The sequence below is a fragment of the Pan troglodytes genome, chromosome 15 (assembly GCF_028858775.2).
Source record: "Pan troglodytes isolate AG18354 chromosome 15, NHGRI_mPanTro3-v2.0_pri, whole genome shotgun sequence".
In the NCBI taxonomy this organism is placed as follows: Eukaryota; Metazoa; Chordata; class Mammalia; order Primates; family Hominidae; genus Pan; species Pan troglodytes.
In genome coordinates, this window is record NC_072413.2 from 17,950,672 (window position 1) to 18,022,760 (window position 72,089).

Sequence of the window (72,089 nt, forward strand, 5' to 3'; positions counted from 1 at the left end):
CTGGATGGTAATCCTGGCTTTCTGCACTTGAATATAAAGTCCTCCCCAAGATGGCCTGTAGTCTGCCTCTTGGCAACCAAGAAGCCCGCAGTGCCATGTGACACCTGAGGCATGGACTGGAGCCCCAAAGGCAGGGTACACCCTTCTCCTGAACCTGCTTCTTGTTTCCTCTATATGGCTCCATTTGTGGCAAAGTTGTTGCATTGAAGCTTGTGCATGCCGGGCAAGGACAAGCTGGCTCAAAGAGCAACCAGCCACATCTGCAAGGGTGTGGCAGGAGCCAGTGTACCAGTCACCAATTAGCATCCGGACATGTACATCACTTCTTCCACCCTAAAGGTAGGGCCACAGTGCCACCTGCTTTTCTTAAGGCCTCTGCTCCATCAACAATAAGGTGGCAGACACTCAGGCTGTGGGAACCTGGCCATCCCCACTTCCTCGAGTGGGTGAGGTGGTGGATGCTCCGCCTGCACTAGGCGCACCCTTGCAGAGGTGGCTGGTTGCTCTTTGAACCAGCTTGGCCTTGCCTGGCATGCATAGGCCCCAGCTACTGACACGCTGCTCCGAGTGAGCTTGTCCTGCCTTGGCACAAATTTTAAGTCTCGCCAGGGCCACAGAAGGCTCAGTCCCATGGATGGTAATTTTCGCTGCTTTCTGCACTTGAACGTAAAGTCCTCCTCAAGAAGGCCTGTGGTCTGCCTCTTGGCAACCAAGAAGCCTGCCGTACCATACGACTCGAGGCATGGACTGGAGCCCCAAAGGCAGCGCACACCCTGCTCCTGAGCCTGCTGCTTGTTTCCTCTCTGTGGCTCCATTTGTAGGACAGTTGTTGCCCTGAAGCTTGTGCATGCCGGGCAAGGCCAAGCTGGCTCAAAGAGCAAGCACCCACCTCTGCAAGGACATGCCAGGAGCAGGTGTACCAGTCACGATCTAGCGGCCGGACATGGTACATCACTTCTTCTACCCTAAAGGTGGGCTACAGCGCCATCTGCTTTTCCTAAGGCCACTGCTCCATCAGCAGTTAGGTGGCAGCCAAGGCAGGACAAGCTCACTCAGAGCAGCGTGTTAGTACCTGGGGCCTGTGCATGCCAGGGAGGCCGAGCTCACTCAAAGAGCAACCAGCCACCTCTGCAAGGTCTGGCCAGGGCTACAGAAGGCCCCCCTGGATGGTAATCCTGGCTGCTTTCTGCACTTGAACATAAAGTCCTCCTCAAGATGGCCTGTGGTCTGCCTCTAGGCAACCAAGAAGCCCGCAGTGCTATACGACCCCTAAGGCATGGACTAGAGCCCCAAAGGCAATGCACAACCTGCTCCTGAGCCTGCTGCTCGTTTCCTCTCTGTGGCTACATTTGTAGCAGAGTAGTTGCACTGAGCTGTGCGCATGCCAGGCAAAGCCAGGCTGGCTCAAAGAGCAACCAGCCACCTCTGCAAGGCTGGGCCAGGAGCAGGCGGACCAGCCACCAACCTCACTCCCTGCCAAACATGGTACATCCTTTCCTCTACCCTAAGTGTAGGGCCAAGAGGCAGACCACAGGCCATCTTGAGGAGGACTTTATGTTCAAGTGCAGAAAGCAGGCAGGATTGCCACCCACGGGACTCGGCCTGCTGTGGTCCGCAGTGCCGTACGAACTCTGAGGCATGGACTGCTGCCATGTGCTTTATAGAAAAATCAACTTAAGATCCATTAAAGTGTTAAACGTGCCATCTGATTTACCTCAGGCCTCTGCTCCATCAGCCATCAGGTGGTAGCCACTCAGGCTGTTGTAATCTCGCCATCCCTGCTTCCTTGAGTAGGTGAGCTTGGTGGCTGGTCCAACTGGTCCAGGCGCACCCTTGCACAGGTGGCTGGTTGCTCTTTGAGCCAGCTTGGCCTTGCCTGCCATGCACAGGCCCCAGGTACTAACACGCTGGTCCAAGTGAGTTTGTCCTGCCTTGGAACAAATTCTAAGTCTGGACAGGGCCACAGAAGGCCGAGTGCCCTGGGTGGCAATCCTGGCTGCTTTCTACACTTGAACATAAAGTCCTCCTCTAGACAGCCTGTGGTCTGCCTCTTGGCCACCAAGAAGCCCGCAGTGCCATATGAAGCCTGAGGCATGGACTGGAGCCCCAAAGGCAGTGCACACCCTGCTCCTGAGCCTGCTGCGCATTTTTATATGGCTCCATTTGTAGCACAGTTGTTGCACTGAAGCTTGGGCATGCCGGCCAAGGCCAAGCTGCCTCAAAGAGCAACCAGCCGCCTCTGCAAGGGTGTGCCTTGAGCAGGTGCACCAGTCACCAACTAGCAGCCAGACATGTGCATCACTTCTTCTACCCTAAAGGTAGGGCCACAGTGCCATCTGCTTTTCCTAAGGCCTCTGCAACATCAGCAATTAGGTGGCAGCCAATCAAGCTGTGGGAAGCTGGCCATCCCCACTTCCTTCAGTGGGTGAGGTGGTGGATGCTCCGCCTGCTCTAGGCGCACCCTTGCACAGGTGGCTGGTTGCTCTTTGAGCCAGCTTGGCCTTGCCTAGCATGCATAGGCCCCCGCTACTGGCACATTGCTCCGAGTGAGCTTGTCCTGCCTTGGCACAAATTCTCAGTCTGGCCAGGGCCACAGAAGGCCGAGTCCCCTGGACGGTAATCTTGGCTGCTTTCTGCACTTGAATGTAAAGTCCTCCTCAAGACGGCCTGTGGTCTGCCTCTTGGCAACCAAGAAGCCTGCAGTGCCATATGACCCCTGAGGCATGGACTGGAGCCCGAAAGGCAGCGTACACCCTGCTCCTGATCCTGCTGCTTGTTTCCTCTCTGTGGCTCCATTCGTAGCACAGTTGTTGCACTGAGGCTTGTGCAGGCCGAGCAAGGCCAAGTTGGCTCAAAGAGCAAACAGTAAACTCTGCCAGGGTGTGCCAGGCACCGGTTCACCAGCCACCAACCTCACTCGCTCCCGCAAATGGCACATCAGTTCTTCTACCCTAAAGGTAGGACCAAAGGGCCATCTGCTTTTCTGAAGTCCTCTGCTCTATCAGCCATCACGTGGCAGCCACTCGGGCTGTGGGAACCAGGCCATGTATTTCCTTGGTTAAGTGAGGTTTGTGGTTGGTCTACCTGCTGCAGGTCCACCCTCAAATAGGTGGCTTGTTGCTTTTTGAGCCAGCTTGCCCTTGCCTGGCATGCACACGCCCGAGCTACTGCCACACTGCTCCGAGTGAGCTTGTCCTGCATTGGCCCAAATTCTAAGTCTGGCCAGGGCCACAGAAGGACAAGTACCCTAGATGGTAATCCTGGCTGCTTTCTGCAGTTGAACATGAAGTCCTTCTCAAAACGGCCTGTGGTCTGCCTCTTGGCAACCAAGAAGCTCGCAGTGCCATACCATCCCTGAGGCACGGACTGGAGCCCCAAAGGCAGTGTACACCCTGGTCCTAAGCCTGCTGCTCATTTCCCCTATGTGGCTCCATTTATAGCACAGTTGTTGCACTGAAGCTTGTGCATGCCAGGCAAGGCCAAGCTGCCTCCAAGATCAACCAGCCACCTCTGTAAGGGTACGCTTGGAGCAGATGGACCAGCCACCAACCTCACCCACTCAAGGAAGCAGGGAATGCACGTTTGTACCATGCATTTCACTACAAGTATATTTCCCCTGAGGTTGGTGGCCTGTGTTTTCTTTTAGGTTTTTTGCTTTTAGGTCTTACATTTAACTCTTTTATCCTTCTTAAGTTAATTTTTGTATATAAAGTGTAAGGAAGTGGCCCAGTTTCGGTTTTCTGCATATGGCTAGCCAGTTTTTCTAACACCATTTATAAAATGGGGAATCCTTTCCCCAGTGCTTACTTTTGTCAGTTTTGTCAAAGATCTTGTGGTTTTACAAGTGTGGTGTCATTTCTGAGGCCTCTGTTCTGTTCCATTGGTCTATATACTTGGTTTTGTACCAGTACCATGCTGTTTACGTTACTGTGGCCTTGTAGAGTAGTTTGAAGTCAGGTACTGTGATGCCTTCAGCTTTGTTCTTTTTGCTTAGGATTGTCTTGGCTATGCGGACTCTTTTTTGATTCCATATGAAATTTAAGGTAGTTTTTCTAATTTTTTGAAAAAAGTCAGTGGTATCTTGATGGGGATAGCACTGAATCTATAAATGACTTTGGGTGGTATGGCATTCAGGCACAGAAATGTCCTTGTGTTAGGCAATACCATTCAGGACACAGGCATGGGCAGAGACGTCATCACTAGAACACCAAAAGAAATGGCAACAAAAGCCAAAATTGACAAATGGGATCTAATTAAGCTAAAGAGAGTCTGCAGAGCAAAAGAACTATCATCAGAGTGAACAGGCAACACACAGAATGGGAGAAAATTTTTGCAATCTATCCATCTGACAAAGGGCTAATATGCAGAATCTACAAAGCATTTAAACAAATTTACAAGAAAATAAACAACCCCATGAAAAAGCGGGCAAATGATATGAACAGACACTTCCCAAAGAAGACATTTATGCAGCCAAAGAACACGTGAAGCAAAGCACATCATCACTGGTCATTAGAGAAATGGAAATCAAAACCACAATGAGATACAATCTCACACCACTTAGAATGGCCATCATTAAAAGATCAGGAAACAACACATGCTGGAGAGGACGTGGAGAAATAAGAATGCTTTTACACTCTTGCTGGGAGTATAAATTATTTCAACCATTGTGGAAGACAGTGTGATGATTCCTCAAGGATCTACAACTAGAAATACATTTGACCCAGCAATCCCCTTACTGGGTATACACTGAAAAAATAATAAATCATTCTAATATAAAGACACATGCACACGTATGTTTACTGCGGCACAGTTCACAACAGCAAAGACTTGGAACCAACCCAAATGCCCATCAGTGACAGACTGGATAATGTCGTATATATACACTATGGAATACTATGAAGCTATAAAAAAGGATGAGTTCATGTCCTTTGCAGGGACATGGATGAAGCTGGAAACCATCATTCTCAGCAAACTAACACAAGAACAGAAACACATGTTCTCACTCATAAGTGGGAGTTGAAAAATGAGAACACATGGACACAGGAAGGGGAATATCACACACCAGGGCCTGTCAGCGTGGGGGGCTAGGAGAGGGATGGCATTAGGAGAAATACCTAATGCAGATCATGGGTTGATGGATGCAGCAAGCCACCATGGCATGTGTATATTATACCTACGTAACAAACCTGTATGTTCTGCACATGTACCCCAGAACTTAAAGTAAAATAAAAAAAAAAACAAATTTTCTTTTAATTAAGCTTTTAATCATAGAACTTGTAAAGAAAATCATTTTGAGACTCTTACTACCACATCATAGCTGGGATAAACTGCTGATATTTTAAAAGCAACACAAATATCAAACAGAAAGAACTAGACTTAGGAACCAAACTCAGGTTTCTGTAGTGAACAGGGCAGAATCTTAACATTGGGTCGCCACCATTACGCCTTCAGTTTCCCCTTTGCTAGCAAAAGATGGCCTTGTTATGTAGATGAGACCACTTATATAAAAAAAAAGTTTTAAAAAATTTCCAACTGGATTTTCTGTTTTTTGTTTTTTTTGTTTTTTTTTGGGTTTTATTGTTGTTGTTGGTTTTTTTTTTTTTTTGCCTTTTTTTGTTTTTGGGTTTTTTTTTTTGGCTTTTTTGTGTTTTTTGTTTTTGTTTTTCATTTTGTGTGTGTGTGTGTGTGTGTTTTTTTGTTTTTGTTTTTTTTGCAGCCACAGGAGTTTTAGCCATTTCAGATGCCTTGCTCCCCACAATTTGGAACATTCCTTTGGATTTGACCAAGTCAGGAAGAGATGGGAGAAAAGTGAAACAACAACAATAAAACCCCAAACATAAACAAACAGAAAGAGTTAAGCAAAACAAACAAATACACAATTCATATGATTACTGAGTGTTCTAATGGTAAGGAGAAATTAAAAGCAGCTGGTGGGTAATCTTAAATTTTAATCATTAAGGAAAAATTTTAGGACAAAACTCTAATTCAGCTACTTACCTGGAAATAAGGCTCAGGCTGGTGATTGTTCTCTGCCATCTTAGAAGCTGGAAAAAACTTACACTCACCTTCCCTGTCAGAAGCAAGCTGAAACTCAGGAAAGGAGATGCCTGCTCTCCATCGTCATGGAAGCAGGAAAACTTGCCTTCCTTGTTGGAAATGAGTAAAACTTCAGAAAAGGAGTTGTACAGCAAAATCAACCTTACATCTTAACCAAATTTTGGGAGATCAGGGACTCTCTGCAGGGGAGAAGCTCCACAACCTCAGGAAATTATCCTATTGGTTTGGGCAATTAAAACAGCCCAGGTTGGTATCAAGCAATGAGATTTATCAAAGGTCAGGACCACCTTTGTAATGTCCTTCTCTTTTTTTATCTTTATTCGTATAGTCTGTTTTGTCAGAAAGTAGGAGTGCAACACCTGCTTTTTTCTGTTTTCCATTTGCTTGAAATATTTTTCTCCATTCCTTTATTTTGAGCCTATGTATGCCACTGCATGTGAGATGGGTTTCTTGAAGACGGCATACTCCAGTGGGTCTTGGTTCTTTATCCAGCTTGCCCCGTGTCTTTCAATGGGAGCATTTAGCCCATTTACATTTAAGGTTAGTAATGGTATGTGTGGATTTTACCCTGTCGTCATGCTGTCAGCTGGTTATTTTGCAGACTTAACGTATGTGGTTGGTTTTTAGCATCACTGGACTGCGTACTTCACTGCATTTTTGTAGTGGCTGGTGATGGTTTTTTCTTTCCATATTTAGTGCTTCCTTCAGGAGCTCTTGTAAGGTAGATCTGGTGATATTGAATTCCCTCAGCATTTGCTTGTCTGAAAAGGATCTTATTTCTCCTTCACTTATGATGCCTAATTTTGCTGGACATGAAATTTTGGGCTGAAATTTCTTTTCTTTAATGGCAGTTGATGTGGGTTGGGGTGTGTGCTGCACTCCTGTGTGCTGTCAGTGCAAGTAAAGCAAAATCCACCTGTGTAAACACACACAGCAAAGTGATGTAGGAAGTTTCCATATAAAGGGCTGCAGTATGGAGAGGTAATGTGCAGGCTGGTGCGTGGCCATAGGGGCCACCTTGCTGCAGCTCTCCACTGATACGGTATGCTCCACTAGCACAGAAACTATGGTGTGGGCATCTGAGAGTGCCCTGTAAGCAGGTGTGGCCAGGCTGGGGCCCTGGGAGAGGCAAGCAGACTAAGGAGTGCTGAGATCAGACCAGCCCCATCTCATGTGCAAGACTGCCCAGCCTCTAAAGATCAGGTCTCAGAGAACTCTCTCAAAAGTGAATCTCCAGCACAGCACAGCTGCTCTACACAATCGTGGCTAGACTTCTTTTTTAAGCAAGTCCCCTTTTTTAAAAGGGGAACTCTCAGACCTGATGTCTGCTGGGCAATCTTGCACATGAGATGTGGCTGGTCTGACCTCAGCATTCCTAAAGTGCTGGGATAAAGTGTCTCACAAGGGCAAGTGGAGCCTAGAGAGATAGCTGTCCCTGCCCTCTGGGCTCCACATCACCTGACTTGCTGCTCCACCACTTTGCTTGTCTCCTGGGTGCTCCATCCCAGAGACATGTGAGTTAGCAATCACTTAGTGTAATCAGCCCAGGATGGAGGGTCTGTGCTGTGGGCCAAAGCCAGGGTTCCCTGTCAGGTGATGAGTAGTGGAGTGTGTGTGGTACCTGTGGGAGATGGATTGGCTTGTTCTTCGGGTCAACTGCAGCTTACTGGAGGTGTTGATATGGCACTTAGGGTCTTTGCTCCCTTGATATATCTTCTGAGGATAGCAAGGGCAGTTCACTGCAAAGGCAGTGGCAGGAAGGATTTCATTTGCTCCTGGAAGCTCTGTCCAAGGAACTGCTGAGTTGCTACTGGCTTGATAGCTCCCGTGGTGGGCTGGCTAGAGACACAGGCCAGGAGGATCTGCCCATCAAGTACAGAGTCCGGCCACTTTTCTGAAGGGCTGCTGTGGTATGCTGGGGGTCCCCTCAAGTCCCTAATTGACTCGTATTTTCCAGGGAAGATGATAGCCTACCCCTTCCTCTGGGAGCTCTGTACCACTGAGGTACGAACCTGCTGCCAATCTGAACACACCAATAAGATGTGGCTGGAGGCAAGTTGAGAAGTCTTACCTAGTCAGGAGGAATAAGAACAGGGACTTGAATAAAGAAAAAGTCTGGCCACGTTTTTATAGAGCAGCTGTGCTGTGCTTGGGGTTCACTTCAGCCCCTGGCTACCTCAGACACTCTGAAGCCCTAAGGCTGAAATGGCTGGGTCACCCAAACAGCAAAGATGACAATCTGGTCCTCCCCCTGGGAGCTCTGACTCAGGGAGGCCTGAGACCTCTGTCGGCCAGAGAAGAGCAGTCAAGGTAGCCAGAGGCCCTGGTTGAAAGACTTCACCCACTGACTAGAAATGTGGTCGGGGACTCACTTAAACAAGAGTCTGGCGATGTTTCTGTAGCGTGGCTGTGCAGTGCTGAGGCACCTCTTCTACCCCTTGTCAGCTTGGGCTCTCCAAAGCCTGCAGGCCAGAACGGCTAGTCACCCAAACAGCAAAGGTGGTGGCCTGCCCCTCTCTCCAGGAGCTCTGTCCCAGGAACATTTCAAATTTCCATTGGCCAAGGGATGCTGGTGGGGGTAGCTGGAGGCCCCAGTTGGGAGGTCCTGTCCAGTGAGGTGGAACAGGATCAGGGGCCTGCTTACAGAAGCAGTCTGGCCATGATTTGGTAAAGCAGCTATGCTGTGCTGTGGGATCTCTTCTTTCCCTGGTCGGTTTGTACTCCCTAAAGCCCTCAGGCTGGAATGACTAAGTTGCCCGAACGGGAAAGATGGCGGCCTGCCCCATCTTTTCTCTCAGAGTTTTATCTTGTTTCATGGAACTTAATTTTTAGCCTGTTGATTTTACTGTCTACATTAGACTTGTTGAGAAAGAATCTGTAATCTTTTAGGTTAGACAAATGAGAATTCATTGTCTTCTGTAAATAAACCTGTTCATGTCTTGTTCTCTGGAAAGAAGTCTCTTTCAGCTCTCTGACTTTGGTCACAATCATGTAGAGCAGTAGCCAGTCTACAATGATGTAATTGAATTTCCATTTCCAGTGTTTCGTCGTTGTGTCTTACATTGTCCAGTTCAGAACTGAGCATTTTATTCTCAGTTGTCAACATGCTAAGCTGTCCACTGTACAGAAATACTGTTTTTGTTAATGCTTCTTCATTGAATTTTTTTTAAGGTGTGCACTTTTTTCCAACTCTCCTTAAGTCAGAGTACAGGTAAGCCCTGGCTGCCTCCAGCCACTCTCAGGGAGACCAAAAGCCTTCATACACCCCAAGTTGGGGTACAAAAAAGGGGGGCCGCGAAGGCTGATCATTCTAAATAAAACAAAATTAAAAAGTATTTAGGCAAAGATTCAAAAAATTTTGCATTACGTAATTTGCATGAAAGCAATGCCATCACCTCCCCTGTGTGAATTAGGGAGAGGACTGGGCCATTCTCCTTAGAGAGAAGTGGGGTGGCTTTTAGAAGGGCAAGGGGCTTCCTGAAACAATGCATCTCACAATATTTGGAATGACTATTGAAAAGAAAAACAATGTACGATCAAGTCCTCAGCCACATTGTAGAACTTTGGGGGAAGCTCACTCCAACCAACTGCTCTCGCCTTCACCATTCCAGTTTTTAAATCCTGAGTCAAGCCAATAAAAAACAAAACAAAAAATGAAATAAGAAAACAATTAAAGCCATGCCAATCTCATGTTGTTTTCTGCGAAGTTTGGTTTTGTCAAGAAAGGGTGTAATGCAACTAAGTCAGCATCCACCTAGAAGCATTTGCGGTGGACAATGGAGGGGCCTGACTCATCATACTCCTGCTTGCTGATCCACATCTGCTGGAAGGTGGACAGCGAGTCCAGGATGGAGCCACCGACCCACACGGAGTACTTGCGCTTGGGAGGAGCAACAATCCTGATCTTCATCGTGCTAGGCGCCAGGGCAGCGATCTCCTTCTGCATCCTGTGGGCAATGCCAGGGTACATGGTGGTGACACCAGACAGCACTGTGTTGGTGTACAGGTCTTTGTGGATGTCCACATCAGACTTCATGATAGAGTTGAAGGTAGTTTCGTGGATGCCACAGGATTCCATGCCCAGGAAGCAAGGCTGGAAGAGCACCTCGGGGCAGCGGAACCGCTCGTTGCTAATGGTGATGACCTGGCCGTCGGGCAGCTCGTAGCTCTTCTCTAGGGAGGAGCTGGAGGCCGCTGTGGCCATCTCCTGCTCGAAGTCCAGGGCAACATAGCACAGCTTCTCTTTGATGTCACGCACGATTTCCCGCTCGGCCATGGTGGTGAAACTATAGCCACGCTCGGTGAGGATCTTCCTGAGGTAGTCAGTTCCCGGCCAGCCAGGTCTAGGCGCAGGGTGGCATGGGGGAGGGCATTCCCCTCATAGATGGGCACAGTGTGGGTGACCCTGTCACCAGAGTCCATCACAATGCCAGTAGTACGGCCAGAGGTGTACAAGGACAGCACGGCTTGGATGGCCACGTACATGGCTGGGGTGTTGAAGGTCTCAAACATGATCTGGGTCATCTTCTCGTGGTTGGCCTTGGGGTTCAGGGGTGCCTCGGTCAGCAGGATGGGGTGCTCCTCGGGAGCCACACGCAGCTCGTTGTAGAAGGTGTGGTGCCAGATCTTCTCCATGTCGTTCCAGTTGGTGATGATGCCGTGCTCCATGGGGTACTTCAGGGTCAGGATGCCTCTCTTGCTCTGGGCCTCATTGCCCACATAGGACTCCATCTGATGCATGCCCCCCATCATGCTCTGGTGCCTGGGGCACCCCATGATGGAAGGGAAGACAGCCCGGGGGGCATCATCACCTGCAAAGCTGGCCTTGCACATGCCAGAGCCGTTGTCAATGACGGGCATGGCGGTATCATCATCCATGGTGAGCTCATTCAATTGTAGACCCTTTAAAAGATTATCATTCTTTTTTTCCACACTTTCAATTTCCTCCAAATATTTCTTTTCTCTTAGCTGGCTCTGATGTTTCATTATGTCTAGTTCCAGTCTTAGCAGGGCAATTTCTTCCTGCAACGTACTATTTTCATGCAAGAGGTCTTTTTCTTTCCTATAACTAAGAGAAAGCTAAGTAAACAAAGGGAACTTTTAGTTAGCACTCAATAGATTGACATATCATGATTTCTTCTGAAATTAAAAAATAACATCTGTATTTGTATAATGAAAGAATCCCCATAGTGGATATTTAACTGGAAAAAACTGGACAAAACTTCAAACCTAACAGAGTGTAAAATCCTCTAGTGATTTATTTTTCATCGTCTTTAAATAAAGATTTAAACTTTTAGGAATCTGCTCCTGAATTCCTAAAAGTTTAAATCTTTATTTAAAGACGATGAAAAATAAATCACTAGAGGATTTTTAAGAATCTCAGAATTAAAAAAGCCTTTCTCTGAGTTACAAAAAACCCAGAGGCATAAAATATAAGATTAATACATTTGACTATATTTTTAAGATTAGGTTTATACTCTGATATCTAACCTATCAACCACACCATCCTAAGAGCCTTAGCTATGCATATATTTGGACAGAAGCAATTTCTCAAAGTTCTTTAAGTTTCTTTTACAGAAGAACATTTTACCGATATTCTACATTTCTAATATTTTTATACTCAGTTATAAGAATTATATTTATAACTTAAATCTAAGCACTGTACCCTTCTACACTGTACACATCTGTATCTAAGCATTGCACTCCTACATACAATACAAGATGCAGGATTCTCCCCAGGTCTGCTGATGCTACTTCTAGTGATCCTCCACAAAACCACAGTTACTTCTGTGGTGTAAATATATGAATACAAAAGAAGCCTTTTGTTTCAAAATATGAATGGTAAGTAAGATACAACTTATAGAGATTTTCTTAGAAATCATGAGATTATTTGCCATTGTGATAACTTTTATTTCCTCTTTATAAAAGAGGAACTGTGAAATAGGGGAAATATACTCAACTATTTCTCTAGGAACAAAATACTTATCAATAAATTATCACTAAATGTGTATCATGGCATGTCATTGTTTTCAAACCTCTTTACATTGAAATGAGAAATTACTTGGAGCAAAGTGTTCCTCTCCACAAAAGTAAGGATGATGACATCCACAATGTGGCCTCTGACCCAACTATACATTTCCTACTTTCCTATCAGTGAAAACAATCAATTGACTTCTCTATTAACATTTTTTAAAAAAAACTAATGTCCAAAAACTAGAAAATTTGTTTTTAGTAGCAAAACTTATTTTTGATATGGAAAGATCATCAATTCTTATGAAAAATATCAAATGCTTCTCCTTTGGATTGAGGCCATTGTGAAGGTCACTACTCGACTGTTGCAGGCAAATGGAGTTGAATTAAGAACATGGCTTTATCCTATATGTACAGATATACATACATGACAAAGGATATATAGAATATATACACACATATATATGACTTAAAAATCCTTTGTATATCCAAAATACATAGTTTTTAAAAAATATATACACATATAAAAACATTTGAAAATAACTAAATACCTCAGAATTCATTTTCAGCCACTTCTATCTGCTTTTCTTCATGAATCAGAATCTCATCTTGTAATATTCCAGTGTTCTGTTCTTCAGAAAGTTGCTTCTGAGTATCATTTTGTTCATCACTAGAAAAAAATTTAATTTTCATGAAATACTGGAGGTGTCCCCAAAATGATCTACAGGGCAAGATGGCACCATCAGATGTCATTCACACAATGTATATATGCACATTATTCCAAGACAAGGCAAAGGGGTCTCACATCTGTTAACCGAGTATCCCCAACCATGCTGGCACCAGGGACTGGTTTTGCGGAAGATAATTTTTCCAGGAACCTGAGGTTTGGGATGGTTCCAGGATGATTCAAGTACATTACATTCATTGTGCACTTTATTTCTATTATTATTAATATATAATGAAATAATTATATAACTCACCAAAATGTAGAATCAGTGGGAGCCCTAAGCTTGCTTTCCTGCGACTAGATGGTCCCATCTGGGGGTGATGGGAGATGGTGACAGATCATAAAGGCATTTGATTCACATAAGGAGTGAACAACCTATATCCCCTGCATGAGCAACTTACAACAGGGTTCAGGTCACACTCTTAGGACGATCTAATGCCACCGCTGATCTGACAGGAGGAGCAGCTCGGGTGGTAATGCGAGCGACAGAGAGTGGCTGCAAACAGATGAAGCTTTGCTTGCTCACCTGCCTCTAACTTCCTGCTGTGTGGCCCAGGTCCCAACAGGCCAGGGACTGGTACTGGTCTATGGCCTATAACTCATACTTTTTATGTTTATTTTTTGGAAACATTTTCCACGTACGTTCTTGATTCCTATGTATTTTATAAACAACTTAGAAATTCCCTTTAGAACAAGACAGGGTCTAATATTATGTTTTTAACATAGGACTCTGAAATAATTTTATCTGTGTATGAGAGAGAGATGTGAAATAAACTCATCGTTAAGCACTTTCCATTTTACTTTTATTTCATGCATATTAAGAATAAAACTGGGAAGTCCTAGGCAAAGCAATTGGGCAAGAGAAATAAAGGCATCCAAATTGGAAAAGAGGAAGTCAAACTATCTCTTCACCAATGATATTACCTTATATCTAGAAAACCCTGAAGACTCCTACAAAACACTCCTAGATTTGATAAATGAATTCAGTAAAGTCTCAGAGGTTACAAAATGAATGAATACAAATCAGTAGCACCACTACACACCAACTACGACCAAGCTGAGAGTTCATATCAACAATCCAATCCCTTTTACAGTGGCTGCAAAAAAGTGTGAAATACCTAGGAATATACTTAATGAAAAAGGTGAGTGATCTATATAAAGATAACTGGAAAACACCACCAAAGAAAATAACAGATGACACAAACAAATGAAAATACATCCTATGTTCATGGACTGAAAGAACTGATATAGTGAAAATGACCATAGTGCCCAAAGCAGTCTACATATTCGATACAATTCCTACCAAAGTACCAATGTCATTCTTCACAGAATTATTTTAAAATGCTGACATTCATGTAGGACCACAAAAGAGCCTGAATAGCAACAGACGTACCAAGCAAAAGGAACAAATATGTTGGCATCACATTACCTGACTTCAAATTATACTCTAAGGCCACAGTAACAGAAACAGCGTGGTACTGGTATAAAAACAGATACATAGATCAACGGAACAGAACAGACAACTCAGAAATAAAGAAACTACAACCAAGTGATCTCTGAGCAAGCATACAAAAACATACACTGGAGAAAGTACAGGTTATTCAGTAAATAGTGCTGGGAAAAAAAGAGAGCCACATGTGGAAGAATGAAACTGGATCTCTATCTCTCAACATATACAAAAATTAATTCAAGATGGATGAAAGGCCTAAACCTAAGACCTGAAAACATTGGCCTAGGCAAAGAATTTATGATGAAGACCTTAAAGCAAATGCAACAAAAATGAAAATAAATAAGACCTAATTAAACTAAAAAGCTTCAGCACAGCAAAAGAAATAATCATCAGAGTAAACCAACAACCTATACAATGGGAAGAAAATTTGAAAATTATGAATCTAACAAAGGACTAATATCTATAACCTACAAGAAACTCAAACAAATCAACAGGAAAAACACAAATATTTCTATTAGAATGTGGCCAAATTACATGAATAGTCATTTCTCAAAAGAAGATGTACAAACGGTAAACAAGCATATAAAAACATGAAAAATATCTCGAATCATCAGGAAAATGCACAATAAAATGACAGTGAGATATCACCTCGCTGCAGCCAGAATGGCCACTATTAGAAAACAAAAAACAACAGATGTTGGTGTGGATGTGGTGAAAGGAGAACAGTGATACACTACTGGTGGGAATGCAAATTCATACAAATCTATGGACAACAGTATGGAGAGTTCTCAAAGAACTAAAAATAGATCCTACCATTTTATCCAGCATTCTCATTTCCGGATATCTACACAAAATAAAAGAAATCGTACTCTCAAAAAGACACCCGCACACATATGTTTACTGCAGCACAATTCACAATATGCAAAGATATGGAATCAGCCAGTGTCCATCAACTGATGAGTGGAATAAAGAAAATGGAGATATATACAAATATATATATCTCACATCACATATATGTATCACATATATGTATGTGTGTATATACACTCACACATATACATATGTACATACCCGAGACTGGGTAATTCATACACATACATACCTGAGACTGGATAATTCATAAAGGAAAGAGGATTAATTGATTCACAGTTATGCATGGCTGGGGAGGCCTCAGGAAACTTAACAACCATGGTAGAAGGTGAAGGGGAACCAGGAACCTTCTTCATAAGGCGGCAGGAGAGAGAGAATGGAAGGGGAAAGAGCCCCTTATGAAACCGTCAGCACTTGTGAGAACTCACTCACTATCACAAGAACAGCATGGAGGAAACCGACCCCATGAGCCAATCACCTCCCAGCTGGTCTTTCCTCAACACCTGGGAATTACAATTTGACATGAGATTTGCATAGAAACACAAAGCCAAACTATTGGGGGGGGGGGGGAGTATCCTTATTTTTAAAATATCTAAATGTCATTATTTATAATTCAAAATAGTAATTTTTATTAGTTATGGTTTTGTTTGAAAATAGAATGATCTGATAAATTTTCTTCACTTTTAACCTATTCAGTCAAAATATAGAAAAAGCTAGATTTGCCAGCAGAATATTGTAACTACTTTTTAATGAGATAAAAATGTATAACAACATCACTATTATTGTACAGAGAAAAAAGTGAACATAAAAAGGAATTTAAAAAGACAATATGACTATCATATACATACATGAACTGACAGACTAAAATCTCCTACTGGAGATTATGTTAGGACTTGAGCAAAAGCTTCTAAAAATACTAAAAACAAACACAAAACAATTATTTTTAAGAAATAAATTATACAGAGAACTCTTCTGGTTAAGACGATGTATCAAAAAAAAATCTTCGTGAGAGCTGTTATTAACCAAGTCATCATAACCAAAACTTTAAATCCACAATTCTGAAATATTAAAAAATTTCATTTTGAACATAGTTAATGGAAGGCAACTTTTGAACAGAAAATTTCTGTTTAAAGTTGATTCAAACTTAGGAAAGAATTGACCTGTAGCCATGGTAACAAGAAGCCACCCAGAGCCAGTTCAAAATCTAGTCAATCAATCAATGACCACTGGCCTTGCTCACCAACCAATATCAATGTGAGCAGCTTGCTTCTGAAAGACAGCCAAGCAGCAACAGCTGCTCCGTCAGAATAGACAGTGCCTGACCAGTATAGTCTTACTATCCGAAGCAAAAGATTCCAACTGTCTTTTTATTTCAAATAACAAAGGTCTATAATCCCTTGGAAAGAATTTGTGAGTCCATTACATTTACCACCCTAATATTTTTTTAAATAAAATACTAGTGGCTGGACATGGTGGCTTACGCCTGTAATCCACCCAGCACTTTGTGAGGATAAGGCGGGTGGATTGCCTGAGGTCAGGAGTTCGAGACCAGCCTGACCAACAGGGTGAAACCCCATCTCTACTAAAAATACGAAAATTAGCCTGGCATCATGGCACGCGCCTGTAATCTCATCTCCTCAGGTGGCTGAGGCAGGAGAATCACTTGAACCCAGGAGGCGGAGTTTGCAGTGAGCCGAGGTCACGCCACTGCACTGCAGCCTGGGTGACAGAGCGAGACTCTATCTCTAAATAAATAAAATACCAGTAAAGTTTGCAATTCCTCTGACTCATTTTACCATAATTGCAATTATCATGATTACCAGTAAAAGAATAGTGAATAACCACAATATTGGACTTTTCTCCCTAAGCGAAAAAATATTAATATAAAGAATGTAGATTATAAAAAGCCAAAAGAATTTTAAAAATACATATAATTACCAGGCAAAATTATTAAAATGAACCCTGTCAAACATTTTTTAAGTGAGAATCAATCAAACAATATAGCCAGGATAAACTCCATTCATTCATTTAATACTTATTTATTAGGTAGCTATGTCTGATAGGCTAGGCCTTTTTCTAAGAAGTAAGGATATGGTAATGAACAGTAAAAACCCTATTCATGAGAGTAAGATAAACACACAATAACAACAGACAGATAAGGCAAAATATACAGTACATTAGAGGAGAAAAACTAAAGCAGGAAAATGAAATGTTTACCTGTTTGATGGGAAGGGAGTGGGAAAGTTGGGATGGCCAGAAAAGTCCTTGATGAGAAAGAGGATTTTTCTTTAATACAAAGAAACTTTTATTTGTACATCAAAGACTCTAAAAAATGATGATGGTAACAGAGTTGATGTCAAGACACAAATAGGTTTGAAGTTAGAGATGATAAATCACTGTTTCATTGAACCTTCCCTCAATTACGTTAGAGAGAATCCCTGGTATGCTCCCAATTGAATCTTAAGCCTGATGCGTCCTGGTGATACAATCCTAATTCCTTTCTGTTAGTCCTCGTTATCTCTTTTTCTTTTTCTTCATTTTTCTCTGGACTAGGAATTGTGCTGGTACGTGGTTCTTCCTCTGAAAGTGGTTATTCCTTAACGTGTTTCTTTTTACCCTTTTTCTTCTTCTTAGAAAGGGGATTTTAAGTAAAAAACTGAAGTAATGGAAACAGTAAGCTAGAAGAATACCTGGGGAAAAAGCGTTCCAGACACAGGGAACTGCTAAGTGCAGAGGTGTGACTGGAGTTTTTAAGCACTAGAGATAGGTAAGGAATAGCAAGAAGTTCAGTGTGGCTGAAACAGAGCAAAAGAGATAAGAAACAGAAGTTTAAGCAGGAGAGATAACATGCCAGATTTTTGACTGCCTTTTAGTTATTAGGAGGAACTCTGACACATACTCAGCGTGAAATGGGAGGCAATCAGAAGGGCTGGGGCAGGGGAATGACACAATTTGACTTATGTTTTAAATACATCCACTGAGTTAAGAATTGATGAAAGGGGAAGTTTTTAAAAACCAGGACTATCAATTCCCAGTCTATGACACTCATCTAGACGGCAGATGATGGTGGCTCAGATGTACAAGATATGACTGGCTTCTGGACATATTCTTCAGGTAGACCAGACGAGATTTACTGAGAGATTAGATGTGAAGTGTCAAGAGAGAGAGAAAGATGAGTCTAGAATGACACCGAGGTTTTTGGCAGAGCACCTGGAAGAGTTGCCATTAACCAAAGTAGGAAAGACTACATGAGGTGTAGATTTCAGGAAGGCCATCAGTAGCCCAATTTTGGATCTGACAAGTGTGTGATACCCAACAGCTAATCAAATAACTATTTATTAGGTAGCTACGTCTGATACGCTAGGCCTGTCAAGTAGCCAGGCTGATACAGAGATCTGGAATTAAGGAGTGAGATCTGAGTTGGAGACATGCATTTGGAAATCACTAGCATATATACAGTAGAAAAAGTCATGAAGGGCCAGGCACTGTGGCTCAGGCCTGTAATCCCAACACTTCATGAGGCCAAGGCGGGCAGATCACCTGACATCAGGAGTTTGAGACCAGCCTGGCCAACATGGGGAAACCCTGTCACTACTAAAAATACAAAAATTAGGCAGGTATGGTGTCACACACCTGTAATCCCAGCTACTCAGGAGGCTGAGGCAGGAGAAGCGCTGGAAGCCAGGAGGCAGAGGTTGCAATGAGCCAAGATCGTGCCAATGAACACCAGCCTAGGGGACAAAGCCAGACTTCATCTTAAAAAAAAAAAAAAGTCATGAGAAAGAAGATTGAGGACTGAGCTATGAGAAACAACAATGTCCAAAAGGAGAAAGATGAGGAGGAGCAAGCAAAACAGATCATGATGAATGGACTAGAAAGGCAGGAGAAAAAGCCTGAGGGAGTGAGGTCCTGAAAGCCAAGTGAAGACGCCGTTAGGGAGAAGATGCCCTCCATTGGCTCAAATATTGCTGACAGATTAAATAAAATGAGGTGTAAGAAAAAATGCATAGATTTATTTACAGAAAAAAGTAGTGATAACCTCGAGAAAAACAACTCTGGAGGAGTGCTGAAATTGAAGACTTACTGGCATTGAGATCAAGAGTGAATGGAAAGAAAATTTGAGTTCGTGAGTGTAGACAGTTACTTAAAGGACAACATACTTAACACTCATGACTGAGAATGATGTAATTTTCGTCCACAGTCATAGACAAGAAATAGTTTCCAAATTTTACATTACAGGTGGAGGTTTCAAATGCTATGTAACAATTATATATTTCAAAGGTTACAAAAATTATACACATGTGGCATTAAATGCCAGACCAAGGTTTTAAAGGCCCCTTGAACATTTCTAGATTACATAAGCTGATAATCATTTTGTTCATGCTTATACATAAAGACCAAGAAATACTAAAGGTCTCAACAAGAATATTTCTTGCTTGATAAAAATCAGCCAATTCTAGGACAGTTGACACTCATCAAATACACAAAGTAATTGATCACAGTAAAATACTGAGTTCTATTAACAGGAATAAAGTGAGAGAAATGCAGAAAATAATCTTATTTTATAAATGAAGTTTTTAAAATTATATGAAGTCACTGTGGAAAAATTATGGTGAGGTGAATACTCAAATATATCCTTTTCTCAAAGGAAAGTTAATGTCACCCATGCAGGACACTTTTACATACAAGAGTCAATGCATTAGCAGCACCTTCCTTTTAGCACAAGGGTCAGCAAATAATCATCTGTGGGCCAAATCCAGCCCACTGACTGTTTTTGTAAGTCAAGTATCCTGGAACACAGCCATGCTTATTCACTTTACAGTCCATAGTGTCAATTAGCTGGGTGTGATGTTGCACACCTGTGGTCCCAGCTAGTAGAGAGGCTGAGGTGGGAGGATCACTAGAGCCCAGAAAGTCGAGGCTGCAGTGATCACACAACCATGATCATACAACTGCACTCCAGCCTGGGAAACAGAGCCAGACCCTGTCTCAAGAAAATAAATATATGCAGTCCACAAAGCCTAAAATATTTACTAATTGGTTCTTTGCAGAAAAAGCTGGCCAACTCTTGGTTTAGTAGATCAAAGATCTTTGATGTATTTTAATAAAAGTTTTACCCAATACACTGAAATGTTTATATTAAATACAGATCCCCATGTACAATCCCTTGGCAATATTCAGACTGAGGGTCCAATATTTCAGCACTCAGGCACTGACAACAAAAATTTAAGAATTAGCAATCTTGTTGCTAACAAGTTACAGTGTCAATGTAGCATGTAGCTTCCATTTCCAACACAGCAGATATTACAAGAATTTTAACAAGAACTCTTAAGATGTGTCATCAAACTAAATGCTTTAAATACATTTTATCTGTGAAATAATCAGTATACCCTAGATCTAACCTCACTTTTCAAAAATGGTTGCATAATACATTATTTTGGGGGTATGGAAATTGAGCTATTTCCTATTGATAAGGAAGTAGACTAGCTCCAAATTTTTAATATAATAATGCTATAATAAATGTCCTTATATGTAAGTATGCATGTAACATATCTACACAAATATCCTTTACATGTATTATACATCCTTACTCTGTTATATATCCGTGTGCGTGTGAATATGCTACTAAATTAATGTTCAAAATGTATTTACCAACAGTGTATGAAATGTCTTTTTCAGTGAAACCATTTCCCTTGCAGCAACACAGATGGAGCTGGAGGCCATTATCCTAAGCAAACTAATGCAGGAACAGAAAATCGAATGCCACATATTCTTACTCATTAGTGGGAACTAAACGTGAGAACTCATGGACACAAAGAGGAGAATAACAGACACTGGGGCCTACTTGAGGGTGGAGCATGGCAGGAGGGAGACGACCAAAAAACTACCTTTCGAGTATTTTGCTTATTATGTGGCTGATGAAATAATCTGTACCCCAAACCTCCATGATACAGTTTACCTATATAATAAACCTGCACATGTACCCTGAAGCTAAAATAAAAGTTCACTGAAAAGAAAAGAAAATGCCTTTTCCCTCACATTTGCCAATACTGGCTATTTTTCAAATAAATTAATGACTGGAAAAAATGGTAACTCATTGTTTACTGATTTTCATTTTTCTGATTAACAGGCAAGGCTGAATATCCTAGTAAAAGTATAAAATTTGTTCATCATGAATTAGATTGACAGCATATAGTTATCTCCTGTTCAATGTTGCCACAGACTTACCTGTGATACTGTTCATTCTCAGTGTCAGGAAATTGCTGGCTTTCAGGTGTTCTGCTTTTCCTTGGTGGAATTACTCCATCATCACCATTGCCAGCAGTGGCACCATTAGTCAGGTTTTCTGGGAATCCCATATGAGTACTTCCGTGCTTCTTCATTTCTTCTTCAACCTTGAATGAAAGTTTGATATTAAGGATAGTTATCCCTTTATTGAATAGAAAGAATATTTTTAATTGATTTTATCACTTGACCAGTTTATCATTATTTTAGTCATTAAAAACATTTCACTCTTAAATTGGATTATATACACAGAACTATTACCATATAATTTTAAGACGTACTTATCATATCACTAATATATCACAGAAATTTTTGTAAAGTTTGCTTCATTTCTGTTTCAATGAGTAAAACAGAATTTTCCAAAATTCAAAAAGGGCCCTCCTTTATTTTGTGCTTTTATTCTCAATCACTCTTCAGAATCTTATATATGTATTTACCCCCATTTGACTGGTGGGAACACCAATAAAAAGACAAAGATGCAAAATGTGTCTTCATCCCTCTTTACCACCTAGATTTTACATTATAAACAGTCATTTTAGAGGATGAGACACCGTGGGGCTTCAGGAATAGAAAGGAAGATTGCCCTTTTCTGCACTAAGACATTCTTCTCCCCCACTGCCTTTGAGCATTCTTTTTTCATTAGGTTCCTAGGATATCAAAAACACGAAGGTGCTCACTGAAACATGGGAACCAAAGTTTCCCACAACATAAGGAGAAGAGTGAAACTGCTGAGGTACAATCATGGAATTCCAGAAAATGAGTTGCTCCCCAAATTTCACATTCGATAGCCATAAAATTTTCTAGCCGGAAAATACACAGAATAAAAAATTATCTACTTTAGCCACATTTTCTATTGATAATCAGACTAAAACCAAGAAAGATAAAATTATTGATCCAAAGCTCCTAAAGTGGCATTACTTAGCATTTTATGGCACCATTCGGGACTATTCCATAATAATGAAAGAATATCTCTAGGGTTTGCAGCTCTTTAAAATTCAATGTATAGAATTCTGAGTTAAGTATTACATTTTTCACTGGTGATTTATGCTACTTACATGATAGGATCATGTGTGCCTACACTTACTACACTTTGTTAAACAACATGATGTAAAAATCTAATTCAACACAAACATATGAATATAAAAGTATACCTTTCTATCACCACCCTTATTTATTTCTGGTTCTTGAGACATTTTCTGCAGATGCAAAAACAGAAGGTTAATTTGCTTGTTGTATTTCTGTGATGTCTCCTCTTTTGGAGCACATGTTTTTAAAATAATTTTATTCTTAAGTAATCAAGTATGGACAATAAAAATTAGAAAATAATTAAAATTAAACTTAAAAAAATAAATAATAATTAAAATTAAGATTAACTTTTTAATCTATGTTTAGCTACTGCCACATCACTGGCTTCTAACATGTGAAAAATAATTCACCTTAGACAAAGGGAGAAGAAAAACATGAACCAGCAAACTTAACTTGGTTACTATTTGTTCAGACTAAACTTAATTTATTATGTGTCAAATCCACCAAAAATGAATCAGCAGATCATTTGTAGTGTTGCAAAACCTTCCTCACTTGAAAAGAGTTTACCTCATGAAACCCTAACTAGTGAGCCCCTACAGAGCACTGAAGTGCTTTTTTAAAAGATTCCTAACTGGATTGTAGGCACACTTTAAATTATTAGGAGCCGAAATCAACACCAAACAGAAAGAGATGCAAATTCTTAAATTTTAATTGAAATTATATACTGTAGTATGATAGTGTTATATATCTAGATTATATCCTTAAGTCCAGTTCTAATATATTCTAATATGTACTAATGACAGTAGATAAAAATTTTAATCTGTCCTGATTTTCTGCAACTGAAATAAATTAGAATGTTATTGTGTTTGTGCACTAACACCAAAGGTCCCATTCTGCAAGATATGATTCCTTTAATAGGCAGTTGGGTTGCTTTTTTGACCTGGTTCCCTCCCTGAACAGAAACACTGAGGTCAATGAGAGACCACAAGGCAGAATATATCTTTAACCTTAGTATCAGTGACTGACAATATAAAACTGCAGATTTTCAATCATTGGCCATGATCACTCTTTAACCATGAATCCAGCTCAGGGATCATCAGTGTTACATTGTTCATAATTCTATTGCTTAATAATACAATCCAATAATTGATGTTACCTTCTTCATCATGTTAGGGTGTTGTAAAAATAAAAGAACAAAGTTCTGAAATTTGTTTTTGCCTCTATTCCAAAAGGAAAGATTAGCTATAAGCTAATAAAGAAGGCAGATAAGAATATTTTTAAATAAGAGTATTTTAAATTTCATAGTGGGTTATGTTGAAGTTAAATATGAAATATTAAATTAGAATCGATTGATTCTTCTTTTAATAAGGTTGCTGAATTTATTACAATAAATTTTAAGAATCTATTAAGATATTCTTTTTTTTTTTTTTTTTTTTTTTTTTTTGACACAGAGTCTTGCTCTGTCGCCCAGGCTGGAGTGTAGTGGCAGATCTCGGCTCACTGCAAGCTCCACCTCCCAGGTTCATGGCATTCTCCTGTCTCAGCCTCCTGAGTAGCTGAGGCTACAGGTGCCCACCACCACACCCGGCTAAGTTTTTGTATTTTTAGTAGAGACGGGGTTTCATCGTCTTAGCCAGGATGGTCTCGATCTCCTGACCTCATGATCTGCCCACCTCGGCCTCTCAAAGTGCTGAGATTACAGGCATGAGCCACCCCCCCAGCCAAAAGATTCTTAAAAAAAGAATCTATTGATTCTCAAAGCCTAGTCTCAAAGGTAATTTCATTTGGACTATCTAATATTATTAAAGCAAAAAAAAAAAAAAAAAAACAGCGTTAAACCAAAAGTTTAAATTTAAGAGTTTCCATGCCTCTGGCTGGCTATTTTCACTTCCTTTAAGCCTTTGTGACTCTTCCTCTGATGTCAGCTTTAAGTCTTGTTCTGCTGAAAAATCCATATATTCAGTTAAAGTCAACCACTTAGAACAGTTAAAAACTATTGCCTTTTAAAAACAGATTTAAGACAACATTTCATTTTATTTCATAAATTGAGTGTTTAATCTTTCATGAAATTTTCATTTATGAAATAATTCTCAAAAACTTCAAAAAACCACTTGGGGAGACATCAGATGTCACCAGATTGAAGACATACACACATGTTAAAAATTCCCTCATAAATGCATTCACCCAACATAAATGAACAAAACCACCATAAACACAGCTTTAAAATACAGTAGAAACATATAAGGTGACACAATAAGGTATATTGTTCTCCACTTCCTAATAGTACCTTATAAATGATTTCCAAAATCACTGCTGACACCTTTATTACTGTACAACATTTTCCTAATATCTAAAATGTTTCCCTCCATAATTCTGACAAATTTATTTTAATTTTTTTTTTTTTTTTTTTTTTTTTTTTTTTTTTATGAGCCAGGGTCTTGCTCTGTCACCAGGCTGGAATGAAGTGGTGCGATCAGCTCACTGCAACCTCTGACTCCCTGGTTCAAGCAATTCTCCTGCCTCAGTCTCCTGAGTAGCTGTGATTACAGGCAAGCACCACCACACCCAGCTAATTTTTGTATTTTTAGTAGAGATGGGGTTTCACCATTGGACAGGATGGTCTCAATCTCCTGACCTCATTATCCGCCCACCTCAGCCTCCAAAGTGCTGGGATTACAGGCATGAGCCACCACACCCAGCCTTATTTTCATCTTTTGAAACAATCCTATGTGAAGTCTTCCTTGATTCTGCATGTCTTTCCCCAAATAAACAGGTATCTCCTTCCTTGAGGCTGCCTTAGTACTTTACTGATTTTTCTACTGCATCTTTACCCCCTAAGCTGTACATTATTTCTCCATATGTCTGTCCCCTCTGCTCCAAGACTGCAGGAGAGAGTCTTGCACATCATCTTTGTAAAAACAGTCTTTGTTTTACTCAGAAAATTTGTATTGAGTCCTGCTACATACATGCTAGGCATTAGGGTCTAAAAAGAATGAAAATAAAGCATCTCAGGGATGGCTTTTCTAGAACACATGCCCAAGCAGAGACTTAAATATTGAGGCTGGCCAGATTAAAAGGGGTAGAGGGCAGGAAAGGGTGACAGCATGCCCGGCAGCAGCAAGAGCAGGAGCGAGGCCTTAAAGAATGAAAGTATTTGTCTACAATAGAAGGATGAGTGAGTAGGGCACTACCAGCAGCTCAGTAATGCCAGAGAAAGGGCACACAGGGAAAAGGGCTAAAGATGGAGAGTGGGGCAGAAGTCAGATTATGAAAGCCTTATGTGTAATTTTAAGATGCTTGGACATTAATGTTCAAGAGTGGTCCCTGGTCCTATCTGCATTTAGATATAGATCACTTTAAATGCCAAAACCAATAATCTTGGTGAACCATTATTCATTAAGACAAGGTGACTGATTATTCATGTGGACACAACTGAAATGATACTATGTAGTGAATTCTCAATAATTCTCATGAACACTTGGAAAGTCAATTCTATAATAAAGTCATACAATTTATAATAAATCAGTAAAGATTTGGTTTGGGAAGATGCTTTGTAAAGTTATAGTGCATATGAATACAACTAAGAGTCGTGAATTCAGAGCTGTGACAATAAAGCAAAGAAATTACATTGTGTTTGAGTCAGCAATCTTTAGATTTCTATCCAGTCTTCCCATCCAGTCCATAAATTCTAAGTATAATCCTGGTACTCACTCTCAAGTTTACGTTAAATACTATCCCATACAAAAACCACTCTTTCTCTTGTTTTCATTATTTATATGTTGCCTTGTTTAAAGGAAGAACACAAAAATGCACTGCTAAAGGGATTCTGTTTGGCTGCAGGCAGCAAGAGGGAAAAACACAAAGCATATTTTGCAGAAAATGATTTATTAGAAGTCAGAACTATGACACGAAGCCAAGCAGGGCACTCTAGGACTGAATTTGCTCTGCTGCCTTCATACTCTCCTTGCTCTTTCTTTTCTGGCAGCTGTGACTCACACAGGTCATGGAGAGTATCATTCCCTAAGAGGAACAACTCCGATATTCATCTTTATCTATTAAGTTCATCTGTCCCAATTCTGTGTTCTGTGGTTGCTGACTTTCGGTCATGGATGGTGATACACATGGACATTTATCATCAACTTTCAGATTCTTGGATCGTTGACAAGTGTTATTAGTGAGAGTCAAACTAGTAGGATGCAAGTTATAAATGCTGATTATCCAATTACCTACGCAAAATATCCTACACGAATATTCCATTAAACATGCACAGAAAAACATTAGTCATTCCTGCTGACCTGCTGTTCTTTGCTCTTCTGTATTCACCAGAAAATTTCCTACTCCTTCCTCACATCTAGATTAAATACTAGTGTACAACCTGGAAACCTGTACATCATCTGAGATTTCTCTCTGTCCCCCAAGCCTTTCTCATTCAATTATCACTAAATCATATTGACAATACCTCTCTTCTGCCTCCATTTTGTATTCCCACTGCCACTGGGAACATGAACATTTACAAAATGGCTTTTATTTAAAAGAAAACCGCCAACTATTAATGTTATTTCTTACATGAAAAAAAAAATAAGCAAAACAAATGAAAAAGGCATAACAAAGGCCAACATATTAAAATGAGTAACTGAGATTCCTAACGTTATTTATTTCACCATGGATGGGTGAAAACCTTATGATACATTGATACTAGTCCAAGGATGTGTGACATGGAAACCATAGCTGACTACTGCAAAAGCTTCCTTTGTCTCCTGGTCTTTACATGGTTATCTTCCATGAATCCCAGGGAACTATAGGCCACAGGACAAATCCAATCTGCATTATGGCTTTGTAAGTAAAGTTTTATAGGAGCTCAGTCATGCCTGTTTGCTTATGTATAATCATGATTTCACGCTACAACAGCAGACAACAGCAGGGTTAAATAGATATGATAGAGACCACATAGTCTGAAATATTTCCCACCTGATCCTTTACAGAAAAAGCTTTCTAACCCGTTTTACACCATAACCAGAATGCCTTAATACTCAAATTTAATCTTGTGACTCCCCTGCTCAAATTTCTCCAATGAGCCCCTGCAGCACACATTGTTGGCTCCCTATCAGTAGCCATTCCTTATTCTTTCTTGCAGAAGAAACACAAGTCTATTGGGATGTTTATTATCCCAATCCCCCTCCTTAACCTCAGAAAGAGAAATGTTTATTCTAAGCTAATCAGGTATTTGCCTTCTCAGTGCCTGGTTTGGGAATGAGCAGGTACTGTGACCCAGCCAATGAAATGTTACAGGAAGCCCCTTGCATGCTTCTAAGTTTTCTCACTGTTTAAAAGACACATGTGAAGAAAAGCAGCCCTTGCGATGTTGTGTTGTGAGAACAAGATGTTTGGAGCTGCTGCGGATTAGCCAACCATGAAAGGAGACATGACTAAAACACTGCCAACAGCACAGCTTAAAGAGGGACAAGTGGGATCCTAGGATATCAATGAACAAACAAAACAACTCTGGTTCCTACTGTTTTAGCCACTGCTCATCTAGTATTTGCAGTCCAAAGCATTCTACCTGGTAAACTTCCCATGGCCCACGGGGTAAAACCTACTCATTTCTATAGTATTAAAAAGTCTATCATGAACTTGCCTTAGCTAAGTATTCACCTCATTCTCAACCTCTCGTATCTCTCACTTTTGGTATTAGCAAAAGTGAATTGCTCAGAATCCCTGCAAAGTTCACTCAAGCATCTTGTCTTTTGCACTTGCTGCTCTTTCTGCCAAACAGGCAATCTCATTAGATGTTCCTTCTGGCAAACACACAACCTCGTTGCATCTTCCTTCTGCCAAACATTATTCTTCTGCTTCTTTACCTAGAAAAATTCTTCTTTCTCTGCATGCTTACCTTAAATCATACCTACTTTTTCCCAAAATTTTCATTCCTCATTACATATGTCTGGCACATAATCAATATATAATAAATCATAATTATAAGCTTCCAGTGGGCATCTAGCACACAGTAAGCACTGAATAAAGTAGCAAAAGAATAAAAATGACAATGATAATAACAAGCTCCTGTATGTCTTTTTGTTTTCTGTAGCCTTAGAAAAAATGCTTAGTATCTAAAAGACATTTGACAGTTATTTGTTAAGCGGACAAGTGAAAACATAAATAAAAATGTTTCCTTTGTAAATGCTGTTGAAAAAGCACAGAAATGAAATAGAGACAGTTCTGTTATGAGCATCTTAAAGACTAAAACTACATCTATTCCATCTTTGTCTCCTGCAACTTATAAAACCTAACTTACAGAAGCTTTTTGATGATGAGATAGCTAAATTAAAGGTGTCCTCATGCAGCTTGGATTGTACCATGTATTAGGTGTCCACATCCAGGTAGCATACTAGCAATTTTGTTACTGTGAAACATTTTTATACTTTTATTATAATGTGCTGACCCTTGAGTTGGGCAAATTGTACATTATGACAATCGTTTGCCAAACGGTAGCAGAGCACCTTCTTCTAACAAAATTACTGTTATCATGACAATTAACCAGCAGGTAGAAGAACACATCTTGTTACAACAAAGTAAATGTATCTCTTTCAACTTCAAATTAGGAGGAATGAAGTCAGTAATAGTGAGACCTTGTTGGCACAAGCATATGTAACGTGACCTGTGCTTCACTGTTCTTTTGTGATCAAAAATTCCTTACTTTTACTTTTTTATCTATGGTAGGACCACTCAGAGAAGGGTTCCACAACTCCCAGGCCACGGACTGGTCCCAGTCCATGGCATGTTAGGAACCACGCCACACAGGAGGAGGTGCGCAGCAGGCAAGCCAGGGAAGCTTCATCTCTATTTACAGCCACTCCCCATGGCTCACATTACAGCCTGAACTCTGCCTCCAGTCAGATCAGTGATAACATTAGATACTCATTGGAGCATCAACCCTGTTGTGAACTGCCCATCCAAGGGATCTAGGTTGTGTGCTTCGTATAAGAATCTAATGCCTGATGATCTGTCACTGTCTCCCTTTGCCCCCAGATGGGACCATCTAGTTGCAGGGAAACAAGCTCAGAGCTTCCACTGATTCTACATTATGGTAAGTTGTATAATTATTTCATTATATATTACAATGTAATAATAATATAAAGTAGCACAATAAATGTAATGTGACTGAATAATCCTGAAATCATCCCCACCTTCCCCCAGTCCATGAAAAAATTGTCTTCCACAAAACCAGTCCCTGGTGCCAAAAAGGTTGTGGACAACTGACCTAAAGTAATTCACTATCACAAGTCTTACCTGGGTTGCTGTTTTCAGAAGAGTATTTTGGCATCTGTTTTTCTTTGTAGTCAGAAAGTAATTTGCAAATTCTATGTATAAAAATATAATAAATAAAATTACTGTTTTAAAATACTGATCTGGAAACTTACCAAATGTAAAATATCAGAACTTAACAGTATTATCCCATCCACTTATGCGTACTTTCTACAAACTTCTCATGAAGCTTCTAATTAAAGAAGAAAAAAAAAGGTGAAATACTCATAAATCGAGGGCACTTTGACCCAGTAAATTAGCTTGCATTAGCATTACATAATATAAAGTGTCCCAACTCTGCGTAAGTCCTAGTTCCATAATGAACAGCTATTTGCTCTTGAACAAGCTGCTTCTCTTAGGCTCAATGTCTTCTTCTACAAAGTGAGGACTATGCTGCCTTATTTTCCTAGGTTGTTGTTATGATTTAACAAGATAACATTTTTCTAAATGCTCAGAGAAATAGTAAAACAATTGAATAATCTGTGCCTAAACTTTATGACTGAAATTATCTTGGAATCCCAAATAAAACCCAATGTGTATCTTATTCATAGGTTCTAATATGCAAATGTTATAGTTTTCAGGAAATGTTATTAAATCCTAATTTTGCTTCTTAGTTGTCCTACTCTTTATGGCTTATAATTCAGGGCATCTCAACTATGTGATAGTTTGTAACTAAATTTTTTCATAAATATCTCATTAAAGTAGACAATGTGATTGTCCACTATTACAGAGTTGATCAATCACGTCAAGGGCAGAAAAACCAATGGATGTTAAGACTTGACTTGGACCAACGATTCTTCTCTACAGACTCGAACTCTGAGCCAGATGTTTGTTACGATGATGCTTTATGTACATGTTCATCTCCAGCTGACATGGGAGACCAAAATCTTACTTTTATTTTTTTTTTTCAGGTTCCATGAAGAAGCTGCAAGTTGACATTCTCTAATTTTTAAAGTACATACTAACAATATATTTTGCACACAACACCCCACACGTCATTTGGCTCTGGTGTCATCTCACAGACCACCTTACATGACTATTTTTGTAGCGCAAATCACAATTTCAATATTTTGGTGGCACCATTTTGCTTTGATTCACACTGTTTCCTTAGAGCTAGTCAGCAAACAGTCAAATGAACTTCCAGTGACTGTGAAAAATGTGGAATGCTTCCAAAATTTGTGTGGCCGCCTTATGCAAGGGCCAGCTCCTTAGGAGGCTGAGGCAGGAGAAATGCATGAACCCAGGTTGCAATAAACTGAGATTGCGCCACTGCACTCCAGCTTGGGTGATACAGTGAGACTCCATCTCAAAAAAATAAGATACCAGTAAAGTTTGCAATTCCTCTGACTCAGTTTACCATAATTACAATTATGATTACTAGTAAAACAATAAATAGTGAATAACCACAATATTGGGCTTTTCTCCCTAAATAAAAAAATTAATATAAAGAATGTAGCTTATTATAAAAAGCCATAACAATTTTAAAAATGCATACAATTACCAGGCAAAACTGTTAGAATGAACCATGTCAAACATTTTATTTATTTATTTATTTATTTTTGAGACAGAGTCTTGCTCTGTCACCCAGGCTGGAGTGCAGTGGTGTGATCTCGGCTCACTGCAAGCTCCGCCTCCCGGGTTCATGCCACTCTCCTGCCTCAGCCTCTCCAGCAGCTGGGACTACAGGCACACACCACCACACCCGGCTAATTTTTTTGTATTTTTAGTAAAGATGGGGTTTCACCATGTTAGCCAGGCTGGTCTCAATCTCCTGACCTTGTGATCCACCTGCCTTGGCCTCCCAAAGTGCTGGGATTACAGGTGTGAGCCACTGCGCCCGGCCCATGTCAAACATTTTTAAAGTGAGAATCAATCAAACAATATACTCAGGATAAACTCCATTCACTCATTTAATAAGTATTTATTAGGTAGCTACGTCCAAAATGCTAAGCCTTTTTCTAGGCAGTGAGGATACGGTAGTGAAAAATAAAAACCCTATTCATGAGAGTGAGAAAAACACACAATAACAACAGAAAGATAAGGCAAAATATACAGTATGTTAGAGGAGAAATACTAAAGCAGGAAAACAAAACGTTTATGTGTTTGATGGGGAGGGTGGTGGGAAAGTTGGGATGGCCAGAAAAGTCCCTGGTGAGAAAGGGTTTTTTTTTTTCTAACACAAAAAACCTTTTATTTGTATATCAAAGACTCTAAGAAACGATGACATAAGGTTAACAGCGTTGATGTCAAGATACAAATAGGTTTGAAGTTGGAGATGATAAATCACTTTTGTTTCATTGAACCTTCCCACGATTACATTAGAGAGCATTCCTTGTATGCTCCCAATTGCATCTTAAGCATGATGCATCTGGGTAGTACATGGTTCTTCCTCAGAAAGTGGTTGTTACTTAATGTGTTTCTTTTTACCCTTTTTCCTCTTCTTCTTAGAAAGGGGGTTTTAAATAAAGAACTGAAGGAATGGAAAGAGAAAGCTAGGAGGATATCTGGGCAAAAAGCATTCCAGACACAGGGAACTGCCAAGTACAGAGGTGTGCCTGGAGTCTTTAAGCACTAGGGGTAGATAAGGGACGACAAGAATTCAGTGTGGCTGAAGCACAGCAAGGGAGATAATTAGGAGGAACTTTGACATATACTCAGAGTGAAATGGGAGGCAATCAGAAGGGCTAGGGCAGGGGAATGACACAATTTGACTCATGTTTTAAATACATCCACTGAGTTAAGAATGGATGAAAAGGGAAGTTTTTAAAAGCCAGGATGATCAATTCCCAGTCTATGACACTCATCTAGACTGCAGATGACCGTGGCTCAGATGTACAAGATATGACTGGCTTCTGGACATATTCTTCAGGTAGACCTCGCAAGATTTACTGAGAGATTAGATGTGAGGTGTCAGAGAGAGAGAGATGAGTCAAGAATGACACCGAGATTTTTGGCAGATTTGTGGTTAAGAGTTACCCTTAACCAAAGTAGGAAAGACTACATGAGGTGTGGATTTCAGGAAGGACATCAGTAGCCCAATTTTGGATCTGAGAAGTGTGTGATACCAAATAGAGACGTCAAGTAGGCAGGCTGATATAGAAATCTGGAATTAAGGAGAGAGATCTGAGCTGGAGACATACATTTGGAAATCACTAGCATATACACAGTAGAAAAAGTCACGAGGGGCCAGGTGCAGTGGCTCACACCTGTAATCCCAACACATTGTGAGGCCAAGGCAGACAGATCACCTGAGGTCAGGAGTTTGAGACCAGGCTGGCCAACATGGGGAAATTCTGTCTCTACTAAAAATACAAAAATTAGCCAGACATGGTGGCACACAGCTGTAATGCCAGCTACGCAGGAGGCTGAGGCAGGAGAATCGCTTAAACCCAGGAGGCATAAGTTGTAGTGAGCCGAGATCACACCACTGAACTCCAGCCTGGGGGACAGAGTCAAACTCTGTCTCAAAAAAAGAAAAAGAATAAGTCACAAGAAAGAAGATTGAGGACTGAGCCCTGGGAAACAACAATGTCCAAAAAGAGAAAGATGAGGAGGAGCAAGCAAAACAGACCATGATGAATGGACTAGAAAGGCAGGAGGAAAAGCCTGAGGGAGTGATGTCCTGAAAGCCAAGTGGAGACGCCGCTAGGGAGGAGATGCCCTCCATTGGCTCAAATATTGCTGACAGATTAAATAAAATGAGGTGTAAGAAAAATGCATAGATTTATTACAGAAAAAAATTAGTGATAATCTTGAAGAAAAACAACGTTGGAGGACTGCTGAAACTGAAGACACTGGTGTGAGATCAAGAGTGAATGAAAAGAAAATTTGAGTTCGTGAGTGTAGACAGTTCTTTTAAGGACATCACACTTAGGAGTCATGACTGAGAATGTTGTAATTTTCTTCCACAGTCATGGAAAAGTAATAGACAAATAGTTACAAATTTTATATAACAGGTGTAGTTTTCAAATTTTATATAACAATTATATATTTTAAAGGTTATAAAAATTATACACGTGGCATTACAAATGCCAGACTGAGGTGTTAAATTCTTATAACTATAGAGTAAAAGTTGCCTTGAACATTTCTAGATTACATAAGCTGATTATCATTTTGTTCATGCTTATACATAAAGACCAAGAAATACTAAAAGTTTCAAGGAGAGTATTTCTTGCTTGATAAAATCAGCCAATTCTAGGACAGCTGACACTCATCAAATATACAAAGTAATTGATCACAGTAAAATACTGAGTTCTATTAACAGGAATAAAGAGAGAGAAATGCAGAAAATAATCTTATTTTATAAATGAAGTTTTTAAAATTATATGAAGTCACTGTGGAAAAACGTGGTGAGGTGAATACTCAAATATATCCTTTTCTCAAAGAAAAGATAATGTCACCCATGCAGGGCACTTTTACATGTAAGAGTCAATGCATTAGCAGCACCTTCCTTTTAGCACAAGGGTCAGCAAGTAAGAACCTGTGGGCCAAATCCAGCCCACTGACTGTTTTTGTAAGTCAAGTATCTTGGAATACAGCCATGCTTATTCACTTTACAGTCCATAGTGTCAATTAGCTGGGTGTGATGCTGCACACCTGTGGTCCCAGCTAGTAGAGAGGCTGGGGTGGGAGGATCACTAGAGCTCAGAAAGTTGAGGCTGCAGTGAGCCATGATCACACAACTGCACTCCAGCCTGGGAAACAGAGACCCTGTCTCAAAAAAAAAAAATATATATATATATATATATATAGTCCACAAAGCCTAAAATATTTACTAACTGGCTCTTTGCAGAAAAAGCTGGCCAACTCCTGGTTTAGCAGATGAAAGACCCTTTGATGTATTTTAATAAAAGTTTTACCCAATATACTGAAATGTTTATATTAAATATAGATCCCCATGTACAATCCCTTGGCAATATTCAGACTGAGGGTTCAATATTTCAGCACTCAGGCACTGACAACAAAAATTTAATAACTAGCAATCTTGTTGCTAACAAGGTACAGTGTCAATGTAGCATGTAGCTTCCATTTGCAACACAGCAAATATTACAAGAATTCTAACAAAATTATCTTAAGATGTGTTATCACTAATGCTTTAAATATATTTTAATTGTGAAATAATCAGTATACTCTAGATCTAACCTCACTTGTAAAAAATGGCTTCATACTACATTAATTTCTGGATATGAAAATTGAGCTATTTCCTATTGGTAAGGATTTAGTTTTCACAAGGATAATTTCCTATTGATAAGGATCCATCTTTTTGATATAATAATGCTGTAATAAATGTCCTTATACATAAGTATGTATGTAACAAATCTATACAAATATCCTTTACATATATTACATATCCTTAATGTTATACATGTGTTTGTGAATATGCTACTAAATTAATGTTCAAAATGTATTTACCAGCAGTGTATGAAATGTCTTTTACAATGAAACCATTTCCCTTGCAGCAACACAGATGGAGCTGGAGGCCATTATCCTAAGCAAACTAATGCAGGAACAGAAAATCGAATGCCACATATTCTTACTCATCAGTGGGAACTAAACAATGAGAACCCATGGACACAATGAGGAGAATAACAGACACCAGGGTTTACTTGAAGGTGGAGCATGGCAGGAGGGAGACGAACAAAAAACTACCTTTCCGGTGTTTTGCTTATTATTTGGCTGATGAAATAATCTGTAGTCCAAATCTCCATGACACACTTTACCTATATAACAAATCTGCACATGTACCCTTGAAGCTAAAAGAAAAGTTCACTAAAAAGAAAAGAAAATGCCTTTTCCCGCACATTTGCCAATACTGGTTGTTTTTCAAATAAAGTAATGACTGGAAAAAATGGTAACTCATTGTTTGCTGATTTTCATTTTTCTGATTAACAGGCAAGGCTGAATATCCTAGTAAAACTATAAAATTTGTTCATCATGAATATTAGCCCAAATTAGGGTTAGTTTGCCAGCTCATAGTTATCTCCTGTTCAATGTTGCCATAGGCTTACCTGTGAAACTCTTCACTTTCAGTGTCAGGAAATTGCTGATTTTCAGGTGTTCTGCTCTTCCTTTCAGGAATTAATCCATCATCACCATTGCCAGCAGCGACACCATTAGTCAGGTTTTCTAGTAATCCCACGTTATTACTTTCGTGCTTTTTCATTTCTTCTTCAACCTTGAGTGGGATATTAAGGATGGTTATCACTTTATTGAATAAAAAGAACCTAAAAAGATTTTACCAATTGACTCAGTTTGCCATTATTTTAGTCACTAAAAATATTTCACACTTAAATTTGATCATATATACAGAACTATCACCATATAACTTTAAGATGTAATTATCGTATCATTAATATATCACAGAAATTTTTGTGAAGTTTGCTTCATTTCTGTTTCAATGAATAAAACAGAATTTTCCAAAATTCAAAAAGGGCCCTCCTTCATTTTGTGCTTTTATTCTCAATCACTCTTCAGAATCTTATATATGTATTTACCCTATTTGGCTCGCGGGAACACACAAATGAAAAGACAAAGAAAGATGCAAAATGTGTCTTCTTCTGTCTTTACTACCTAGATTTTACATTAAACAGTCAGATTTAGAGGATGAGACACTCTGGGGCTTCAGGAATAGAAAGAAAGTTTGCCCTTTTCTGCACTAAGATATTCTTCTCCCCCACTGCCTTTGAGCATTCTTTTTTCATTTGGTTGCTGGGATATCAAAAACATGATGGTGCTCACTGAAATGTGGGAACCAAAGTTTGCCACAACACAAGGAGCAGAGTGAAACTGCTGAGGTGCAAACGTGGAATTCCAGAAAATGAGAGGCTCCCCAAATTTCACATTCAATAGCCATACAATTTTCTAGCTGGAAGATACACAGAATAAGAAACTATCTTCTTTAGCCACATAATCTATTGATAATCAGACTAAAACCAAGAAAGATAAAATGATTGGTCCAAAGCTCCTAAAATGGCATTACCTAGCATTTTATGGCACCATTCAGGATTGTTCCATAATAATCAAAGAATATCTTAGGGTTTGTATCTCTCGAAAACTCAATGTACAGAATTCTTTCTGAGTTAAATATTAACTTTTTCACTGATGATTTATGCTACTTACATGATAGGATCATGTATGCCTACACTTACAGCACTTTGTTAAACAACATAATGTAAAAATCTAATTTAACAGAAACATGTGAATATGAAATCATACCTCTCTATCACCATCCTTATTTATTTCTGGTTCTTGAGACATTTTCTGCAGATGCAAAAACAGAAGGTTAATTTGCTTATTGTATTTCTGTGATGTCTCCTCTTTTGGAATGCATGTTCTAAAAAAATTTTATTCTTAAGTAATCAAGTATGGACAATGAAAAATTGGAAAATAATTAAAATTAAAATTTAATTATTAAAATAAATAAATAATAATTACAATTAAGAATTAACTTTTTAATCTATGTTTAGCTACTGCCACATCACTGGCTTCTGATTAACATGTGAAAAATAATTCACCTTAGCCAAAGGGAGAAGAAAAACATGAACCAGCAAACTTAACTTGGTCACTATTTGTTCGGACTAAACTTAATTTGTTATGTGTTAAATCTACCAAAAATGAATTAGCAGATGATTTGTAGTGTTCCAAAGGCTTCCTCACTTGAAAAGAGTTTACCTCATGAAACCCTAACTAGTGAGCCCCTACAGTGCACTGAAGTGCTTTTTTAAAAGATTTCTAACTGGGTTGTAGGCACCCTTTAAACTATTAGGAGCCAAAATCAACACCAAACAGAAAGAGATGCAAATTCTTAAATTTTAATTGAAATTATATACTATAATATGATAGTGTTATGTATCTATACTATCTGCTTAAGTCCAGTTCTAATATATTCTAATGTGTACTAATTACAGCAGATAAAAAATTTTTAATAATATATACTGATTTTCTGCAACTGAAATAAGTTAGAATGTTATTGTGTTTGTGCACTAATACCAAAGGTCCCATTCTGCAAGATATGATTCTTTTAATAGGCAGTTGGGTTGGTTTTATGACCTGGTTCCCTCCCTGAACAGAAATGCTGAGGTCAGTGAGAGACTACAAGGGAGAATATATCTGTAACCTTGGTATCAGTGACTGACAATATAAAACTGCAGATTTTCAATCACTGGCCATGATTACTCCTTAAGCATGAATCCAGCTCAGGGACCATCAGAGTTACATTGTTCATAATTCTATTGCTTAATAATATAATCCAATAATTGATGTTACCTTCTTCATCATGTTAGGGTGTTGTAAATATAAAAGAATAAATAAAGTTCTGGAATTGTTTTTGCCTCTATTCCAAAAGGAAAGATTAGTTGTAAGCTAATCAAAAAGGCAGATGAGAATATTTTAAATAAGAATATTGTAAAATAAGAATATTTTAAATTTTATAGTGGTTATGTTTTTTAAGTTAAATATCAAATGTTAAATTAGCATCTATTCATTCTTCTGTTAATGAGATTGCTGAATTTATTAAAATAAATTTTAAGAATCTATTTTAAAATTCTTTGAAAAAAGAATCTATTGATTCTCAAAACCTAGTCTGAAAGGTAATTTCATTTGGACTATCTAATATTATTAAAGCAAAGAAAACAACATTAAATCAAAAATTTAAATTTAAAATTTTCCATGCCTTTGGCTGGCTATTTTCACTGCCTTTCAGCCTTTGTGACTCTTCCTGTGATGTCAGCTTTAAGTCTTGTTCTATTGAGAAATCCATATATTCAGTTAAAATGAACCACTCACAACAGTTAAAAACTATTGCCTTTATAAAAATAGATGTAAGACAACATTTTATTTCATAAGTTGAGTGTTTAGTTTTTCAAGAAATAGTTATTTAGGAAATAATCCTCCCAAACTTCAACAAACCACTTGGGGAGACACCTGATGTCATTCACTCACAAATTCATCCACCCAACATAAATGAACAAAACCACCAGAAACGCAACTTTAAAACACAGTAGAAGCACATATGGTAACACAGTATGTTGTTCTCCACTTCCTAATAGTGAAGCAGTAAATGTAAAGAAAAGGAAATTTAGGTTTAAGGAGAAACAAGTTTTCCTGCACTTAGCTAGTCTGACTCTAAGGATAGTAACAAGCAGGGCCCAGGAAAGGTCACGGTGACCCTGCCTGAGAAGCCAGAGCCCACAGGTATGGGCTCCAGACATCCCAGAGCAAGGTTAAGAAAACAAATTCCTTTAATGTCTCCCCTTCCCCTCAGCATTTACTCATAGCTATTTTTACAAATGCATATTATTTGCAAGTTCCTGTTTTCCTTCATTGCAGTTGCAAGGTCACAAGCTACGCTGAGGTTGCAAAACTGCCACTATATGATTAACTGCCTTTGTTTTGCTTCTGTAAGCTTGCCTACATAAGCCAAGCCCTGTCTTTGTTCAGGGCTCAGCTTTTGGCTGCAAATCCACTGAGCTCGCATGCACCTAAATGAAATCCTCCTGTTTCACCCACTGGATCTCTCCTGCCTCCTGTTTTCTGCAACAATAGTACCTTATAAATGATTTCCAAAAGTACTAATGACACCTTTATTAGTGTACAATGACTTCCTAATATCTAAAAATGTTTCCCTCCACTATTCTGACATATTTATTTTCATTTTTCTTTTTTTCTTTTTTTTTTTTTTGAGCCAGGCTCTTGCTCTGTCACCAGGCTGGAGTGCAGTGGCACAATCTCAGCTCACTGCAACCTCCGACTCCCTGGTTCAAAGGATTCTCCTATCTCAGTCTCCCGAGAAGCTGGGATTACAGACATGCACCATTACGCCCAGCTAATTTTCGTGTTTTTAGTGGAGATGGGGTTTCACCATTGGCTAGGATGATCCTGATATTTTGACCTTGTGATCTGCCTGCTCCAGCCTCCCAAAATGCTGGGATTACAGGTGTGAGCCACCACACCCAGCCTTATTGTCATCTTTTAACACAATGCTATGAGAAGTCTTCCTTGATTCTGCATGTCTTTCCCCAGATAAATAGGTACCTCCTTACTTGAGGCTGCCTTAATAGTTTACTGATTTTTCCACTGCATCTTTACCCCCTAAGCTGTACATTATTCCTCCACACGTCTGTCCCCTCTGCTCCAAAACTGCAGAGGAGAGACTTGCACATCATCTTACTCACATTTTACTCAGAAATTTCTTATTGAGTCCTGCTAAATACATGCTAGGCATCAGAGTTTAAAAAGAATGAAAATAAAGCATCTCAGGGATGGCTTTTCTAGAACACATGCCCAAGCAGAGACTTAAATATTGAGGCTGGCCAGATTAAAAGGGGTAGAGGGCAGGAAAGGGTGACAGCATGCCCGGCAGCAGCAAGAGTGGGAGCGAGGCCTGAAAGAGTGAAAGTATTTGCCTACAATAGAAGGATGAGTGAGTAGGGCACTACCGGCAGCTCAGTAATGCCAGAGAAAGGGCACACAGGGAAAAGGGCTAAAGATGGAGAGTGGGGAAGAAGTCAGATAATGAAAGCCTTATGTGTAATTTTAAGATGCTTGGACATTAATGTTCAAGAGTGGTCCCTGGTCCTATCTGCATTTAGATATAGATCACTTTAAATGCCAAAACCAATATTCTTAGCGAACCATTATTCATTAAGACAAGGTGACAGCTCATGTGGACAAAGCTAAGATGATACTATGAAGCAAATTCAATTCTCATGAACACGTGGAAAGTCAGTTCTATAGTAAGTCAGAGAAATTATAATAAATCACTTAATACTTGGTTTGGGCAGGTGCTTTCTAAAGTTATAGTGCATATGAATTTAACCAATAGTTGTGAAGTCAGAGCTGTGACAATAAAGCAAAGAAACCACATTGTGTTTGAGTCAGCAATCTTTAGATTTCTATCTAGTCTTCCTACCCAATCCGTAAATTCTAACTATCATCCTCGTACGCACTCTCAAGTTTATGTTAAACACTAGCCTATACAAAAAACACTCTCTTTCTTCATTTTGTTATTTATATGTTGATTTGTTTAAAGGCAGAACACAAAAATGCACTGCTAAAGGGATTCTGTTTGGCTGCAGGCAGCAAGAGGGAAAAACACAAAGCATATTTTGCAGAAAATGATTTATTAGAAGTCAGAACTATGACACGAAGCCAAGCAGGGCACTCTAGGACTGAATTTGCTCTGCTGCCTTCATACGCTCCTTGCTCTTTCTTTTCTGGCAGCTGTGACTCACACAGGTCATGGAGAGTATCATTCCCTAAGAGGAACAACTCCGATATTCATCTTTATCTATTAAGTTCATCTGTCCCAATCCTGTGTTCTGTGGATGCTGACTTTCAGTCATGGATGGTGATACACATGGACATTTATCATCCACTTTCAGATTCTTAGATCTTTGACAAGTCTTATTAGTGAGAGTCAAACTAGTAGGATGCAAGTTACAAATGCTGATTATCCAATTACCTACTCAAAATATCCTACACGAATATTCCATTAAACATGCACAGAAAAACATTAGTCATTCCTGCTGACCTGCTGTTCTTTGCTCTTCTGTATTCACCAGAAAATTTCCTACTCCTTCCTCACATCTAGATTAAATACTAGTGTACAACCTGGAAACCTGTACATCATCTGAGATTTCTCTCTGTCCCCCAAGCCTTTCTCATTCAATTATCACTAAATCATATTGACGATACCTCTCTTCTGCCTCCATTTTGTATTCCCACTGCCACTGGGAACATAAACATTTACAAAATGACTTTTACTAAAAAAAAACCTGCCAACAATTAATGTTATTTCTTACAGGAAAAAAATTAACCTAAACAAATGAAAAAAGCATAACACTAAAAAAAAAAAAACAAAGGCCAACATATTAAAACGAGTAATTGAGATTCCTAACTTTATTTATTTCACTATGGACAGGTGAAAACCTTGTAATACATTGATGCTACTCCAAGGATGTATGACAAGGAAACCGTAGCTGACTACTGCAAAAGCTTCCTTTGTCTCCTGGTTTCTTTACATAGTAAAGAACGTTCCATCAATCCCAGCAAAGTATAGGCTACAGACCAAATCCAATCTGCATTATGGCATTGTAAGTAAAGTTTTATAGGAGCTCAGTCATGCCTCTTTGCTTACATATAATTCTGGTGGCTTTCACACTACAACAGCAGACAACAGCAGGGTTAAGAAGACATGACAGAGACCACATAGTCTAAAATATTTCCCACCTAGTCCTTTACAGAAAAAGCTTTCTAACCCGTTTTACACCATAACCAGAATGCCTTAATACTCAAATTTAATCTTGTGACTCCCCTGCTCAAATTTCTCCAATGAGCCCCTGCAGCACACATTGTTGGCTCCGTATCAATAGCCATTCTTTATTCTTGCAGAAGAAACACAAGTCTATTGGGATGTTTATTATCCCAATCCCCCTCCTCAGCCTCAGAAAGAGAAATGTTTATTCTAAGCTAATCATGTATTTTCCTTCCCAGTGCCTGGTTTGGGAATGAGCAGGTACTCTGACCTAGCCAATGAAATATTATAGGAAGCCCTTGCATGCTTCTAAGTTTTCTCCCAGTTACGTGAATAAAACATGGCCAACAGCACAGCTGAAAGAGGGACAAGTGGGATCCTAGGATATCAATGAACAAACAAAACAACTCTGGTTCCTACTGTTTTAGCCACTGCTCATCTAGTATTTGCAGTCCAAAGCATTCTACCTGGTAAACTTCCCATGGCCCACGGGGTAAAACCTACTCATTTCTATAGTATTAAAAAGTCTATCATGAACTTGCCTTAGCTAAGTATTCACCTCATTCCCAACCTCTCGTATCTCACACTTTTGGTATTAGCAAAAGTGAATTGCTCAGAATCCCTGCAAAGTTCACTCAAGCATCTTGTCTTTTGCACTTGCTGCTCTTTCTGCCAAACAGGCAATCTCATTAGATGTTCCTTTTGGCAAACACACAACCTCGTTGCATCTTCCTTCTGCCAAACATTATTCTTCTGCTTCTTTACCTAGGAAAATTCTTCTCTCTCTGCATGCTCACCTTAAATCATACCTACTTTTTTCCAAAATTTTCATTCCTCATTACATATGTCTGGCACATAATCAATATATAATAAATCATAATTATAAGCTTCCAGTGGGCATCTAGCACACAGAAAGCACTGAATAAAGTAGTAAAATAATGAAAATGACAATGATAATAACAAGCTCCTGTCTCTACTTTTAATTGTTTGTGCTCTGTAGCATTAGAAAAAATGGCTAGTATCTAAAAGACATTTGATAGTTATTTAAGTGGACAAGTGAAAATATAAATAGAAATGTTTTCTGTGTAAATTCTGTTGAAAAAGCACAGAAATGAAATAGAGACAGCTCTATTATGAGCACCTTAAAGATGAAAACTACATCTATTCCCTTTTTGTCTCCTGCAACTTATAAAACCTAACTTACAGAAGCTCTTTGATAAATAGATGGCTAAATTAAAGGTGTCCTCATACAGTTTGGACTATACAATGTATTAGGTGTCTACAATCAGGTAGCATACTAGCATTTTTGTTAGTGTGAAACATTTTTCTACTTTTATGATAATCTGCTGAGCCTAGAGTTGGGCAATTTGCATATTTATTATGACACTCTTTTGGCAAATGGTAGCAGAGCATCTTGTTCTAATAAAATTACTGTTATGATGACAAATAACCAGCAGGTAGAAGAACACATCTTGTTCCAAAAAAGTCAATATATCTCTTTCCAACTTCAAATGAGGAGGAATGAAGTCAGTAATAGTGAGACCTTATTGGGACAAGCATGTGTAACATGACCTGTGCTTCAGTGTTCTTTTGTGATCAAAAATTCCTTACTTTTACTTTTTTATCTATGGTAGAACCACCCAGAGCAGGGGTCCTCAACTCCCAGGCCACAGACTCATACCAGTCCACGGACTATTATGAACCACACCACACAGGAGGAGGTGAGCAGTAGGCAAGCCAAGGAAGCTTCACCTGTACTTACAGCCACACCCCATGGCTCATATTACAGCCTGAACTCTGCCTCCAGTCAGATCAGTGATAACATTAGAAACTCATTGGAGCATGAACCCTGTTGTGAACTGCCTATCCGAAGGATCTAGGTTGTGTGCTTCATATGAGAACCTAATGCCAGATGATCTATCATTGTCTCACTTTCCCCCAGATAAGACCATCTAGTTGCAGAAAAATAAGCTCAGAGCTTCCACTGATTCTACATTATGGTAAACTGTATAATTATTTCATTATATATTACAATGTAATAATAATATAAAATAGCACAATAAATGTAGCATGACTGAATAATCCTGAAACCATCCCCACCTTTCCCCAGCCCATGGAAAGACTGTCTTCCACAAAACCGGTCCCTGGTGCCAAAAAGGTTGGGGAAAACTGACCTAAAGTGATTCACTGTTATAAGTCTTACCTGGATTGCTGTTTTCAGAAGAGACTTTTGGCATCTGTTTTTCTTTGTAGTCAGAAAGTAACTGGCAAATTCTATGTATAAAATTGTAATAAACCAAATTACTATTTTAATACTGATATAAAAAATACTTACCAAAAGTAAAATTCTTAAGACTATTTCAAACAATATCAGAATATCAGAACTTAACAGTATTATCCCATCCACTTACGAGTACATTCTGCAAACTTCTCTTTAAGCTTCTAATTAAAGAAGAAAAAAATGTAGGGTGAAATACTCATAAATCGAGGGCATGTGACCCAGTAAATTAGGTTGCATTAACCTGACATAATAGAAAGTGTCCCAACTCTGCATAAGTCCTAGCTCCATAATGAACAGCTATTTGTTCTTGGACAACTTGCTTTTCTTAGGCTCAATGTCTTCTTCAACAAAGTGAGGATTTTGCTGCCTTATTTCCCTAGGTTCTTATAAAAATTTAATGAGATAACATTTTTTAAATGCTGAGAGAAATAGTAAAGCAATGGAATAATCTCTTCCTAAACTTTATGACTAAAATTATCTTGGAATCACAAATAAAACCCAATGCATATTTTGTTCATAGGTTCTAATATGCAAATGTTGTAGTTTTCAGAGAATGTTATTAAGTCCTAATTTTGCCTCTTAGTTGTCCTACTCTTTATGGCTTATATTTCAGGGCATCTCGACTATGTCATAGTTTGTAACTAAATGTATTCATAAATATCTCATTAAAGTAGATAATGTGATTGTCCACTATTACGGAGTTGATCAATCACACCAAGGGCAGAAAAACCAATGGATGTTAAGACCTGGTTTGGACCAATGAGCCTTCTCTACAGACTCAAACTCTCAGCCAGCAGATGTTGGTTACAATGATGCTTTATATTGATGTTCAATTCTGGCTGACATGGGAGACCAAAAGTCTACTTTTATTTTTTTTAGTTTCCATGAAGAAGTTGCAAGTTGACATTCTGTAATTTTTGACATACATACTAACAATATATTTTGCACCAAACATGTTATTCAGCTCTAAGTCATCTCATAGACCATCTTACATGACTATTTTTGCAGCGCAAATCACAATTTCAATATTTTGGTGGCACCCATTTTGCTTTGATTCACACTGTTTCCTTAGAGCTAGTCAGCAAATAGTCAAATGACCTTCCAGTGACTGCACAAAATATGGAATGCTTCAAAGATCTGTGCTTCCTCCTTATGCAGAAGTCATGCTAACTTTCTCCGTATTGTTCTAATTTTAGGATATGTGCCGCCAAAGCAAGCACAAAGACCTACTTTTACACATGATTAGTGATGAGTCATGGACAAGGCTTGGCTCTGTTAAGTCCAACTAACCTACTTGAGATTCTGAGAATTCTCTTCAATGGCTTCCTGTGAGCTAGAGTTTGAAAATATCTTAAAATCTTGAGCTAGAGATGGAAGTAGCTTGGACGATTTTCATTATCATGTAAATCGGGTCACTCAAGGGGCCAACCACAGCTGGGAGCCACTGCTCAAGGGAAGGTTCATATGGGACTTTCTACTGCCCAAAGTTCTATACAGCATATAAAGGTGCCTCACAGTATAGATCTGGTAGCAAAGAAGAAGAAACAAACACTGATCTCTTTCTGCCACCCCTCTGACCCTTTGGAACTCCTCTGACCCTTTAGAACAAGCCTACCTAATATCTGCTAGAGAAAAGACCAACAACGGCCTCAAAGGATCTCTTACCATGAAGGTCTCAGCTAATTCTTGGCCAAGATGTGGGTTCCACATTAGGTTCTGAATATGGGGGAAGGGTCAATTTGCTCATTTTGTGTGTGGATAAAGTCAGGATGCCCAGGGGCCAGAGCAGGGGGCTGGTGCTTTGGGAACAATGGTTGAGCATATAACCATAGGTATGGGAACAAAAAACATCAAAGTCACTGTATCAATTGCCATGAAGACTTGAGGGACCTGAATCTACCGATTCATCTTAAGGCAGCAGGACCAGTTTGAGTGGCAACAATGCAGCAGCAGAATCAATGGAAACAACAGAATGATTGCAATGTCCTTTTTTCTCCTCCTCCTTCTGACTTGATAAAAGGGACTGTCTTCCTTGGATTTAGTGAACCCCTTCGGTTCCTGAAAAATTCAAGGAGTATCTAGGACATAGTCCCCAGAAGACAGTACAAGACTTTCTGATAAACTGGACATTTCAAGACCCAAATAACTAATCAGAAAAATCAAAGATGTGATACCATTTTTTATCCCATGCATAGGTGCTACACTTGGATCAAATGAACAATGTTGGGATCTCTATGGATAAAGGTCTTAGAGGTCCTGAGATAAAGAATCCTGCACCCACTGGTACTTCTAACTTGTCTTGTTTTTTGTCTGATTTCTGGCTGATGCAGGGGACTAACTCACTGCCACTCGAAAACTACCTGAACTAAACTATGACATCTCACCTGATATGTAAGATGTAACTGTTATAATTATTTTAAACCTCAATTTAGCATTAACTAGCCTTTTAATGTAAACACTTACACATTATGACGACTAGAAACAGCATACTCTCTGGCCGTCTGTCCAGATAGATCTTGAGAAGATACATCAATGTTTTGCTCAAGTAGAAGGCTGACTATACTTGCCGATCCACAACATACAGCAAGTATGAGAGCAGTTCTAAAATGACAGAGATAGGAACAGTAATAAAGTTATTTTAAAAGTTAATTTGATATACTTTACCAATTTAACATCTTGCCTGTCCGTGCAGAATCAAACATTTACATGCACTAAAAGACATAAGCATCTTCAGTGCTCAAGTGTTCATCTTTGTAAAATACCACCAAGGTTAAAAGGAAGGGACAAAAAAAAAAAAACCCTCTTATCTCAGTGGGGTATTGCATAGCAGAAACTACTAATTTAAAGTCCTTTGATGGACAAGAAACAATATTAGGGCCACTTATCTGAAATGAACAAAGATTTAAGTGAAGATTTCATCACAGCTTCCCTAGACTGATATGCTGTAATAGAAAATCAGCTAGGGGGTAAAATAAATAAGAGCTCTCTGCATGCTGAAAGCAAGTAAGATTAATAATAATGGTAAGAATAGTAGTCACAGGAGTTTCAGTTAATGATGCCAATAAGCAAGTGCTAGGCACTGAATTAAATGCCACATATATCTTTCTTATGCACAGCCAGCTTTGAAGGATATATTCTCCTACTTTTCATATATGACAACATATTTGGTGGTAAATAACGTTCCCAAGGTCACACACCTAGCAAGTAAGAAAGTTAGGAATTAAACCCAGTATTGTGTGAATCTAAAGCCTAGCTCTTTTCTCTTTATCACGTACCTACGGCTTGTCTTCATTAAAGCAAAAGTGTATCCACTTAAAACTATCTTCACTCCCTCTCTCCATACCAATTAAAAATAAAAACATCAAAATACACTGGAAATAAAAAAGGAAAAAAGCTGTTGAACCCACAGTATGTGGGAACAGCAATTAATTGTCATGCAGGGATAAGCTAACATTAATATTCTTCAAAGAAAGCAACTTAAGGCAGAATCATTGAAAAGACAAAAGGATTTTCAACCCCTATTTATGTTTAATACAGCGTATTTACTGGAAAAGCATGTAAGACACAAGTTAAAAACTATTAGAAAGGGTTAAGAAGTTCAATACTGAGTCATAAAGTAAACTAAAAGTTAAAGTTCAAACTTCATAAAATATGAAATCCCTTTAGCTAACATAAGATCATGTAACCAAAAACATCACATAGCAAATAACATCAGTCAATATAATAAAAGATGAATCCCACTAAAACTTTTATGTTGCCCAGTCCAAATAATTGTTTTTCTACCTAACTGATATGTGTTCATACTGATCACTATATCCCAATAAGTATACATTAATCTTATTAATTTAATATTTATGACTTGAGTGACTGCTATCCATCTAGAACACACAGATTAAAAGAAAGAACTATACCTTCCATATCTATCCAGTGCATTTAAATTCGCTTTTTTCTTGATTAAAAATTTCACCACTTGCTGTTTTTGCTCATGTACACCAAGTAACAGTGGTGTGAGGCCATGCTGTAAAACTATATAAAGCAAAAACGTATGTAATTCAAAAAAGTACATATTCCTCAACCGAAGTGGAAACTTTATATAAGATCTTATGGACTTACATGCATAGAAAGTAAATAAAATGTAGTCGCTTCCTTTTCACTCTTCTGTGCTTTCCCACACGCTGCTCCTTCCCTTGGAAACACCCCTTCTCTGCCTCACCACAGTAACTCTACTCATCTCAAAAACTCACTTTAAACATTTACTGCTTCCAAGGCTCTTTGCTTCTAACCCAGCATTTGACATGGTATTATTGGATGATAATATTTTTTCCCATCTAAACAAAGAGCTTCTTGAGGGCAGGGGCTGTATCTTTTGTTTCTATATCCTCAACCCTAAGACAAATTGCGTATAAAGCAAGAATTTGCATGTAAAATATTTCTTTAGTTTCATGTTTTACTGAAAGTTCAACCTCTAACATGCAACAAAAATTGCTATTAAAACTCACACTGCCCATCTGAAAAAATTTTCCAACATTTATTTATTTAAAATCTATTTATATTTAATTTTCCCAGATTGTTACTAAATAATCAGTTCATAGGACTACTGAAACTAAATTAACAGAATTCCTATCTGTATTCTTAATAACTCCATGGTTTTAAGTGTTTAAAACTGCCATGCTGATTATGCCAAAGCTCTACATACTTAAAGAGACACACTGGACAGTCCATAATACAGCTTCAATTGATAAAAAACAGTTTAGAATTTGCTTAATTCCAATTGAGAAAACACTGCTCTTAATGACTTACTGACCTAAGCACTTGAATGATTGAACAAAGAGACACAAAATCCTGAGAGGGCCACCCTCTACTTATTGAAAGACTGCTCACAGCAAACTACTAAAGACCTTCTGAATGGCAGTGAATAACTGATGGTAGGATGGTAGAAAGGAAAATATATTATTCTGTAACCTGATAGATACTACCAATAATATTCATTTTAATGTCTCAACCACAGAGATAAAAGTCAGACTAGGCCAGGAATGGTGGCTCACACCTGTAATCCTAGCACTTTGGGAGGCTAAGGGGGATGAATTGCTTGAGCCCAGGAGTTCAAGACCAGCCTGAGAAACATGGCAAAAACCTCTCTACTAAAAAAAAAAAAAAAAGAAAAAGAAAAAGAAAGAAAGAAAGAAAGAAAAAAAAAAACTGAGGTTGGAGGACCATCTGAGCTTCGGGAGGTCGACGTTGCAGTGAGCTGTGATCACACCACTGCACTCCAGCCTGGGAAACAGAGTGAGACTCAATCTAAAAAAAAAAAAAAAAAAAAAAAAAAAAAAAAAGTCAGATTAATGTTATTGGAAAGGAAAGATTTAAAGAAATCAGCACATATCCAACTCCAACTCTTCTAGAGATACCTTAAGTTTCTGAGATATAAGAATTTATATATTACATTTATGTATTCAGTGGTTCTTAAGCAGGAGTGCATCCAGATTTTGAGAAAATTGTTGCTGTTGTTATTGTTGCTGTCGTTGTTAGAGACAGGGTCTCATTATGTTGACAAGGCTAGACTCGAACTCCTGAGCTCAAGCAATCCTCCCACCTCAGCCTCCCTAACAGTTGGGACTACAGCCATGCACCAACATGCCTGGCTTCAAGGAAACATTTTTAAATATACATATCCAACCTTTATTAGACTTACTGTATCAAAATCTTCAGGAAAAAGCCTAGACTTGTTGATTATTTTAAAATTTTCCTCAGGTCACTGGGATGCACAACTCTAGCTGAAAGCTAGTGCAATAGACAATTACTTCAGTCTCATTTCTCACCACCCACATAACCAATTCCCTTTCTCATTTGAAGATTTGGACAAAAAGAGTAAAGCGTAGGAGAGAGACCCATTTGCTGAAAACACCACATAATTTTTCCTGGTAACACAACAGGGTCTAGTCAACTCAAAATCCAACTTGATCTTGTTACTCATTTATCTTCCACCTTCCCATCCAGACACTCTAGATTTGAAAGCAGAGCTGAGGCTCTAATTGGCCATTTCTACCAGAATAGGATACTAAGTCAGTTAATTACTGATATTCCCCCTGCTCAAGGGTTTCCCCTTACATTACCCACCTATTCACTGCCAATCTGGTTCCTCAGAGGCCGCCTAAAATTAATCTCTAGGCAGTTTACAACCCACTAACTCCCTCTCCCAAACTGAAAACTGTCATTCTCTAAAATCAAAGAGAACTTTGTCTCACCATACAAAGGAAACAAATAAATGAACAACAACAACACCACCACACACACACAACCTCTTCCTGGTCTTTTCCCTCTATTGCCTAATTTCCAAATTGGCCCTGATATTTCTGATTGCTCTCCTTTTCCCTTTCCACTTCTGCCTCATGAGCAATCAGAAATATCTTAAGCCTTGACACTCAGAGGTGCATCACCTCGTATCTATTACTGTTTTTTAGGAACTTGCCAAAGAAGCAGGATCTCTATTCAGTGAAACATGTTTAAGTTTTCTTGGAGTTTTCATGTAAAACCTATTTCAGGGCAAATTTTGCCATTTTACATTCATTAGGGGAAAAGAATCCTAGGAGGGAAAAATTGAAAAATAGTAAGTATTACCTTTTACAAATTCAGTGTTTTCAAAAAAAAGTATTTACCGCAAGTGCATTAAAAAAAAACAAAACTGTACCCTCTAATGCTTCTTTGAAAGTAACAATATTTAAAATAAAATCTTAGATAATTAGGTCATTTCAAAATATTTTCATTCAGGTTATGCTTGAGCTTCCAAATATGGAAAACTGGCCCTTACACAGGTCAATGTTAACACAAATGCATTTCAGTATTTTGAAGATAAAATTGGTAGATCTATACCTTGTTTTTTGATTCGATATCAGCACCGTATAAGAGCAGTGCTTTGGCCATTAATTTATCTTCATTGTAGATAGCATAGTGTAGAGCGGTATTTCCATACTCATCTGGAATATTTGGATCAGTGCCATGTTCCAGCAACATTAACGCACATTCATCTTCCTGGCATTGTACGGCCTGTCAGTATTACACCATAAACAAATTACAAATCCTAGGATTTCAAAATAACATTCCACAGCTTTCACCAACTAGTTATATTTAAAGGAGAAAACTCATTTTTATGCTATGTATTGAAATCAAACCCACCTCACGCTGACATAGTTGGCTACTGCATACCTTTGTCAGAGCTGTCGTCTTTTTGTTGTCAAGGATATTAAGTTGACATCGTCTGTCCAGCAGGAGTTTTATTACTTCTGAATTTCCATTGGCAGAGGCCAGATGTAGAGCAGTCCTATGAGAGTGAGAAGACTTTTTAGGAAATTGTAGTGCACTAGCTACAGCCATATCAATGATACACATAATTGCAAACACTGAATAGCCTGCTATTACTCTGCCTTCAAAACAAACATTTAACTTTCCCATGAAAAAAGCACACGATTTATTATCTCTCATTACTCGCTGTATTAATGAAAGAGCAGCCTATATGAATACAAAGAGCATAGCCCTTGGATGACATTCAACTTGGGCTGGAATCCTACTTGAAGCTCTGTCACTTTCTGGCTGTTGCTTAGCCTTTTGGGGTCTCAGTTTCCTCATCAATAAAATAGGAATGAAAATAGTAGCTTTCTCACAGGAAACCACTGTAATGCTTAAATGAGACTCTGCACAAAAGATACAGAATAGTTCCTAACACAAATAACAGCTCAATAATTGTTAGATATTATAATTTTTACTAATACCACTAAAGACAACATTTGAATTAAGTGAGATGATACAATTATACCTACACTTTCAGGTGTGTTTTAAATATTACACATAACATTGTATTTTAGTGATTCTAAGATGATCATTGTCTCCATGTTGTCTCCACTGAAATACCACTTACAATTCATGATTTACTATAATTGGGGGCATTTAAATAATTCTCTTATTGAGACATAAAATAATGGGGCATCATACAATTTCTGGTGCCTTACATTAAGTAGAATATGTTATAATATAACAGGTCTGGGGCGGTTCCAGTCAGATGACCAGCATTTAAATTTTAGTTCTTAAAAGTACTATGGAATAAGAGAGCTGAAGTGAAAACAAAAACAAATTTCTAAGATAAACCAATTCTTACTTTGGTTTTCAATAAACTTTAAGCCAAAGAAAACTTGGAATTCAAATGAATAGCATGGGCTCATTTTTGTCAATACTTAGATTTATACAATGTATGTACATCAGATATTTCCAATCATTCATATTAGGATTTAAGACTGTTATACATTTTCTCTTTTTAAAACGGATTTATGAAACTATTTGTGGAGCTTTTTTCAACTTTTACATTCAGGGGTACATGTGCGGGATGTGCAGGTTTGTTACATAGGTAAACGTGCACCAACGGGGTTGGTTGTACAGATTATTTCATTACCCAGGTGTTAAGCCCAGTACCTGTTCATTCTATTTCCTGCTTCTTTCCCTCCTCCCACCCTCCACCCTCTGATAGGCCCCAGTGTGTGTTGCTTCCCTCTAGGTATCTGTGTGTTCTCATCATTTAGCTCCCACCTATAAGTGAGAACATGCAGTATTTGGTTTCTCTTCCTATGTTAGTTTGCTAAGGATAATGGCTTTCAACACCATCCATGTTCCTGCAAAGGACAGGCTCTCGTTCCTTCTTTTATGGCTGCATGGTATTCCATGCTGTTTATGTACCACATTTTAGTTCTTAAAACAACTAAAAGTCTTTATCCAAGACTTATACATTTTCAAAAGGGCAGTTAAGGGTTGTCTTTTACTATTTTCTACCTTCAGAAATGCTTCTGTTTGAAAGGAGGGAGGAAAAGCTTCAATTGAGATTAAGTCCTAATGCCCCAATTTTAAATCTCTCAGCTTGCTCAAGCCCAGCAGGCAAACATAAATGTTTTCAAAGATGGAAGGATCCTGAGAGATAGTAGAATATGCCTGCCACATAATAGGTGTCTGGCTTATGTCTGATGACTAAACGGATTGAAAAAAATGGATGAACACAGCTTGGGAGTTCAATATTTTTAAAGAAAACTCCTGTAGAGTAGGGCAATACATTTGCAATAGTAATAATCATTTATATTTGCTATTTTAATTTTCATAAATATATAACTCAACTAAAATGATTAATTCATACTTTTTACACGTTAATCTATATATAATGAAAAGGTAATTATGTAATAAAATATATATATACAATAAAATCTACAGGAACAGGTAAACACAATCCCTCTACTTCTGAAGAGGGTAAAAGTTCACAGAAGATAGCCAACCACAGAAATAAAAATAAATAATAGAATGTGAGAAATTATTTGCATCTATGCAAGAAGCATATTCCTTCTCTTCCCAAGGATTATTGCATTACTAATGAACCTTAATTAAAACTTCAGATGTTCATTGCAGAAATCACAGATAAAAGGAAAAACTTCACTTACAAATCCCCAGAAACAAGTTTGATTATATTTTCTACATATTTTCAGCTAACACAAGAGCAGATTCTGTTCATGTATATGTGTAACAAACTGATTTTTTTCTCACTTGCTATAGCAAAGTACATCTTTGCATGTCGACATATCTCTATGTACTGACACCCTCAATAGTTACATATTATTCCGTCCTATGGATGCACTGAAATTTGTTCATGAAATCTTTATATGGGCTTTTCTAAATACACTGCTATTTTAAGCAATACTAAGAAAAACAGACATCTATTTGGTAAAGATATTTCAGTATAATGGAACTGATGAGTAAAAAGCATAACATTTTAAAAATGTGGTTCTTACCACTAAAGTGTCTGTTTGAAAAGCTGCAGCAACTTAAACTTTAAACAACTATATAAGTACCACTGTTATTCATCCTCACAAACTTTGTGGATAGAAAACAGTATTTCATTCTTTTTTTTTTTTTTTTTTTTTAGATGGGGTCTCACTCTGTCACCCATGCCGGAATGTAGTGGCACGATCTCGGCTCACTGCAACCTCCACCTCCCTGGTTCAAGCAATTCTCTTGCTTCAGCCTCCTGAGTAGCTGGGATTACAGGTGCATGCTACCATGCCCAGCTAATTCTTTGTATTTTCAGTAGAGATAGGATTTCACCACACTGGCCAGGCTGGTCTCAAACTCCTGACTTCATGATCCACCTGCCTCAGCCTCCTAAAGTGCTGGGGTAACAGGCATAAGCCACTGCACCTGGCCTTTCATTCCTCCTCTAACTTAAATAGAAAACAGTATTTCATTCCTCTTCTAACTTAAATTTCTTCTTCTACCAGGAATGCTATCTTTTCCTATGCACATAGGTCACTGGTAGATATGCAAAAAAGTACTTTCCCCAATTTTAAAATGTGCTTATTTTATTGCATATATAGGCCAGGCATGGTGGCTCACGCCTGTAACCCCAGCACTTTGGGATGCCAAGGTGGGTGGATCACGAGGACAGGAGTTCAAGACCAGCCTGGCCAAGATGGTGAAACCCCATCTCTACTAAAAATACAAAACAATTAGCCAGGCGTGGTGCCAGGCGTGGTGGCACGCGCCTGTAATCCCAGCTACTCAGTAGGCTGAAGCAGAGAATTGCTTGAACCTATGAGGCAGAGGTTGCAGTGAGCCGAGATCGCACCACTGCACTCCAGCCTGGGTAACAGAGTGAGACTCCATCAAAAAAAAAGAAATATATATCTATATATCTATATATATATCTATAGATAGATAGATAGATATAGATATCTGCATATATAAATAGGCACTTGTGTTTTCTTCTGGTATGTTTCTCTTTTTGTATATTTAAAATTTTTAATCTATACTCTTGATTTTTGTGATATAAACATCTAGCTAGTTTTCTCCAAAAATGAATTATTAACAATCCATCTTTTTTAAATAATACAAAACATCACCATTATCAAGCGCTAAATTCCTACATATATTTGGGTATTTCTAAATTTCCTATTCTGTTTTATTCATTGATGTCTTTTCAGCTGTTAGTAAACAATTTGTGGAAATAAATAACATGCACATTTTGACATCTGGAAAAGCAAGCCTTTGTCCATTCTGCTACAAAAAAATTAACTTATCACAATAATAAAAGAGAGCATGTGTAATTTAAAAACTCTAAAACTGCTATTTTTATTTGGCTTAAGTAAAAGTGATAAGTAAAAAAAGCTTTTTTTTGTTTGTTTGTTTTGAGACGGAGTCTTGCTCTGTCTCCCAGGCTGGAGTACAGTGGCGTGAGCTCGGCTCACTGCAAGATCTGCCTCCTGGGTTCACGCCATTCTCCTGCCTCAGCCTCCTGAGTAGCTGGGACTACAGGTGCCTGCCACCGCGCTCAGCTAATTTTTTAAATATTTTTTAGTAGAGACAGGGTTTCACCGTGTTAGCCAGGATGGTCTCGATCTCCTGACCCCATGATCTGCCCCCCTCAGCCTCCCAAAGTGCTGGGATTACAGGTGTGAGCCACCACGCCCAGCCAAAAAGCTCACATCTTAAGAAAATTCAATCTTCCTATTCAAGCACAAGAACCATCTTCCCATTTCAGTTTCCTTCTAAGATTACTCAGTAAAGAACATATTTACATAGTGTACATTGATATAAAATCCATACTGGATTTTATTGGAAGAATATTTAGCCCTGAAGTTGATGTCTTATGGGGCTTCATTCTTAGTTCTCAATATACACTTTTTTAATGCATAGAACATTGTTTTAAAATCTGTACATTAAAAATAATCTGCTGCATCGACAATGTTGTGAGTTAGATCACTTCAAAACAGTCTATTAGTGTTTTAGGAGGAAAATTATACTTTGATTGGAAATCAGCTAAAGTTTTGTTTTTGTGTTGCTGCTCATAAAGGGGCCTGTGCCCTGAACTCTCTGAGGTTTCCACATCCAGGGTGGTGTGAGGCTTGCGGAGGTGAGAAAGCCAGCCCCCCCCTCCTCCCCCACCAGGAGGGTATGTCCCCATCATCCCCCCAGGTCCCACCTCCTCCCAGCCCAGGCCTGGTTACCTCTTTTGCTTGTCCTTCTTGTTCATGTCAGTGTCCTTGAGCATGACGATGAGATCCTTTCTGGGGACTTTACCCCACCAGGCAGCTCTGTGGAGCTTGCCCAGATCTTCTCGACGGACGTGGTACCTCGGCTCCATGAAAGCGCTGTCGTCGTAGTCTCCCCAAGGGCCCACTTTGCTCTTGCCACTCCCCCTGCAGCAGGGGAAGCAATGGCAGCACCACTTGCCCATCTTGCTCCTGAGTGTCTTCATAGCAGAGTCGTCGTGGTCTCCAGAAGTGCCCACGTTGCTCTTGCCGCTCCCCCTGCACCAGGGGAAGCAGTGGCGGAACCACTTGCCCATCTTACTTCTGAGAACAAATGGCTTCTTCACAGAGGAGGAAGCCGGCATTGAACTAGCCTCAGCCACCATCTACTTTTAACAGCCAGGGGAGGCCGGTAGTAGCCAGCAGATCGCGTCTACCAACCAGTTTCACCAACTAGCAGATAACTCCGGGTTTCTAATCTGTTTGAAGAGGAAAGTCCGGGCCAAAACCTGTCAACCCCAGCAGGGGAGCCCAGCCCACCCCACCCAGGGAAAACCCACACCCACCTGGGGAAAGCCCACACCCACCCGGGGTGACCCCACGCCCACCCCAGGAAGGGCCAACCCCACCCCCCAAGAAAACACCCGGCCCACCCAAGGGAATGCCAAACCCAGGAGAGAAAAGGTCAAGTCCAGAAAAGCAACGTGACAGAAGAAACGTCAGTCCAAGGAAGAAATGTCAATCCAAGCGACAGACGCCAAGCCAAGCAAAGAACGCAAAACCAAGCCAAGCGCTACAGGCCAGCCAAGCAGTTACGCACGTGCAGTGTGCGCATGCCAGCTGTTACAGACCAGCCAAGCCGTTAACGCGCATGCACCATGCGCGTGCAAGCCATTACAGGCCAGCCAAGCCATTACGCACGTGCGGCATGCGCGTGCAAGCAGTTACAGGCCAGCCAAACCGTTATACGCGTCCCGTGTGTGCGCACGGTATGCACGTGCAAGCCGTTACAAGCCAGCCAAGCCACTGCTGCGCGTGCGGCATGCGCGCGCGGCGTGCGCACGCGGCATGCACGTGCAAGCCGTTACAAGCCAGCCAAGCCACTGCTGCGCGTGCGGCATGCGCGCGCGGCGTGCGCGCGCAGCATGCACGTGCAAGCCGTTACAAGCCAGCCAAGCCACTGCCGCGCGTGCGGCGTGCGCGTGCGGCGTGCGCGTGCGGCGTGCGCATCTCAGGTGATGTCAGTGCACGTGTCACAGACAGTGGCCGATGCGTGCAACCTGCATAAGCCTTGGCACCACGAATGTCACTGACAGCCTGGTGTTCCCGGCAAACTTCCTGGGAGTCAGCCGAGCTTTCAGGCCATTGAGAAGCCTCTGGCGAAAGAAAAAGCTTCTTGAAGCAGGACTGGGGCTAAGTGGCTGGAACTTGAGGATGCTGACAGCCTCCTCTGAAGAAAGCCCCCAGGACACTCCTGGTGGTGCTGTTGTGCATGGCAGCTGCTGCAGCTCGGAGCACCGGCTGGCGGAGCAGGCTGCAAATGGCCTCAAAATCACGGAGCATGTTCTCACTCACAGGTGGGAATGGAACGAGAACACACAGACACAGGAAGGGGAACATCACACACCGGGGACTGTTGTGGGGTGGGGGGAGGGGAGAGGGATAGCATTAGGAGATATACCTAATGCTAAATGACGAGTTAATAGGTGCAGCACACCAACATGGCACATGTATACATATGTAACAAACCTGCACCTTGTGCACATGTACCCTAAAACTTAAAGTATAATAATAATAAAATTTGAAAAAAAATCATGGAGCACAAGACGCCCACCGAGCCCAGCACCTGCCTGAGGTGCCTTCGATACCTGCTCCTCTTTGCTCCACACCCAGAACACGAGGCCATCAGCGAGGGGGCATTTGGGGCCACAGGATCGCAGCCAGCTCCTGCCCCGGTGCCCCCTGCCTGTCCAAGCCAGGGCCAACATCTGTGGGGCTTCTGGCCTGGGGGGCTCTGCTCCACTGGCATGCAATAGGGTCAAGGTGCAGGCCGCTGTGTCCAGGCCAGCAAGAGGGGGCTTGGAGGAGAACCTACCACTGATGGGGAGATGCAGAAAGGCAACCCCATGTGCAGATCCTGAGAACAGGACACTGAGCCTCCCTGGTGCTGGCCTCTCAGCTGGACCAGGGCAGTGGCACCTCAACGCTCCTGCCAGGACTCTCCTGCTGCGAAGCTTTATGCAGCCAGGCTCCAGTCTGCTTCACCCAAACCACAGGTGCTTTGGTGTGGGAGGAAAAATGGATTCTGAGCCTGGACACCAACCTGCTCTTACCAAAAGAAGTAGAGGAAAAGCCAATCGCAAGTGCAAAAAAAAAAAAAAAGTACTATTTTGTAACTGAAATCTTGCCTGATATGCAGAGTTAAGCTAAAGCTCCTCTTGCTTGATACTAAATTAAATTTTGAATGAAACAAAAAGAAGACACACACACTAAATTTCCTTGTTCCTCTGTGATCCCCTGAGCCAGGAAGCAAGAGGAAGCCTGGCCTCCTGGACTCTCTCCCCAGCTGGGGGGCTGAGCAATTTCCTCCAGGCTCACAGGGAGCAGCTGGGCTCAGTGGGGCCACGTTGCCCTTCCTTCCTACATGGGCATCCTCAAACCTTCCATTGCCCCATACAGAGTGCCATGATCCGGGTTCAAATCCCAGCTCCGGCACTCGCCACCTGTGTTACCTGGCAAATGCCTTACCCCCAGACACTTGCTGTCTGTGTCCTTCCTGACAGGAGGGATGGGAGCTGGTGGCCCTGGCATGAAGTGCTGTAACAGTCAAACACAAGCAGGGGCAGGTAGTCACCTGGGTGGGGGACTGCCCTGCTGGGGGTGCTCACCAAAGAGCACCTACCCATCTGCCCAAGTAGCCTTGCACGTCTCAACACCTATCAGGCACCTGACTATGGGAAATCCCTAAACAAAGCCCTGAGCTGCCCTGGGGAATGTGACCAGGGCAATGCACCAGGAAGGACAGTCTGGGGTGCTTGGCATGAGTAAGGATAGGCTGGGGAAATGCCAACCTCTTCCCACCAGCTTTGTGTCCCAGGGCACCCTCAGTGGACAGAGAACCTAGAGATGCCACAAGGCTTGAGCTGCATCCTAACCATCCTGAGTTCTGGCCCAGCCATGGTCCAGGCCCAAAGGTACTTTGGGTGCTAAGTTGGGATGACGAGGGGCCAGGTGACACTCCTGTGTTCCAGGATCTGGTCAAGAAGGTGGTAGCCTGTCACTGCCTGGCTCCATCTGGTCCCAGTGAAACAAGAAGGGCAGGAAGCCTCTAGCACCCACCCTCTGGGCCACCAACACCCAGGTCCACAGTGTGGCCACCTGAGTCAGCATCACCTGCCTTGGGGACCAGAACATGAAGGCCCAGATATGACGAGCATAGTGCAGCAGTGGATGCAGGTGGGCAAGATGTGCTGTGTGGATCCAAGGAGCCCCTCTCTGGAGGCTTGGGCATAACCTCTCCATCTTACTGACACATAATATTTTACCTCTTTGTAGGGTACATACAAATACTTGTTACATGCATAAAATGTGTATTCTGGTTACTTTGAATATTTACACAGAATAATGTTACTTAGTCACCACAGCCTGCTGTCAAACATTACAGCTTATTTCTTCTAACAGTAGGTTTGTATCCAATAGCCAACTTCTCTTCATTCTCCCTGCCACATACCCAGTCTTCCCGGCCTCTGGTACTGCCATTGTATTCTCTTTGTCCATGGGATCAAGCTTTTTTAGCTCCCACGTGAGTGAGAACCTACACAACTCCAGAATCGTTATTAAAATCAGGAATTATTGTTATTATTTTTTGAGACGGGCTGTCACCCAGGCTGGAATGCAGTGGTGCAATCTTGTCTAACTGCAGCCTCAACCTCCCAGGCTCAAGCAATCCTCCCACCTCAGCCTTCTGAGTAGCTGGGACTACAGGGGTGTGCTACCATGACTGGCCAAGTTCTCTATTTTTGGTAGAGATAAGGGGTCTCACCATGTTGCCCAGGCTGGTCTCCCACTCCCAGCCTCAAGTGATCCTCCTGCCTCAGGCACCCAAAGTGCTAGGATTACAGGCCTGAGCCACCATACCTGGCCTGATCCCAGTTTTAGAAAAACTCTGTAACTAAATTTAGATGAAAATATATGAATCTGTCCAGTGATTGCTTTCACATTTTCTAAACTGTGCTTTTTTATATCATCGAAAATCTTCCATAAATGTACTTTGGTTTGAAATATTTTCTTGAAGTCAGACATATTTAGCTGTGACGTGGAACAGTTCTTCTCACAGCATCCCCTCCCTGCAAACTGCAGGTCCTGAGGTCAGTGGCCCTTGACTCTATGGACTCTATGTTCTTCCCTGGATCCAGACCCTAACTCAGGGGACAGCGGCACCGCCTCCTGCCCGGCTCTCGGCTGCCTGCACTGCTCATCATGGTGACAGGATGGCCTGCCCCAGATGAGTGTCAGTGTGTGTGTGTGTGTGTGTGTGTGTGTGTGTGCTTTTGCTGCATTTCTTGTCTTGCTTTTGTCATCTCTCTTTCTCCCTTTCCTCCCTGAGGCCTGCACAGGGCAGCTGTGCTATCCACTTCTGAATGTGGGGTAAGCTGTGGCCCAGGCCTGGGTGCCTGCTGGGACCTCCCAGGAGATGTGTGGGAGCAGACACCAGGTGGGCTCAGACACTCTAATGGGCACTTGTGCCTTGTTCTGTCTCTGTCATTTGAGGCCATTTTGGCCAATGGGAAAGCAGACCTCTCTGGCAGAAAAAGGTCCACTTTGACTCAGGCTGGGGTGGCAACTCTGCCTGCAGGTTGGACCTGTGGGTCTCATCGTGAACCCCCACGGGTGACTGGCACTGGGAGAAGTAGAGGACGTGTGGGTTCTGCCTGCTGTCTTCACGTGTGGAGACAGGGTCCTGCCAACCGGTCTCCTGGAGGGGGCGTTGCCTCCTGTGGGTGCCATGTGTGCCAGAATCCAAGCATGGGTGTACACAGGGGCTGAGCCCACTCACAACCCAGGACAACGTTGCTTGGCTGTTTTGGGGCTGGGAGATCTCGAAAAGCCTACCAAACCCAGCATCATCAGTGGCTCTCCCACTCTCAATGCCTTGGTCTTTCTGCTTTTTTGGCCATCACATTGGCACATTTCTTGGTGCCACCAAAACAACTCAAAATAATCTCTTTTCAGTCATGCCTGAATAACATAGCCGGCTTCAGGTTTCCTGAAAACAGAGAAAGTGAAAATCCAGAAAAAATGGCTGTTTTCTTCCTCTGATGGTCCAGCCTGTCTTCAACCACAGGACTCCACGCTGGCCTGGGGTCTGAGTCTCCTGGATTAGTCACTGTCTAGCTTTGATCAAAAACATGAGCAACTGAAGCAGAATATGAACGTGGAAAATGCTCTGGGTTGTCCCCATGTTGGGAAATTATTGTCCAACAAACGAGTAGCTGTCCAAAGCACTGCAAGACAACTAGTGTGCCTTGGAGCTTGTCAGAGGAAGTGTTCAAGAGTGCTTTCTCTGTCTCATTCAGCAAGTCTCACTTCCTTTTTATGTTCTAAATCAGAATGTTCTAAATCAGAACATAGAATCACGGGCCAGGCTTGCAAGAAGCAAACATTGACTTCTATCGACGTGTACTTAGCCAGGGCTCATTTGAATGGCCATATGCAGCAGCAAAGAGGCTGGAAAGGAGTGTAATGGTGTAACTACTGGAAAGAGGAGACACGTTTGTTGTTCTTCACCCCATGTATACTAAGGATGTTTTTAGAAAAAAAAATTTTTTTTTGCTCAAACACAGTTTATGCAACAAAATGTGATTCAGAATCTAATTTCACAAAATAAATCCAGAGGAGAGACTTGAGGGAAAAGGGCAAAGATGTAACTCAATAAAGTCCATAGCATCACAGAATAGGATGATGGTGATGGTTTCTAACCTTGAGAATGTAAGTGGGTTCTTCAGTTTCTAAAATTTATCTATCTGTTCTTGAACCCAAGAAATCAGAATAGATCGTAACAGAAAAAAAATGACCTAGCTTTCACCTAGACAAGTTAGAAAATGCAGAAGTAGCCTGGCAGAACTACAACCATCTGACCTTTCACAAAACCACAGAAATAAGAAATAAAGAAAAGGCTCACTATGCGATGAATGGAGCTGGGATACATGACTAGCCATGTGCAGGACAATTAACACTGCAGCCCTGCTTTCATCATATGGAAAATTAACTCAAGATGAACCAAAGATTGAAATAGAAGACTTCAAATATAAAAGTCCTAACAGACAACCTATTAAACACCTTTCTCAACATAGGCTTTTGCAAACCACTTAAGACAATTTAGTACCCAAAAGAAATGCAAGAAAAAACAAAAAGTACAAGTCTGGCCTAAGAAACTACAGACCTGCTGCGCAGCAAAGCAATTGCCAACACAGTAAACACATAGCCTACATGATGGGAGAAAATGTTCCCAAACCAAGCATCTGACCAAGTTCTAAACAGCCAGAATCTAGAGGACCTTACCTAAAGCAAGAAGCAGAAAAATAACACAAGTAAAAAATGGGCAAATGACACAAACACACTAGTCAAAACAAGACCTAAAAAAGACCAACAGACACGAGAAAATGCTCAACATCACTAATCATCAGAGATGAGGTACCAGTGCCATGACACACCAGTCAGAATGGCCATTTGTCCAAACACAAAACATATTTGTGTAGCAATACATAAAAGCAAAAACAGCTACACTCTTGGGGTAATGCAAACTAGGTCTCACACTGCGGAGAGCAGTTTCAAGATTTCTCAACAACAACAAAGAGGGAAAGAAAGCAGAGCTACCCTTCTACCCAGCAATCCAACCCTGTGTATCTACCCCGGGGAAAAATACATGTGTCTATCAAAAAGACACACACATTTGCATGTTCATGGGAGTGCTACTCACAGGAATAAAGATGTGGACCTGACCTAGATGCCCACCAACAGAAAATCAGATGTTTTTAAATGTGTTACCTATACACCACAGAATACTAAGAAGCCACCAAGGAAAATCAAACACAGAAACAAAATCATGCCTTCAGCAGCAACACAGATAGAACTGCAGGCCACTCTGCTAAGCGAACTCAGGCAAGAACAGAAGACCAAACACCACAGGTTTTCACTTACAGGCAGAAACTCAACACTGAACACACACGAACATAAAGATGAAATCAACAGACGCTGGGTACTACCAGACAGAAAAAGGAGGGAGACAGGAAGCCTTGGAGGAAGAATGATCCAACTGGTGCTGTGTTCACTGCCTGGGTGACGGGTAAGTTGGGACCTCAAGCATCAAAAGTCTGCTGTATAGCCATGTAGTGAAATGAACCTGCAGGCGTACACCCCTCCATCACAATAAAAGTAGCTATCATTTTAGAAAACCCAGCTTTGGAAATGGAAATGGAAAAAAAGGAAGAAAATACAAGAAAACACACAAAACAAAAGAAAAAGCCTACAGTGGCCCAATCCATCCATTAGTGGCATGAACACAGAAAGATAACCGAATGGACACAACAAAGGAGCCAAATAATCAACCCACAATTATAAACACTGAACCCATGGGATTCTTGCTTTTCCCCCAAAAGCACACCAAAGGCACAATGGTTGAACAAACTGGGGGGTTCATGTGCAAAGGACTGAAATAAACCCTTCTCTTACACAAGACACAAAAAATGACACAAAATCCACTGAACACCAAAGAGCAATTGTGAAACCAAAACCTCCAAGGAAAACGCATAGGGTGTATGTCTACTGTGGGGAAACTTGAACCTGTGAACCTAAGCTACAAACAGAAAACACATAGGAATCAACTACCCGTAGACCATACAATGGCTTTGCCATCTCGCTTTACTTCTCAAAGGGACACAGAAATCACCGCTAACAAAAGCTAATGTGACCACGTGAGACTAAGGACAACTTCAGAGCTTCACACAGCTTCAACACTGGAGAGAAAACAGTGAACCCAACAGAAGACATCCCACAGACTGGGAGAAAATTATGGCAAACTGTGGATCTGGAAGGGCTTCTTATCTAACATATTCAAGAAACTAATGGTCCTAAGTGGAAAAAATCATAAAAACCAATACATACGCTAAAAATGCCCAAAGGACTGGCATAGGCATTTCTGAAAAGACCTGAAACAGACCTGCAGGTAACAGAAGTTTCTCCACGTCAGTAATCATCCCCTAAATGTAAATCCCAACCACACTCAGATACTGCCAAACTCCCCAGAGAATGAGTATGACCAGGAACAGCAATAAAACTTTTTGAAGATAAGGGCAGTGTAGATTTGCAGACAGAGAAACTCTCACACACTATTGGTAGGAATGCAAATTTCTATATCCACTGGGAGAGACAGCAGGAGGTTTCTGAAACAACAATACAACTACCAGTTCCTCTAGCCATCCCAACATTGGGTATACCGGCAAAGCCAAGGAAACTTGAAACTTAAGGAGATATTTGCCTTCCCATGTTTGATGAAGTACTCTGGGCAATAACCAGGGTATAGAGGTAATCTACCTGTCCATCCATGGAGGAAGAAATGCAGGAAATGAAGGACGCAAGCGCAATGGTATACTCCTCAGCCATCAAACTTCTGGACATCAGGTCACTTCCAGCAAGGTGGAGAAACCTGAAGGACATTAAGTTAAAGGAAATGAGCCAGGCACAGGAGGACAAACACAAACACAGAACAATCTCATGCACGTGGAATCTAACGAAGTGAATCTCATAGAGGAGCAACGTCAATAGTGCGTACCAGAGGCTGAGGGGAGGCTTGGAAACAGCTACAAAGTGACACTCAGATGAATGGCAAGAATTCTGGTGTTCTACGGCTTAGCAGGGTGACTAGGCTTAACAATATACTAGCATGATATTCGATATAGCGTGAAGGGGTGATTGGGGTACTCTCTCCACCAAGAAATACTCACTGTAGCCTGAAACAGAGACGCGAGTTCCTGTAATCTGATCACAACAGCACTGATCCATATGTCAAACGGTCCCTTGCACCCTTAAAGTAAAAGCACAGACCATGTGAAATTTTTGTTTTCAAATAGGATCACATCACATTTCTGAAAGTCCTGTGGGACAATGAAGTGCCCTGCACTCCCGAAGCAGCTCCTACACACATAAAGTCGGTGGAGTGCCATCACACTCTTCCACTTTACTTCCCAAAGCTTTAGTTACCCAGATTCCTACACACACAAAGTCAGTGGACCATCACACTCTTCCACTTTAAACTACTTCCCAAAGCTTTAGTTACCCAGATTCCTACACACATAAAGTCAGTGGAGCGCCATCACACTCTTCCACTTTAACCTACTTCCCAAAGCTTTAGTTACCCAGATTCCTACACACACAAAGTCGGTGGAGCCATCACACTCTTCCACTTTAAACTACTTCCCAAAACTTTAGTTACCCACATGATTTGTGATAGGCATTAGCAGAGAAACACAGGCCAACGGACACAATGAGGATGCCCAGGAGTAAATTCAAATTGATATAGCGTAAGCACATGTTTAGAAAGAACCGCAAAAGTCACCACAGGAACGGAGAGTCTGTCCAATACAGCGTTCTGAGAACTGGATATCCCTAGGCAAAATAACAACATAGGGTCCTTATTGTGTGAAATTCACAACCATCTATTCAACATGAATGAAAGACCTATACCCAAAACTTGAAACTATCACTCTCTGAGAAGAAAGTATATGGTGTGCAGATACCTGGGTCAACCTGGATCTATGCTTACAGTTTGCAAAAAGGAAAATGAAAAAATATGGGGGAAAGAAAAGAATACAAACAACAAACAAGCAAAACTCACAACAGATTCGTATGCTAGTGAATTTCCTTTATGTCATCAGTAACCAATGTAGTGGAAAACCACAACACTGCACACCCCTGAATACGCATCAGACTCATCAGACTATATGGCTTGGGGGCAAGAAAGAATGAAAACAATGAATGAAAAGAAACAAACATCCAAAGGATGATAAGAAAGATATCGGGGAAAACACAGCTAAGGAGACTTTTGGAAAAGGTGTAAGTAACTAACACTACTAACTAGCAGAAAACAGCAGGAAAGAGAAGGTAATTAGCAAACCAAAATTTGGCAAAGAAACCAAAGAGTCTTTTCTGCAAAGAACACACAACACTGAAAACAAATGTACTTGTTAACACCTAGTTAGTATCACTAATCATAAGAAAAATGAAAATCAGAACAAGACTCAGATATTGTGTCCCTCTCAAAGGAAAGAGTATTACAAAGAACTTCATATATCTTAAAAGAAGGGAAACCACAAATGCTGCTGTGAATTTCCAGAGAGGGGAGCTCTCTTATCCACAACTGTTGACAAGGTAAATTAGTACGCACACTACAGAGGCCACCTGGAGGTTCCTCTGAAAACTAAAAATACAACGACCATTTCACTGAGCCACGCTACCGCAGGGTGTGCACTGGAATCCTATGTCATCAGTACACAGAAGACACATCTGCCTTCCCACGCTGACTCTGGAACCAGTCGCAATAGCCAAGATAAGGAATCAACCTACCTGTCCACCCGCATAGGATGAGATCCAGAAACCGCAATATCCATTCACAAACAAACACTTTTCAGCCATACACAGGTACTGAAATCACGTCATCTGCGGCAACACTGTGGAACCTGGAGGACATTATGGTGAATGAAACACACTAGGCAGAGAAAGACAAACCTCACATTACCTCAGTCATGGGGAATCTAAGACCCTTTAATCTCACATAGACCTACAAAGCACCATAGTGCTTGCCAGGGTTGGAACAGAAGGCTGGGCATGGGTGGGGACAGGAAACAGGTCCAAAGTGACACGTTGCATAAGAGAAATGAAACCTCTAGTCACCTCAGCAGGGTGACTAGAGAAAACTTTACCAGAGGATAGTTTTCAAGACAGCCAGAAAGAAGGGTTCTGGCTCTCCTCAACTCAAAGACAGGAACAGTCTACAAGGCAAAAAACGACACTATATACCCTGATTTCATCACTATGTGATGCATGCATGGATCCAAATATTCCGCTCTACCCCCTACTTGTACACCTTTAGGATGGGGTCGATTTTGTTTTTTGAAAGCAATGTGAAGAAACAATGAATGCTAAAATTCCCATGGGACCACAAAATGCTCTGAAACTCCAAAGTCAGGCTGGGAGATCCAGACGATGTCAGATGGACCACACTCTCCAATTTCAAATTTCACAGAAAAGCTACAGACCCACCTCCACCTAGACAGAATAGGAAACCCAGAAGCAACCCCACATACCTGGAACCATCTGACCTTTGAAACACCAAAATTCAGATGTGGAAAGGGCTCACTGTGCAATGAAAGGCACTGGGATAGTGTCTAGCCATTTGCAGATGAACAACACTAGAGCCTTACCTCTCACAAGATGCAAAAACTAACTCAAGGTGAATGAAAGATTTCAGCAGAAGACCGCAAACTATACAAGTCCTACAAGAAAAACTAGGAAATACCTTTCTCCACATGGGCTTTGGTAAAGAATTTAAATAACTTAGTCCCTAAAAGCAATGGCAAGAAAAACCAAAATGGACAAGTTGGGCCTAAGAAACTAAAACACTGCCAGAGAGCAAAATAAATCACCAGCACAGTAAAAACATAGCCTACAGGATGGGAGAAAATGTTCCCAAACTATGCTTCTGACCAAGACCTAATAGCCAGACTCTAACGTGACCTTAAAAAAATCAAGAGGCAGAAAAACAAATAACCCAATCAAACAATGGGTAAAAGACATGAAGACGTTCTTGTAAAAATAAGATGTACAAGTGACCAATAGACAAAAAAAAACCCTCAACATCACTCATCATCAGAGAAATGCAACTCACATACACACTGAGATACCATCTCCCGTCGGTCAGAATGACCATTTGTCCAAAGTCCAACATTTACATGCTGGCAAGGCAGCGGAGGAAAGCAAACACTGCTACACTCTTGGAGGGAATAAAAACTAGTTCTCACACTATGAGAAGCGGTTTGGAGGTTCCTCAAAAAACTTAACAACTACCATCCAAATGAGCAATCGCATAACTGGGTATCTGGACAGAGGAAACTAAATCATAAATCCTTCTTTCAAAATGACACAGGCATGGGTATGTTCTTGGTAGTGCTATTCAAAAGAAAAAATAAAATAAAATTGACCTATGTTCCCTTTAACAGTTGATTCAATGTTTTAAAGTGTTGTATATAGATACTGCAAAATCCTACACAGCTTAAACAAATTCATGCTCTCGGCAGCAAGAAGGATGAACCTGCAGGCCACTATGCTAAGCAAACTAAGGAAAGAACAGAAAACCAAGTACCACATGTTCTCACTTAGGGGGAAAATACCCATAGAAAATACAATGACTTTGCCATCTCTTTGTCTCTCACTTTCTCTCTCTCTCTCTCTCATGAGACACAGAAATCCATGCTGACAAAAGCAAATATAAACCTGTGAGACCAACACTTTAGAGCTTCCGCATGTGGGAGAAAACAATGACCCCAAAGAGAAAGCATCCTACCTTGGCGGAAAGGATGATTGGGGGAAAACTGTGGGAAATCATAATTTTGGAAGGGGTTGTTATCTAACGTATACAAGCACTAAAGCTACTAAGTGGGGAAAAGATTTAAAAAAATACACAAGCTAAAAATATGCAAAGGATATACACAACCACCTCTGCAAAGGACATGAAACTGATTCCCAGGTGAAACAGAAGTTTCTCCACATCACTAATCACTCCAAACATGTAAGTCAGAATCACACTCCGATATCAGATACCATCAAACTCCACTGAGAAGGAATATTACCCAAACAGCAATAAAAATTTTGGACGGCAGCAACCAGTGTAGACTTACAGAAAGGGAAACTCATATATGCTATTGATGTCGACGTAAATTGGTGAACATACTGTGAAAAAAACTTGGGAGTTTCTCATACTGGGTATGCATTTAAAGCAAAGGCAACTGGTACCATAAAAAATTATCTGCCTTCCCATGTTTTATGAAGCGCTATTCACAATATAGAAGATATGGAATGAACCTACCTATCCAACCACACATCAAGAGATGAAGACACTGCAGTATATCTGCACAATGCAATAATACTCTTCATCCTTAACAAAATAATGTAATTTTCATTTGGAGCCATATGGATGAACCTGGAAAATATATTGTTAAATAAAATAAGCCTGGCATAGAAAAACAAGCAAATTCATCTCACTTATATGGAATCCAAAAAACTTTGCCTTCAATAAGTAAAAGGTATAGTAGTGGTTTTCCGAAGACAGGGGAAGGAGGAGATGGAAGGATTGGTTATGGAAACAAAGTTGCAGTTAGTTGGGACCAACACGTTCTTGCATTCTATACCACAGCTGGGTGACTCTGGTTAACAAAATAGTACATTTTTCAATAAAGCTAGAAGGGAGCAATTTGAGTGTTATCACAACAGAGAAATAATACCTGTATGACAACAGATACAGCAAGTACCCTGATTTGATCATTACTAAAATATACATGTACCAAAATGTCCCAGAGGAAAAATAGTCCCAGCATACTAATTATATACTTTATTACGCACAGAAATTTAAGAAATGTGAATATGCAATGCTAATGATCACATGGAAATGGCCCTGAATGTCTAAGGAATCCTGAGAAATAGAAACTAAGTTGGAGGACTCAATCCCTGATATGCCGCAGTGCTCCAGCCTGGGTAAGAGAATGAGACTCTGTCTCAAAAAAAAATTGTTAGAAAATTTGAGGGAATCATAGAAGTGATAAATTGTTGTTACCAAACATGTACACAGAAAAAAGCAATACTAAGGAGCATAAAAATACATATCTGAACTTATATTGAGCAAAAAACTTGAATAGAGTTATCTGCAAAGATGACATAAAACTAACAGGTAAGAGAAAAGGTCCTCAACATCACTGTTCATCAAAAAAAAGTACTTCAAAACCACACTCAGATGTCATTTCACTCTTATTGAAATGAATGTTACTAAACAGATCAAAAAAAATTTTTTGAGACAGGGACTCTGTCACTCAGGCTGGAGTGCAGTGGCATGATCATGACTCACTGCAGCCTTGACCTCTCTGGCACAAGTGATCCTCCCACCTCTGCCTCCTGAATAGCTGCAACTACAGGCACACACCACCACGCCTAGCTAATTTTTTTGTATTTTTTTGTAGAAATGAAGTTTTGCCACGTTGCCTAGGCTGGTCTCAAATTGTTTGGCTCAAGTGATCTGCCCACCTTGGCCTCCCAAAGTGCTTGGATTACAGGCATGAACCATCATGCCTGGCCATAAAATAACATGCATGGCTACATCAAAGTGAAAACTTTTTGCAAGGAAAAGGAAACAATGAGCCCAAAGAGGAAGGCTGGGAGAACAAATCACATATCGGCTAATGGGGGTTGTTATGGAAAATATGCAACACATTAATAGTACTAAGTAGCAACAACAAACAAATGATCCATCCAAAACTGAGCAGGGAACCTGAATACACATTTCTGCAAAGAAGACATTAAACCACATGGAAGGGCGCTTCCTCCACAGTCAGGTGGCCGTGACTAGATGGACAGAGTTAGGCAGACGCTGTGGGGGGCGGGGGGTGTTGAGAAAAGTGACCCCTATGTCCCGACGGCTGGAAACAAATGTAAAAATTCAGTAGACCACCTGAAGTAGTTCATGCCTGTAATCCCGGCACTTTGGGAAGCCGAGGCGAGACGATTGCTTTGAGCTCAGAAGTTTGAGACCAGCCTGGGCAACATGGCGAAACCCTGCCTCTACCAAAAATACAAGAAAAACAAAATTCAGCAGACCAGGCACAGTAGCTCACACCTGTAATCCCAGCACTTAGGGAAGCCGAAGTGGGAGGATTGCTTTGAGCTCAGAAGTTCAAGATAAGCCTGGGCAACATGGCGAAACCCCGTGGCCAGCAAAAATATGAAAAAAAAAAAAATAGCTGGGCATGGTGGCAAAAGCCCAGCTAATGGGGAGACTGAGGCTGGAGAATCCCTTGAGCCCAGAAAGTGGAGGCTGCAGTGAGCTGAGATCTGCCACTGCACTCCAGGATGCACAATAGGGCCAGACCCTATCTCCAAAAAAATAAAAACAATTAAAAAATCAGCAAACCCTGGAGGTGGCTGGGATCCTTTCCTTCCACCTGAGGCTTGGATGCAAGGCAGCCAAACTGGGGCCTGGTCCCAAAACCCCACCTGGGCCAGGCTTCCTCTTCCTCCCACAGCCAGAGCTTTCCTCTCTCTCCATCTACATGGGGAGTCTCCCTCAGAAACAGCCCTAAAGCCTCCTACTCTTTCCAACCTCAAAAGCCCTCAGGGACTGAGTACTACTATAAAATTCATACTAAGATGGAAAGAAAGAAAAAGGAAGACCCATCAGGAATACATAGAACATTCCAGAAAACGAAAGCTTCTGTACTCACCATGATGGAAGAACTCCCCGAAGAAGCCAGCCGCAGAGAAGCCACACCAAAGCTCTGTCCTCAGCCGTCAGCACCACGGACAAGAGGTGTTTCTTCCCCAGGATGCAGCCTCAAGTTATCCCAAAGCTGCCGCGGCACACGGTGGCTCCTGAGAACACCTTGGCTCTTCCGGTTTAACACAGGCAAGTCAATAAATGTGATAATCACATAAACAGAATTAAAAGCAAAGTCACATAATCATCTCAATAAACACAGAAAAGGAATTTGACAAAATCCAGC

The 72,089-nt window shown here is 40.4% G+C and overlaps 1 non-coding gene and 1 pseudogene across 1 annotated transcript; both read right to left on the reverse strand.

Annotated features, from left to right (window-relative positions):
* Positions 1-6,304: 6,304 nt before the first annotated feature.
* LOC134808272 (POTE ankyrin domain family member J-like) lies at positions 6,305-58,302 on the reverse strand (annotated as a pseudogene).
* On the reverse strand, positions 45,335-45,441 carry LOC134808430 (U6 spliceosomal RNA). The gene has a single exon (XR_010151305.1). It is a non-coding gene; the product is annotated as a U6 spliceosomal RNA (small nuclear RNA).
* Positions 58,303-72,089: the final 13,787 nt, after the last annotated feature.